Source organism: Eschscholzia californica, unplaced genomic scaffold, assembly GCF_041429995.1.
Source record: "Eschscholzia californica isolate CP2 unplaced genomic scaffold, dmEscCali1.0.p SCAF_3, whole genome shotgun sequence".
Classification (NCBI taxonomy): Eukaryota; Viridiplantae; Streptophyta; class Magnoliopsida; order Ranunculales; family Papaveraceae; genus Eschscholzia; species Eschscholzia californica.
In genome coordinates, this window is record NW_028238420.1 from 35,540,732 (window position 1) to 35,610,005 (window position 69,274).

Here is a 69,274-nt window from a genome sequence, read left to right on the forward strand (position 1 = left end):
TTGAAATGTCAACGAGACAGCTTGAAATGTCTGTAAAGACATTTTGTCTATAGATAAATGTCTTCGAGACATTTTGTCCATAAATGTCTCCCGAAATCCCCATCCACTACCCCCCCTTAAATGTTTCCAGAAGTTAAAGCCTGACCCATTTGTTAGGTCCGATCCTAATCCGACTTGATTGTGATCCTAAAAATGTCAGATGTTATAGGCGCCAACTATAAATTTGTAGGTGAACCTTACTGTCACAACTGAATACTATTCAGATTAGTGTTCCTAGACCGAATTTGTTATAAATTTTGGCTCTGAGTCTACTGATTCTAATTCCAAACCATGAGCTGACTTTCCTAACAAAATTCGACCCTTGCCCACCAATTTCAAGAGTTGAACTAGGTGGACATCGAACCGAATTTTATTAGAATTATCTAACCTGTGAAGTACGGAATTACCGTGGAAACAGTCTCATGCCATTTCGTTAAGAAAACAACATTGTAGAATACAGTATCTATATGTCAAACTCACATTGGGTGAGACATTTTTCAATTATGAGAGACCAAAATCCGAATGATTTTTGCCGACTATGAGGGTCATGCCTACACACCAGATGGATACTATTTTGCAGAAAAATCCATTTGACGATTCTGAGCCGTACATGGCAAAAAAAAACATACAACATTTTGGGCCGGGATCAAGTCAACTTGAACCGGTCCATGTTATTCCACGACCAATTTGAGCTCGGCTAATATGGAGTTTTTCAGAAAAATAAAGCTCCTTTATTAAGCCATCAGCTCCAACAACTTGCCAATCACTCTATCAACCCTAGTGGGTCTTCAACAATAGAAACAGTTGATAGCAAAAAAGTCTTTAGCCCACAATACACAGAACAATAAAAACAGAAGAAAAATCAAAATATCCCAACAAACTTCATTTATAGAGCAACAACAAAGTACACTAACACTTTTAATCACTGGAAAACCCACTGGCTCTCTCTCTCTCAATTTCTTCTTCTTCTTCGGGAGTGAAGTCATTTTCGATGCAGATTATTGAACGAATCTGAGCTGCTGTTTTCCCTCTTAACATGTCAGCTGCAGTTTGACATAACAAGTCATGTAAGCCCTTGATGTCCATGTAATGCGCAGCCTGAAACCGAAATTGCAGCAGTAAGAGATGTTAGAAAATACCACGTAAGAAAATGATATAGAAGTAAAGAAGTCGGGAAAGTAAAAGAGTATAAGTCGGGAAAGTAAATGATGTTAGAAAAAAAAGCAGCCACCGACTTAATCTATTCGCGCAGATGTTTATGGAATTCTACAGAACGTAACATCATGTAATCATAAGGCAAATCAGAAGCAATTGAGATATCAAAAGACGACCAATTGAGAGACTAATAGCAAACCATAACATTACCAACATATGGATACCAAAGTGGTAGGGGACACAAACTATTAACTGAAGTTCACTACCTCATTGGTACTAGGCCTCCCCCTTTCGGGTCAAAATTTTATCCCTACCCCCTCCGATCTCCATTCTAATTAAGAACCGATGCTGAGTTGCTAGACTCAAAGGTTTTCCCTTTTAGGAGCCTAGGAGGTGAGGCGTTCAATCCCCCACCCCCTACCTTACAGATAATCCAAAGGGAAGATCTTTGTAAACCCAAGCTCACTTGGCATGTCTATCCCAGATTTCATCAAGCATAAGTATATGAGCCTCAAATTCCCCTTGCCCATCCACAAAAAAGGAACTCATATCATCAAAATTTAATATTTATCGAAGTAACATACAATGAAAGTCCCTTTCCATGTTCCTCTCGATGATCCCTTATCTAACATTACTTTTATAAGAAAATCGATGATCCCTTATCTAACATTACTTTTATAAGAAAATCACGGGCAAAGATATTCTTGTAAAACGTAGCAATCAACAAGAGTTGCAAGTAAATAAATACAAATTAAACTCTAATTATCATGAACCAACTAGTTCTCTAAACACATCAGCAAACAAATAATCTGAATCTGCAATATCCTGAATGAACCAGTACATCAAATGCAAGTTGTGCCTAGATTGATGTGTATGAAAACTAGAGTTAGTCAAATGCTGACAACCCGAGGAAGATGCTACGCTCTCAGAAGCAATTAAGAGTTCAAATTTGCAAATAAAACAGTCTTGATTTCATAGAAGATGAATCTGCTAAAAGAAGTAACAGAAACAAAATCGATAAACATGAAAAGGTTTTTGCAGAAGCAAATATAGAAAACCTTAATACTCCCGTTACAATCACAATATGAAAGATACTCAAACCAAAAGAAACCATATATGATAGAAAACTAGCAATCAAAATTAAGCTTCTAATAGGCAAACCATCAAAAGATCTAGAACAAACAAAGAAGATAAGAAACCCTCACGTTAATCAGATCGAACAGCGTCATCTGATCGACCTTAACAAACTCAGAATCCCATGCCTTCAACTCGTCAACATCGCGGTTAGGACTCTCAGCATGCTTCTTGCAGTATTCTATGACCTTAGTTAAGATCCTGCTTGTCACGTTGGGCAAAGGGATCCCACTGTCGACAATACTAACTTCTATTGTATGCTTTAGGGTCCGAGACTGCAGGGCGACAGCCTCCTCAACATGAAAAGTTAGACCATCGGAACTCACCAAAGTGATTTTGTTCGACATGGTTGAAAGAAGAATGGGAAAGAAGACTAGCAAAACAATAACTCTAATTTCTTTTCCCTTACACAAATGAAACCCCAATTAGAGGCCTATTTATAACCTTCCGATGTCACAACCTTCTAAAAATGTGACTCGGTATCTCCGCCCAAGTAATCTAATTCATCCCCAAGTGTCTTGCTAAAATGGACGTTTTCAGACAAAGAAATGTCTTTAATATCTACAAGTGCGTTGATAGGTTTTTGATGAACTAATTAAATACTTTACGTTTGCATTTAAGAAGTAGACTTCAGTACTTCACTAAGTTCTATGATTTAATAACCGTTGGTTGAAACTTTAATATTGATTACATACAAAATCGTCCTGATGGCAGCAGTTAATATTCAGTTTCATCATCAATAACAAAGTAACTAGTATCTAATGATACTCAGTACCTTCACAAGTAGTCAAGAGTCAAGCCCCGCAAACAGTCCCTTACGAGTCCAATACCCCCAACAATAACAAAATGCTAGTCTTTGTCAAATGATTCAGACAAAAATTCGCCAAGACATGAGTTTCTACCGTGCTATAAACTGTGGTCATCAGGGCCGAACATCTCTTTTAGGGTTATCTAACATGGACACTGACAAGGTATCAGTCTTAAACACTGGTATAAAGTGTCTAATTCGATATTTGAGTATCAGGGTAGACATAAAAAAGGAATATCAATATTACACAGAGGACAGATCGTTCGACTTAAGCCGTGGGATAGAGAACTCATACAACAACGAGGCTCTAAGTAACAAAAAGGGCATGGGTGACAAAGAACAATAGTTTGCAACAAAAATACTCATACAACATTATCGGCATGCTGTGTTCAGCCAGCACTAAGAAGCAAGAGTAACACGTTAATATGACTTCGTCATTTATTCAATATATTTAAAGTGGTAGGTTTTCATTTTCGATTTACTTACTATTCTGCATCAGCAAAACCTAGTATATGTTTTCATGAATTGGAAGCATAAAACACTAATACCCCGAATATGACAACTGGAGATAACATACCTCGTCGGATAAACTTCTATATCAGAACACTAACATTCAAATAACCCACTTGTGTTAAAAGTAATCTAAATAGAACTAAGTGAAAATTTAAAAGACTACCCCAACCAGCTAAGAGCTAAGCATCATTTTTCACAGAAGTGACAAATCAAACCCTAGCAACTGATTAACCAGGAGGATTCAGGAAGTAAACCAACAAGAAATTTGATATATTAATGACTCACTCTATAAACACTAATTAGAGAGGAAAGATAGAAGTGCCCTCTTCTCACCTTCTGGTTTATGCCCTCTGGTTTATGCGCTCAATTTGTCAATTAAGATAACGATGACATTATTCAGCAGATCATCTAGTCCAGTCAAATTAGGGATTGTAATGCTTAGTTAGAAGCCAACTTCGATCGTCGGATCACTTCGGTGATTCGCGGCTAACATCGACTGGATCTTACAACGAGTTACACCAAAGAGTGGTGGCTTGACCGGAGAGAGTTGACTAGAGGGAAAAAGGCATTTTCTTTTTCGGACCATTCATTTTTGGTTTCGATTGGTGCATTTTAAGAAAATTGGATCAACTTTGATAATGGAACCAAGCTAAAAAGATGTTCACAAAGGCCACGACCGCAGTTAGCAGACTGGGTCTTGCCATGAAAGCAGCAAAGTAAATGGCAGTTGCAGTATAAATATGCAATAATCATTTGATCATTGCCATAATCAGACTATATACATAAATGCGAGTATCCAAGATCTATAGCTTCCAATGCCAATATTTCACATATGAAGATTCACTGTTTCATGAATGAGATCCCAATCAACCCATAATAAGATGCCTAATCTGGTTAAGATCACTCACAACATTTAGGCAAATTTGCGTAGGTTCTTACTCATTCCTTTGAAGGAAATGAGTAGCCGGCTTCACATAACTGAAACCTTTGAAACAGACGTCATTTGGTTTAGGGCTGGAAGCTGGAGAATCCAACAGAGGCATGTTGGTCCAGCGTTCTTCAAAGTTGGCAATGCATTGTTGACCTGCAACTTGAGGTAGGAAACTTGGTTTGATTTCCCTTGCCTCTAGCTTCTTCCAGTTAATCGGTTTAAACCATTTGTGACGCTTTATTTCCTCACTCCCTCCATGCCCGCTTCCTAGTCGTTTGCTCTCTTCCTTCTGCAACAACTGAAGAAAAGTAACCACAGAGATGAACAGAGTTAGTGATCAAGGATCTATATACATACAAATGCAGTAAACACAGCATATGATGCTATAAAATAGTTACCCCTTTCAACAAGGAATGTGCTTCGCTTGTCAGAAATCCTGGGAGTTTGATCTTATCCTTAATTATCTTTTGCTGAATTTTTTCCCGGTTACCACCACAGAATGGAGGCTGAAAGAAGTAAATAAAAAGAAAATTAAACCTTAAGATGAAAGAAAGTTAAAAGTTGGGAAACGTATTGGATATTTTAAAGTATAATGCAATTGGGCAATAGTCTTAGAAAATAAGTAAACTACGTGAAAGCAAAGCTCAAACGTTCAATAGAAGACTGACCTTTCCAGTAAGCATCTCAAATAACAAGATACCAACACTCCACCAGTCTGCAGCCTTGTCATGTCCCTTACCAAGAACAATTTCTGGAGACATGTATTCTATTGTTCCACACATTGAGTTTGATCTAATATTCTCTTCGAATTCTTTTGCCAGGCCAAAATCAGTCAACATAACCTAAAGGCAACACAAATGAAACCTTAGTCCCGAGCTGTGTAAGATGCATTACGTGTAAAAAAAAAATAGGCCATTGGGTGTGTGTTTGAGAGAGAGGAATGGGTCTCACATGACCGTCTGCGTCAAGGAGGATGTTCTCTGGTTTGAGATCCCTATGCATAATTCCAATGGCATGAAGGTGAGAAACAGCCAAAACAATCTCCGCAGTATATATGCGAGCTAGATCCTCTCTGTAACAAATTAAAATGTTAGATTAAAAAAATTAAAGCACCATTACGAGTATCTAAGCAACCAATATAAGTACCTGAAAAGACCGTGGTGATAGAGCTGAAAAAAGAGGTGACCTCCATTTACAAAATCCAGCACAAGGTACAGTCTGTACTTGGTCTGCACAAAAGAAAAAAAAATCTAGTTTTACAATACTGGAAGTCTTCAAGGTCATCCAAGAAACTTAATAGTAGCAACAATGAATTCATTCAAAACCGACGAAGCCTTTACTTGGAAAGAATATCTGAGCTGCACAATAAAAGGGTGATCAACTTTTGTCAGAATATCCCTCTCAGCTTTCATGTACTCCCCGTGATTCTTCTCCATAATTTTGTCTTTTCGCATAACCTTCATTGCATATATTTCAGATGTACCTCTCTTCCTGACCTGAAATACTTTAGCAAATGAACCTTGCCCAACTACCTTCATGATCTCAAAGTCCTCCAGTCCTACACCCTTGACATCCAGTGAATGCTTATCGTTATGGTTGTTTAGCTTCTCTACATCAATCTCACTGACAGTGGTTTGTTCAGTCTTCTCTATTATTTTTTCGTCTAGACACTCTACAAGGTCCAATGAATCCTCCATGTCACGTAAGCTGAGCTCACTGAGCTTCAATGATTGACTAACACATGTCGACGGACCCATAAAAGAATGTGATCGGCAGTTTATAACATCCGGATCATCATAAACTAACTCTTTCACATCCAATGTTGGTATTGCATTTGCAGAGTTAACTTCTACTGTATCTTGAACAGGTACAGGTCCAAATACCTCAGAAAAATCAAAATCCACATATTCTGACTGAACATCAGGAGGACCCACTGGTAAAACCAAGTGGTTCTGGAAGGGCTTAGATGAGTAAGTCTTTGTTGATATGGAAACTTGAGAGGTAACCATCTCTCCAGATGAAACAAAACCAGAAACTACTTGGGCCGGCTAAGAGTTACTCAGAGATGTTGATGGGTTTATCCAAAAGACTCCACAAGGTGCAAACAAATGAAGGACTTCGGTCAGCAGCCTTGAACAACTGGAAGTTCAAGTATGAAATCGGCGTTCCGAGGAACTGCGGGAGTAGGCAAACCAAAACCCAGAAAAGGATGTCGTTCTTGTTTCCCAAGTTACAGGAAACAGAGGATGCCACAGTGCTGCTTGAATTCATGAAGATGAAGTTGTCAAAGCTGGATAGAAAAAAAAAAGGACAAAATTTAGCCATGGATAACCAATGTATAGAGCCTGTACATAAAGAGAACACCTGCGGGAGAAGTTTTATTCATGACAACCAAACATTGATTACGCCCTAGCATCGATTTTCGTTTTTTAGATATGTGAACATCTTAGAACATGCCCAGTCAATCTAAGTGATACTTCAAATACAAAGACAATCAAACTTAAATAAATTTGAGGAACCAGGCATATAACCTATGTATAAGCATGTTCATGGTGACCATATAACTATTAAGTTTGTGGGATTCCATCTTAAAACAAATTCATCATGAGTACATTGGATTGGTTATAGGATCCTATATACTTGGTTTAGAGGCTGACGTTGTTCTTGAGGGGGCTATTTTCAACACGCCCCTTCAAGGGTAGGGCGCAGCATGTTTGATCCCCAAAAGTTTCTTTATTATCACTTGCCCTATCACATGCGGTATTCTTCGATGTCAAAATGCCTTTTATTCGGTGAGAGGTCACGCGTGACAATTGGCAACTTGGTATATAACTTATGGGCATCGCTCCGATTGCATGGATTTCCAGAAAGAAACTGGCAATGAGTAGGCTAGCCTTAGGATCTAATATACTTGTTTCCTCGAACTGCATTTTATGTACTTGTTAAGCTGATCATCAAGGGTCAATTTCACCATGTGGGCTGCAAGCCTGCAACAATACAAAAATTACCTACTTCGGATAATCTTTGCCGTTGGTATTCCAAAATGAGCAACCAGTGCATCTTTTGTAAATGCGATGGAGAATCGATTAATCACCTATTACTTCATTGTAGCTGTGCTATTGACGGTTTGGTTTTATTTCCTGAATTCGGTACAAGCAACATGGTGTGACCCCAAAAAGAATAGAAGACCTTCAAGTACAATGGAGGAAATCAAGGTGCCGAAGAGTACGATAAAACTCTGGAACATGATTCCACAAGCAATATTCTTGGTTCTTGGATATTGGGCAATCATTTTTTTCACCAAAAGAAACTCTACAATTGGTCAAGGGGTCACTTGTGGGCTGTGAAGTTAATATCATTGGATTTTTTTTGTATAGTTAGGAGGCCATTATAGCTGACATATAGTGACGTTTTCCTAGAATACCTAGGTTTTCAAAGACAAGATCAACGTTTATAGTCCATATGACCTATACCCCAATTAATTAAATTAATTGTTCAATTCGATCGAAAAGGAAAAGTAATATGCTAAATCTGATATACTAACTAACAAAGTTAACTTATTTGAAAGAGAAAAACTGATTTCACAGCCAAGATTAAAATTTTCCCCCATCTACATCTACATGATTCAAGAACCCTAATAAATAATTCACGATTGATCAAAGAAACGATTCCACTTATATTCAAAATATAATCACTATAATAAAATACAAAAGAATGAAAAAGACTAAAACAAACACCAAATACAAACAAATTTTCAAAGACCTGGAATTTTGAATAGAAAATCTAGAGAGAGAAACAACTTACTTTGAAAGTTGGGGAAGAACACAGGGGAAGGGGTTGAGTTTTAGATCACTTTCACAAAATCAACACGCTTCGAATTCGCCACATAAATAGGGAAAGATAAATTTCTGGTACAACGTCTTGTTTGTATGTCTACGCATATCGATGTGAAATATTATCCATTGATCTGATCATGATCTGGCTTCAAGAAATTAAAGGTGGGGGTTCTCCCACTGTCTCAAGAAAGCGGATTCCGATTCCCCATTGGAGGAAGGAATATCGTGTGGTCAAATAAGAACTTGGGAGTTGGGATAATTCTTGGCCCACCCACAGGGATTAAAACCCAACTAAACATCGAATGTGCGATCTCGACCATTTTACTTATGTCAACATTATCCACCACTACCATGTCTCTAAAATTAACCAAAGCTGCACCAATTAAAATTTGGATCCAGAGTTGGATGTTGGTGTGTGGGTGGATGAAAGTTTTGACTTGTTTAGACTAAGGGGCTTCGTCAGGGTCATTTGAAATGTCCCCTCGATATTAATTTGACACACAAGATCTTTTTTTGATCAAATAGCTTGTCTTTTCGGTAATAAGGTTTATAAGAGTTTTGTTCTATAATAAGAACTCACAAAAATTGGAACGGAGTCCCAAAAGTGAGATAAGTGTTGTGCTCGAATTGTTCGAGTTAAAACATCATCCACCCTATTACTAACTGACGCACAAGATCACCAACATTCAACGTAAAAGAAAAAAACATAAACATGATTGACACATAAATACAACTGCCCTATGGGTCATGTAACAACTTTATTTATGAATCACACTTCATTTATGATATAAATGTTAGGAAAAATAACCTAATTAACTTGTTCAGGAATATGAAGATAAACGATGCGAAAGTAAAAGTAAAGACACCAAGATTATTTAACGTGGCAAAAAACCCCTCCAAACTAGAAGGTAAAAAACCACGGGACCTAGTCCAGAAATCTTCCACTATAATTAAATAATGGGTTACATAACTCTTCACCAAACCTATGGTGGATAAACTGAACAAAGAAACAAAGAAATAAAATCTCTTACTCCGTAGGATTTGAACAAATCCTAGATTACTAAAGGTTGAAGAAGATAACCACAAACTAAATTGCTTCACAAGATTAATAATCTTCTTTTCTTCAAACCAATATTCTGCTCTTTCAATCTCTCTTGAAAGAACCACTTCAGAAATCTCTCTTTCTCTGACTTCTCTTTGTTCTGGAAGTTGTTGTGTATAATCTCTTCCCTTTCATTCCCTATTTATAATAATAAATAAGGAGGTTTACCAATAGAAATAGGAATTCCTTTTTAGGCTTGAAAAAATAGAAGTTTCTATTTTTTCCCCAAACAAGGAATAAGGGAAATCCTATTCCAACTAGGAGTCCTTTAATTATAAGGAGGGACCCCAACAAACTCCCCCTCCCGACTTATGAAGAGGGACCTACCACCCCCAAACCTGCAACACTGCTACATAGCTCATGTTTGCCTTTGGGTAATGGTTTTGTCATCATATCTGAACCATTGTCGTCAGTATGGATTTTCTCGATCTTCAAAACCTTGTCTTCAAGAACATCTTGGATCCACTGGTATCTCACATTTATATGCTTGGATTTGGAATGGAAACTAGAATTCTTACTGAGGTGGATGGCACTCTGACTGTCGCAATGAATAACATAATTATCTTGTTTCATACCAAGTTCTTCTAACAGCCTCTTCATCCATAACATCTCCTTGCAACATTCTGTAATGGCAATATATTCTGCCTCTGTAGTAGATAAAGCTACACACTTTTGTAATTTAGATTGCCATGACACTGCTCCCCCTGAAAATGTAAATAAGTAGCCTGATGTGGACCTTTTAGAGTCTACATCTCCTGCCATGTCTGCATCTGTGTAACCGACTAATACTGGCTTATCATTACCAAAACATATACGAGCTTTAGACGTACCTCTAAGATACTTCAGAATCCACTTCACTGCTAACCAATGCTCTTTGCCTGGATTAGCAAGAAATCTGCTTACTACTCCAACTGCAAATGCAATGTCTGGTCTTGTACACACCATTGCATACATCAAGCTTCCTACAGCTGAAGCATAAGGAATTTTCTCCATTTCTTCTTTCTCACTTCTAGTTGATGGACACTGATTACGAGTCAACTTGAAGTGACTGGCTAATGGACAACTCACTGGTTTTGTTTTGTCCATATTGAACCTTTCTAGAACCTTCTCGATGTATCTTTCTTGTGATAGCCAAAGTTTTCCAGCTTTTCTATCACGAGAGATATGCATGCCAAGAATTTGTTTTGCTGGACCCAAGTCTTTCATATCGAAATACTTGTTTAGTTCCTTCTTTAACCTGCTAATTTTATTAGCATCCTGACCAACAATCAACATATCATCAACATAAAGTAGAAGTATAATCAAATCTCCATCAGGAAATTTATGAACGAAAACACAATGATCTGAAGCCGTCTTGTGATACCCTTGATCCTTCATGAATGATTCAAACTTTTTGTACCACTGTCTTGGTGCTTGTTTCAGCCCATATAAACTCTTCTCTAACTTACAAACCAAGTGTTCCTTACCTTTAACTTCAAACCCTGTTGGTTGTTCCATATACACATCTTCCTCCAAGTCACCATGAAGGAAAGCGGTCTTGACATCTAGTTGTTCAATTTCTAGGTTCATACTTGCAGCCAATCCCAATACTAACCGTATCGAGGACATCTTCACCACCGGAGAGAAAATCTCATCAAAATCAATACCCTTCTTCTGCCCAAATCCTTTCACCACTAGGCGTGCCTTATACCGTGGTTGTGAATTTCTTTCTTCGGTTTTGATTTTGAAAACCCACTTATTTTTAAGAATTTTCTTATTCTTAGGTTTTTCAACCAACTTAATAGTGTTGTTCTTATGCAATGATTCAATCTCATCTTGCATAGCTTTCAACCACTCCTTCTTGTGTTCATCATCTATGGCTTCTTCATAACACTGTGGTTCTCCACTATCTGTAACCATCACATACTCGTGTGGAGGATACTTGGTAGATGGTGCTCTATCTCTAGTCGATCTTCTCAATTCAGCTGGTGGTTCATGTTGAACTTCCATTTCCTGCTCAACATCATCACCCATAGGAACATCTTCATGAGCTTCATCTTCATGATTTTGTTCTTCACCTGCATTATCATGCATAACCTTAGAAGAAATATGTGGATCTAGATCAATGAGATCATTACTATGATTCTCATGCTTCTCAACTTTCTCAAAGTCCTCAATAGTTTGATTTTCAAGAAAGACCACATCTCTACTTCTAATAATCTTCTTATCGACTGGATCCCATAACCTGTATCCGAACTTCTCATCTGCATACCCTAAAAAGATGCATTGCTTGGCTTTATCATCAAGCTTTGCTCTTTGATCTTTAGGTATATGCACAAAAGCCCTGCAACCAAACACCCTTAAGTGTTCATAACTGACTTCTTTCCCAGTCCACACTCTCTCAGCTACATCTCCATCTAATGGTGCTGAAGGTGATAAATTAATCAGATAACATGCAGTACGCATTGCTTCACCCCAGAAGCTTTTAGGCAGCTTTGCTTCTGAGAGCATACATCTGATCCTCTCCACAATAGTGCGGTTCATGCGTTCTGCTACACCATTTTGTTGTGGAGTTTTGGGAACTGTCTGTTCATGTCGAATACCATGGGTTTTGCAATACTCTTCAAACGACCCGATGTATTCTCCTCCATTGTCAGTGCGAATGCACTTCAATGGTTTTCCTGTCTCCCGTTCTACCATGTTGTGGAAATTCTTGAAAACTGCAAGTACCTGATCTTTGGTCTTTATGGCATATGCCCAAACTTTCCTAGAAGCATCATCTATAAAAGTAACAAAATAGAAAGCACCACCAAGTGTTTTGACCTTTAAAGGTCCACAAACGTCAGAATAAACAAGCTCCAAAACACTGGATTTTCTTTCAGATGCATTCCTTTGAAAGGATACTCTATGTTGCTTTCCTACTAAACAATGAGAACAAGTGTTTAAATTTATACCTTTTACGTTCGGTAAGTCTTGTCGTTTAGCAAGGATTTGAAGTCCTTTCTCGCTCATGTGCCCGAGTCTTCTATGCCAAAGATCAGTGGAAGAATCTTTTTCAACTGCATTCAATTCTCCTTTACACAGTTTTACTTGAGTTCTGTATAAAGTACAACACTTCTTCCCTCTTGCTATCACCATTGACCCTTTTGTGAGCTTCCACTTTCCATCACCAAAGTGACTGTGGTACCCTTCATCATCTAATACTCCGGTAGAGATTAGGTTATATCGAAGATCTGGTATATGCCTCACATTCTTAAGAATCAATGTACTCCCTGTGCTCGTCTCAATTTTCACTTCTCCAATTCCTACGATTTTTGAGAAACCTAAGTTTCCCATCCTGACTTTGCCAAGGTCACCAGTTCTGTAAGAGTTAAAGAAATCCTTACATGGAATAGCATGATACGAAGCACCTGAGTCAACCAACCATGTCGTTTCTGGTTCTGACTCAGCCATACTTAAGCAAGTGTCTCCACAACCTGAGAGTAAGATAATGTCATCACTTGAGGCAACTGCCGCAACATTATCTTGTTTTTCATCATCCTTTTTATTTTCCTTCTTTGGTTTCCTGCAATCACTCTTGTAATGACCCATTTTTCCACAACCAAAACATCTAACTTCTTTCTTTGGTTTTGATCTTCCCCTTGACTTATCACGGTTATGAGGTTTTCTACTTTTACCTCTCCCCCGTCTTTCTGTAACAAGTGCCTCTGAATGAGACTCGTCTGACGATGATTTCCTTCTTGTTTCTTCATTCAACAAACTACCTGTTACGTGATTCATACGCATTATGCCATCAGGAGCAGAATTGCTAAGAGACACCACCAATGTCTCCCAACTATCTGGTAAAGAATTTAGAAGAAGTAAGGCTTGCAACTCATCATCCAAAACTAACTTCATTGCAGAAAGCTGGTTTACTAGACTTTTCATCTCATTCAAGTGTTGAGCAATTGAGGTTCCTTCTTTATATTGTAATTTTCCTAGCTTTCTGAACAAGTAAGCCTTTTTGGCAGCTGTCTTTTGATCATACAATTCTTCTAATTTCCTCCATAGACTATAAGCGGAAGTCTCCGTCGATACATGATGAAAAACACTGGGTTCTACCCATTGTCGAATAAATCCAACAACCTTACGATCTAATACCTTCCAGTCTTCTTCATCTATCTTCATCGGTTTTGTACCGTGATTTTCAATGGGTGCAGCTAGGTCTTTGCAGTATAACAAATCTTCCATTTTTGCTTTCCACATCAAGTAGTTTTCTCCATCTAAACTAATCATGCGATTAGTATTCACTTCCATATTTCTGAACAATAAATCCAACCTTAGCTCTGATACCACTTGTTAGGAAAAATAACCTAATTAACTTGTTCAGGAATATGAAGATAAACGATGCGAAAGTAAAAGTAAAGACACCAAGATTATTTAACGTGGCAAAAAACCCCTCCAAACTAGAAGGTAAAAAACCACGGGACCTAGTCCAGAAATCTTCCACTATAATTAAATAATGGGTTACACAACTCTTCACCAAACCTATGGTGGATAAACTGAACAAAGAAACAAAGAAATAAAATCTCTTACTCCGTAGGATTTGAACAAATCCTAGATTACTAAAGGTTGAAGAAGATAACCACAAACTAAATTGCTTCACAAGATTAATAATCTTCTTTTCTTCAAACCAATATTCTGCTCTTTCAATCTCTCTTGAAAGAACCACTTCAGAAATCTCTCTTTCTCTGACTTCTCTTTGTTCTGGAAGTTGTTGTGTATAATCTCTTCCCTTTCATTCCCTATTTATAATAATAAATAAGGAGGTTTACCAATAGAAATAGGAATTCCTTTTTAGGCTTGAAAAAATAGAAGTTTCTATTTTTTCCCCAAACAAGGAATAAGGGAAATCCTATTCCAACTAGGAGTCCTTTAATTATAAGGAGGGACCCCAACAAAGTACACAAAAATAACTCAACAATTCAAAAAAAAAAAAATAACTCAACAAAGAAAATGCATAACCAATTGAATTTTGAAAAAAATGCAACATTGTTAATTTAAGAACACAAACTTCCTACTATTTAACAACATAATAACTACTCAAATTCACTTGATGGAAGCACTACATCCAAGCACTATTCTAAAAAAGACATCCAAGCTCTAACGATTCATTCCTGGTTGGACCACTGGAACCCCTGCCATTGCCGCTAAACGATTCTTCCTTTCTACATTCCCATGCCAACCTACATTCATTCTTCAAATCTTTAAATATATATAACAGAAATTATTTAAAGCAACTTTATATTATAATCAAGTTTTGCGGGAGATAATCGTTAACTATCTAAATAAAGAATAGGCATTATAAGGGCCACTTTTTAAGATTTTTAGCTGCTACAGTTGTCTTCCAATAGTCCCCCAATAGAATTCAAAAATAAAAGTGTTTACCCTTTTGTTATATGTGAGTTACCACAAATTTTAAGATTGAATTATAATGGCCATTGTCCCGTTGAATCCCAACCAAAATATGTGGTCAGACATGATGTAGATAGAAAAAATGTGACAGGATATGTAGTCGATCATGATTTGGAGAAAGTTTTCTCTCTCCACATCATGTCTGACCGCGATGGGCATAACATCATGGTTCTATAACATTTTTCGTCTAAGTACAAATCTAGAAAAAGAAAAACGACAATTGTGATACTCTGCCCCAAATCAGTTGGACCGTACATTAAGAAATGAGATAGATTTCGGACAATTTTTTCAAGCAAAAGTCTCACTTTTGTAAAAAGAAAGAAGTGCATTGTCATACCAATAGGCAAATCGTAGCCAAGTTTCTTAAGTTGTCTGTACTCTTGACAAAGAGAGCATTCCTCGCAGCAACAATGAACCAAGCAATCGGTGCATGGAGTCTCTTCCAAGAAGTATTGCCCTCTCAATTTCGGCCGATAGAAACACGAATACATACACGAACATCCTGTCAAACACATTATCATCGTATACAACGCCCCACTTGCTCCACACGCTAATCGTATATATGCATCATAAAACAACACATAAACCAGGTATTGACATTGTACAAATCAAATACAGATAAAATAGACTAGTCAGAATCAGATAAGTCAAGTCTAAAGGTCATCTCCTTAATTAGATAATCCACTCAAATCTATTTGTTAATGTGCTATTATTTAGGAGAATGTACTTACATGTGGATCCTCTGTCGACAATCTCAGCAATTCGACCAAAAGCAACACATGGGCACCAACAAGTTAAGCAACCTCAAAGATTGCACACCCATAAATTTGCAATTAATTAGCATGTAATAGTAAATTAATCACAAATTAGAGAAATAGGTTCAGCCCTTAATTAGGTATTTAATTGGTTAACTTACAGGTACCAAAATCATCAAAACAATCACATAGACCGGTTGACCATGGAACTTGATGATGAGATTTATGATCTCGAGGACGATTTGACTGCATTTGATGAAGTTCCGTTGAGTTAGTTGATGATGTCGACGGCCGGAAAGTGGAAATATGGTTGAATTGATTTGTTGATGAACTAATCGGAACACCTGTTACCGGTGGTGGTGGTGGTGGTAGTGGAGGTGCGGAGGGTAGTACATGTGGAGATTGTGATGACCAACCCTTCTCCATCTCATTAATTACCATTGAACGATACATGATATAGTAATTCTAGAGAGAAAAAGGGAGTGGAGTTGATGGGGAGGTTCTATTTATTAAAATCTATCTATAAAGAAGATATAAAATGGTGGGGATTTTGAATTTGAAGAGATGCAAATTAATGTCTCTTTCTTTTGGTTTGGTTGGGCAAACTTCAATCGTATTCAATTGCACCCCTTCACTAAATTCATCTCTTCTCTCGTCTGTATTTGACTAGGGTTTGAGCCACTACTGGAGTCAAATTCAGCCTGAAGAAGTTTGATGTCTCAGAGGATTGACTGTATCTATCAAGGTAGGGATGCGGCCTTGTGGTTGGTTATATAATCCCAATCAAGTCAATTATATATGACGCTATAGATCAAAAGGTACACTTCCGATTCTATTTTCTTTAATATCTTTGAATCTAATGGAGATTATGTTTTAATTATTCAGTTTGATCATAATCATTTTAGAAATATGATTAGATTATGATTGTATGGTTAAGATTTTCTTTCAAAGAAGCCAGCGGACTAAAGCTTGGACGTTTCATTTTTTTGGCTCATTTTGGTCGAGTTACCAGTTCAGTCGTTCAACGATCTAATGTATGCCCTTGAAGCTTGCTACGTGAGTATTGGTTAAGTACGGTGTGTTGGGTAAAGCAATAATTATATCTTAGATTATCCTTTTCATATAAGTATTTTTAATACGAAATAGATAAGTCGAAACTGGTTGTATTTTTTGTGTTGCCTTTCATCTTTGGTTGGAGTAGTTGATATTGAGATGGGGAAAGGACGGTTAATGGATTGGGAAATGATAAAGTTACAAAAGAGTTTGATGTTGACCTAGAGTTTAAGCATGGTATGTCCTCCCCGTGATTCTTCTTCGTCGTTACAAATCGGATCGTGTGGACCAATAGTTGTCACTGAAGAACCGACTATGAATCTTGTCACAAGTTCCGTAGGCAATCCATGCATCTGAAAACCAAACATAATACTTTTCAAGAACATAACCAGGTGGTAATTTCTCAAATATGCATTTTCCGGTGACCAGTAAATCATCTATTGTAATCCACGGAGATCTGTCCGACATGGCGAGATTGATTGAAATTTGACAAGGAAAATGTCATCTTTAAAATACAGGATGAAAAACCTAAGGGTGGTGTGCCAAACACCCAAACATTATGGAATATGTCCCTGGCCATATCCAGAGTAAAGTCTAGAATGAAATAAATCTTGCTACGATTGAAATTTGGCCATATTCAGCTGCCATTACAATGGTTGTCTTAGAGGATTTCCTTGTGGTAAGTAAGAGTGGAGAAAGCAAGGCCATTATGAAGTTTGAGAAAGCAAGGCCATTATGAAGTTGGAGAAGGAAGATACAGAAAGTACACAAAAAAGATTGAACCATGAGGAAGTAGATGAAGATTGTATGTGGTGAAGGGGGTGAAGATTTTTGTAACAGCAATAAGAAGGGAAGAAAAACTTGAAGTCATCTAGGGAAAAAGCAGGAACAATGTATTAACAGAAAAATAATTTTGGCCCATGCAGGTCTCGAACCTGCGACCTTCGCGTTATTAGCACGACGCTCTAACCAACTGAGCTAATGGGCCGTTGTTGTATTTTCATGATTGGGATGAATTTTGATTTCATTTTGATATAACATCTTCATATACAACATGTTCATAAAAGGAAAAAAAAAAACTCAATTTTCATATGCTACTCTTCGAACATCCACCGTTTTGCATATGTCTTGTTAGTATGCTAGCATAGTCTAGCGTTCGTTTCTCGCCCCCTGAGTGTCACATGTCTGAATGCACATAGTCTGAGTTTGATATATTACAATTAAGATAATAGATTATTGGTTAAGAGTTACTTTAAGTATGACTCAAAGTAGACTCAAAATCAGTCTCAACTACCTATTCAGATGAGACAAATGGTTGAATTAGATATAAACAATCATCATACAAAAAATAAGTGTTTTGAGATTAACCTGAGATACCGTTCCGACGAATCAGATAAATAAAATAAACAAGCACTGCTTTAATCTAAACCACTTCACAAATGTTAGGAATTTTGATTTCTGTGTACCAATGGCAAAAGTAAAACAATCAATCTAAACCATTGCAACGGCTTTTATTAAGAAACCAAAGAGAAGAAAAGGAGTGGAGAACATGGGGCTATGATCGCTCTCCAATACGTACAAGTCGGACGGTGCCCATTTCTCTATCATTGCATCTTGTTGCTCCGGCTTCATAACTCGATCGTGCATTGTTTTGATGCAAACACGTTTCACTTGATCAAAATCATCTACAACTTGTTTGAATTGTGCATCTAGTAATGCTCGAATTGGGCCGGGCTTCAATAACATCGATGCTAGGGTTGAATCCTGAAAATCCAACCACAAAAATATGTACCTTGATTTAATAAGCTTAATTCTGAAGCGAATATGTCGTAAAATTTTCCAGAATACATACATAGTCATATCTTGGACTAGACTATCAAATTTTTTTTATTTAAATCATTAGGTTGTTTTTAACATATGATGTGAACAAATGTTGATATACTCAGTTTTAGAGGAAACTAGTAAAAGTCAGACATTGGTTCAGAGTACAAATAACATCTTTCATAAATTACCTCAAGAGGGCTCATATGGTAAATGATATCCCGTTGAAATTCTTTTTTCACACGTATACTGGTCGGAGGTTTATCTGGTCCCTCCGCGAACCCTAACTCGTTTACATCCCCGAATTCTGATAAATGTGGTACACCCTGTCCATATTTGATAATAGCACACAGTTGAAGCATATTAATCACGAGTTTATTATTCGAAAAACATATAAATAGAAAAGTCTAACTAGTTTATTTTCTAAATCTCTGTTTACTAATAAGCTCATTGAAACAAATCAAAATTTGCAAGTGGAGTAAATGGTAAATATACCACTTGGTTAGGTCAAATTTAATCTTCTTTACTAGTCATCTATTAAAACTAAGTGATCCATTTCAAAAATGAAATCGAAATATGCTCTGTTAGACAAATTCCTTCAACAAAAGAAGAAGAAGGGTGCCCCTAAAGGTGTCATGTCCATTTCCTCTTCGCCCACCTCTCTCTTGACACTCCCTTGAGTTCGATCTGAGCATTTCGAAACCCACATATTAAGGTAATCCAATGACATTCAGACTAGGATGAAACAGAATCGCTCAAGCCGATGTTAGATTAAGTTCAACCCTAGTACCCTCGTACTGTCACATTCCGTAGAACAAACGCTAAGAGAGACGGAAGCCCTAGAATAAATTGAAAGATGCACCAAGAAAAAACACTCAACAGATGAATGTCAATTTAAATGATGTCAGCACGTACCTAATTTGTCAGTGTGACCTTGGTTTATAGCCACCCACAAATAAATAAATACATACTGCCAAAAATGATTGAAACTTTGAACCCAATGCCGTTACAGGACCCCATCACCCATCGTCACTAAATAATTGCATCAATTTTTCTATCTTCATCCAATTTAGTGACATATATGCAGTATATCACACAAAAAATACAAAAGCTAAACAATAAGAATTATCTATGTCGATGTGACGTTTTAAAAATATTATTTTTTTGAAATGAAAAATATTTATAACCATTAACACCGTACAAATATGATTTATGTTTAGGTGTATAATTATTTTTATTTTTTTGAAAATTGACTACGATGAACGATAGTCATTACAATGGCGTTGATACATTAAAGATGCGATAAACACGATAACTGTCAAATTTAACCAGAACAAGCCTAAATTCCAACCACACTATGGCCTAAAGCCCAACTAACTATGTCCTAGAGTCCGACTACATTATTTATACCCTAATAATCTCAAATCCATAAACCCAAAGATTTCACATACTCTAGGAAATATATTGTTACACCATAATTATTTAGGCCAGCGCTTTGGGGAAAGCTAAATAGTTTCCGGGGTGTAAAATTTTAAAGGGAATATGCATAATTTTAGAGATTTTCCGGGGAAATAAATTTTAAGGGGAAATAAAAAAAAACACTCCACCTCACCTCAATCTATCTCCACCTCACCTCACTCTACCTCCACCTCACCTCACTCTCTCTCCACCTCACCTCACTCTCTCTCCACCTCACCTCTTTGTCTTCTCCGATTTGGTCGCCGGCCGGAAAATTTTCCGGCCGGCGACCATTTAAAAAAAAAAAAAAAAAAATTTCACTCTCTCTCTCTCTCTCTAAACTCCGGCGAAGGGGTTTCCCTTCGCCGGAGTCCCGGTCTGTTGAAGAACAGACCGGAACTGGTCTGTTCTTCAACAGACCGATCTGGCCTGTTGAAGAACAGACCGGATCTGGTCTGTTCTTCAACAGACCAGATCGGGTCTGTTGAAGAACAGACCAGATCGGTCTGTTCTTCAACAGACCGGAAGTGGTCTGTTGAAGAACAGACCGGAAGTGGTCTGTTCTTCAACAGATCCGGTCTTCAACAGGCCGGATCTGTTGAAGAACAGACCGGACTGGTCTGTTCTTCAACAGACCACTTCCGGTCTGTTGAAGAACAGACCGATCTGGTCTGTTGAAGAACAGACCAGTTCCGGTCTGTTCTTCAACAGACCGGAACTCCGGCGAAGGGAACCCCTTCGCCGGAGTTCCTAGAGAGAGAGTGAAAATTTGTTTTTTTTTTTTTTTTTTAAATGGTCGCCGGCCGGAAAATTTTCCGGCCGGCGACCTTATCGGAGAAGATAGAGGTGAGGTGGAGAGAGAGAAGTGAGGTGGAGAGAGAGAAGTGAGGTGGAGAGAGAGAGAGGTGAGGTGGAGAAGCTATTTTGCTTTCCCCTAAATAAAATTGTCAAACAAATTTGACCAATTTTTGACCAAGTCTTCACACCCCGGAAACTTTTTAGCTTTCCCCAAAGCGCTGGCCATTATTTATTATGTTTTTCTAATTGACTTGGAATTTGCATGCGGATATCAATCAATAAAAACATTTCTATCAACTAAATATGCACATTTTATATCTTTAATACACTATCAATGTGAATTTGTATGAATAAGCATATATTCTTACCTTAGCAAGTTATTGATTCTAGGATTTTATTAAGAGACTATACCCATTTCTTATGAAAGAGTATAATCTTTTTATATATGGACAAAAATTAAGATAAGGGTAAGTTAGAAGGAAATTACATCTTTGATATCTTCTTTGGTCAAGAATCCAAATGGTAACATGGTTGCAGCAACATAAATCGCTAAACGTATTTTCTTTCCAAACTTGTGAATTGCATGGGTAACGCTCAATCCTCCGGCACTATGTCCGACCAAAATTATCTGAACATTATAGAACGAAAAAAAAAATCAAAAAAGATGTAAATTATAAAATATCTCTACATAAAAGTACATGATTGTACTTTTTCATTTTAATTAACAATAAAAATCAATTAAGTGAAGGTTAATTGTAGTACCTACAAATCATATTTCAATCATGTGATAGACTAGAATTTAGAGACAGAAAGGAGAGAGAGGAGAAAAGAAAAACCTTATCGGTTTCGGGTAAAGCCGACAATAAACTAATAAGTGGCTGATTATAAGCATCAAATGTTAGAATTGAATTTGGATCGGTTTGATCGGTTCCGGCACTTTTCAGATCAACACATGAAACTTTGTAGCCACAACTCTCTAATAGACACCGGATTTTGTACCAACACCAACCTCCTCCTCCTATCCCGTGTACAAGAACGAAGTGAAGTTCTGGCGAGGGTATTTTTGTCATCTTTCCGTTTCTCTCTCTCTCTCTCTCTAGATTTCCTTCTTTCTTCCTCTCTTTTGTTTTGAGTTTCTTCAACCTTAATATTTATAGAATTTTGAGTAATGTTTTGAGTTTCTTCTACACGCCCATGATAAAATAGAGTATACATTTTCTTTTTCATCTTTCTCTTTTAAGTAGAAATCTTAAAAGGAAAAAATTAAGGTCAACACTTCGTTGCCCAAGTGGTTGAAATATCGACATATATTTCAAAGGTCTCTGGACGTCCCGTGTTCGATTCCCAGAAGTGGAATTTCTGGATTATTGAATTTGAGATTATTAGGGCATAAATAATGTAATTGGGTTTTAGATTTGTTCATGTTTAATCTGGCTGTTACCATGCTTATCACATCTTTAAAGTATCTACGCCATTGTAATGACTATCATATGACAAATTCCAAAGAAAAAAGTGATAGTCAAATATCAAAAAAAAAAAATGAGAAAAATCAAGGAGGTTAAAAAAAATACCGGCTATGTTTCTTAATAAAATGAGTTCATTTCATTTTGACCTCAAACTTCTTAGCAACAAACCATTTGACCCTTATGAATGTTTGGCAGTTTGTTTTGTCCACCAAAGACAAAAGATATCATTTTTTCTCGAATTTGGCATGATAGCATATCTGTTAATTTTGTGGTCATCAACTCAAAATCAATTGACAATGAGTGAAGATGACTTAGACATTATATTCTTGGTTGATAGATAGTCTTTCTCTCATGCGAGACTATTCTCACACGCCTCCTCACGTGTGGCGTGGTTAGCCTAACACATATTTTTTTTTCGGGTCACGTAGAGCACGTGTGGCCCTAGCTCTGATACCATGCCAACTTTGTGGTCATCCAACTCAAAATCAATTGGCAATGAGTGGAGAGCACCTAAACATTATATTCTTGGTTGCTAGATAGTCTTTCTCTCACGTGGGACTATTCTCACACTATAAATAATTTTCTATCTTTCTTTTTTCCACGTCGTCTTTATCTTCCTCATACACTTCACTTTTTTATTGTTACACTTCATTTCTCATTGTTCCACTTCATTTCTCTCTCTCCATCTCACTAAGGTCGTCGGCAGAAGGTCGTCGACTGACGATCTTCTCCGACGGCCTACAATCAAAAAAATAAAAAAGAGAATTCTTATTCTCTCACCACATTTGTCGCCATCATCACCTCCAACACCTTCTCTCTTGCTTGGTCTTTCTCCATCTTTCACCTCTTTTTCTCATGTCTCTTTTGGTCTCTTTCTATCTAGGTCTCTGCTGGCAGGAACTCCGACCAAAGAGAATTTCTTCGACTCTTCGTGGAGAGGAGTTTTCTACCTGGCACCAGTAGCAGGTAACCTTCTCCGACAATCGTAGATAACACGCCATATAAAAGTAGTGTGGTTGACTATATTATAACTTAAATACCCTTTCTTCTCACCACACAACCTAGTGTCTCCTTCAGTCCCTCTCTCTCTCTTTGCCTCTCTATCGTCTTCTTCTTATCTTCTCCGCACTAACCACCCAATGTCAATTCGATGGGTGAGCTAGATGGTTAGGTTTGACGAGTCAATTTATCTCTAGATATTCCGTCCACCTGACATCAAAGTCTGGCAGAGTATCATCGTTAAAAAAATCATTGAAATTGTATCTAATAATTAAAATCATAAAATAAGAATGAGAAGTATACCAAAAGGGACCTAAGTTACTAGGGAAATTGGGAATGTTACACCTAATAAACATTTAAAAATTTTAGATAGTGACCTAAATGGAATGAAAGACTTGTTACAAATATCCAACTAATCAGTTGGAGAAGAACAAAATTTTTTAGTGCTCCATTAAATAATATAATAAAGTAAATGCCAAAATATAAATCTTTGGAAATGAAGATTTGTCCTCCAATACATTAAAGACTAAAAGCTGTACGTCATTTAAAATTCAACAAAAATTGGTCAATTTAAAATGTTTGCTTGTCGAGTATTTAGCATTTTATATTTCCTTAGGTGTATTTGTGCCGGCTGACTTTAGTGTTCAAACATACAAATTTAAACAAAATTCGATAAGGTCACATATCCTTGTCTCCTTAATTTGATTAACTGGCCCTTCAAGATGTTATTTTTACAAGTTTTAATCATAACAAATCACAATATTTGTGCACCCTAAATCTACTCGCTTCCGCAAAAATTGTAATATATGAAATAAAATGAAATTTGTTTTTGAGGCCAAAATTCTCGACCTAATATGAAAGTGATGTTACCAATTTGTGTATTAAGATATTATTTGCAATTACACATTTTTTTTACAAAGCTATAATTTCATTCAAGATGTTATATTTGAACATCTATTCCCTCTATTACCTTTTGCATTTGAAGGAGACAAAAGTATGAGGGGATTGGGACTTGTTAAATTACCGAAAATTTGGTCAAAATTTCCTACAAAATTCGAACCTTGGTTAAAAGGGATTAGTCAATTTTTTTTAGTCTTCAACTACCTGAGTACTTTTCTTAATTTGCAACTCTTGCGACAATTTTGCAAAGCTTTACAACAACTTTAAAACCGCTTTGCAATAATTTGGAGCCCCTTACAACACCTTACAACAGCTTTGCAACACTTTTGCAAAAATTATTGGGTTTTTAACAAAACAAAATATAAAATTTAGATTTTTAACAAAAAAATATGTAACTTATCTTTTTAACTAAAAAAAAGTTTGAAGTTGAATCTTCAGCCTAATTTTCTGTTAAATTTATGGACATCTAAACAAAGTGATGCGACTCAAAAAAACTGGATTGGGACTTATTAAATCCATGGACATCTAAACTAAGTGACGCAGTGGAAACCTAAAAAAACTTCATATTTATGTCCAAAATTCAAAAAAAAGAAGACTCGCAGAGTTTACAAGCAAAAGCCTTATAGACTGCACGAGGTTTATTCCACAAGCAAACCCTATGTATTTCATGAGAGAGAGAGAGAGAGAGGAAGAGACGGAGGGAGGGAGGGAGAGAGAGAGAGAGAGGTGGTGCTATTGGCGGAGGAGGAAGAAGAATGAAGATAAAGAAAGAGGATGAGGAAGGTGGTGCTATTGGTGAGGAGGAAGAAGAAGAAAGTCGTCGGCATATTGTGAGTCGCCGTTTGCCGACAACTCTTTCCAATGTGAGAGATGAATGATAGGGAGTAGAACCTTTTCAAATGAAGGGTAAAATGCAGAAAAAGAACATTAGCAGTTAAATTTGAGTAACAAAATTAGACTCCCGAAGGGTCAAATAAGAATGTTGGGCCAATTTTTCAGTTGGTCACAAAATCGGAGTCAAATTGGAATCAATACTTGATCCATATGCCTTGGAATAAAATGAAGAATTCCATTTATTCCCAAGGGAAACTGAAATATTGGGTCCCTTTCCTTAAAAAGGCACACGTGCAATCTTAGCCTTTGATAGAAGTCTTTAAATACCCACCTTTGAAATATTAGAAGTGGGGTTTAGCTTTAACGGGATGGTTCCTGTTGTCAGGCATCATCGTCCTTAATCTGTCACCAATGTTGTGTAGTGGGCATAATCAGGTTGGGCCCTAACATGAACCAGTTGTGCTAATTCATCACTAGGGTGAAAGGAAAAATATCTCATAATTCAAAACTACCAGAATCCGTACACACCCGAGATTCAAATAGGGATTCAACCGGACCGACCCAATGAAATTAACAGGTCAGCGTAAGGTTTTAAAGTGTTATCCTGCATTCCATGCGAGTCTGCCCCATCAATTATTGCCCGACATAACCTGTTTAATATTGTCTGATAATGCCAAGTGGTGGCCAATGGACCGTGTCGACCTGAAAACAAACCGACACGATCCATTTAAGAGGAGAGACAACAGAACAATACACAAGTAGTGTCATCTTGAACCGTTATGGATTTGGTGGGGCGTGACAGGCGTGGAATTTTGTATTCTAGACCTGTTATCTCCAACTTGTTAGAAACAGTAACATGACTGGTGTGGACGGTAGAAAATCACACAATTAACAGAAGGTCGATTAGTGGGCCACCGACAACTTGGGCTTTAGATCTCGAGACGGAAGAAGTTCTGGTTGGACCTGTAGACAGACAAAAACAAGTAGAAATCGTGAAGTCTTGGGGACACCGGGATGGTGTCTGCCAAGGACACTCCGACGGTCAAGTCAGCAAACTATAAATAAGGTATATATTAAATGGTGGAATGCTGAGGGTGTCACCGTATTGTATCGTCGGAGGGTGGCTAGACTCGTAGAGTGGCCGGAGCTTCGACTCTACGGGGTAGTTGGTCGGGTTGATCTATCGGAGCAGGTCGAGAGGTCGCCTCGATCAGAAATTCTGGCAAATGGAGAAGCGAGATAGAACAGAGACTTTAGAAGAACTTCCAAAGTGATGGAGCTTGAAGATAGAATATCGCCGTCTGGAGTGATCTACTAGAAGATAATGCTTTAAGTCTACTGGAGTTCGAAGGTATGTTATCGTTGTCTAGATTACTGATTAGAAGATAACAAGTAGGAGAGAGAGAGAAAAGAGTATTCAGTAGGTGTCTAGCTGGTATTCGATGCCTTTGGAGTCTGAGTCTCCCTCTATTTATAGGCGACTGATGGACTCGTGGAGTCTATCAGATCCGAAATAATTGGGGTCGAGGATGACTCTGAACCCTAAGGGAGACTCGTTCTAGCCGTCGATCTGTCGTCTAAAGCAGCTTGACCGTGCGATTGCTCCACCTCAACCCTAGATTCTACGTAGTCAGAGGTGACTTCGAGATATTTGAGGTGACGCGGGGTCTTTGACTGACCTAGTCAAGTGGCATGTGGAGAAACCTTCGGAGTTGAGGTTGAATTGACAACTGCTCGCTTGGTTGAGGGTGACAAAGGAGTGCTAGTAATGTTACTTTTCATGGGTTGTTGTTCGTCTAGATGGACGTCCACAAGGGTTTAGAGCCGTTTGGACCTTTAGTGGGTCGAATTCCACGTTGGACAACTAGTGGGCAAGTGGGCTAGGCCCAGGTGATGTTTATGCAAATTAGATTGGGCCTAGGCGGCGTTTAGGTGAAGTGGCCTAATACGATTTTTGGCCACTACAACTGGCGGTGACAACCCAAACTTGCCACGCAGGAGCGGGTTGTATTAGATAAAAATTAATTAATAACATTTAGGAATGAAATTTCGCAAAATTTACCACATCAGTTGACAACATATTAAAACAATAATACCATGTGTTACTCTTTTTATAATTTTATTATAGGGTTAATTTCGTATTAGTCTCCAATTTGTGATGAATTAGCTGATTTGGCCACATAAGTGTTCGGTGGTTTTATTGAGCTTCCAATTGTGTTTGACAGCTTGATTTGACCCAATTTTCGTCAAATCATTGGTTTATACTTTTATGGCATTTTTGTAACTACAATTTCTTTTATTTGGATCTATTTCATATCTCTTTCTCCTTCAATTCATCTTTCTCTCTGCGACTTTCTACCGAGGACCTTCACTTTTTTTTAACTCTCTTATCTCCTTCTTCCACCACCACTACTTTCACAACCAACGCCTTCTTCGCCACCCTGCCAACTGAGGTAAAGAAGATAAAAGATTCATGGACCCTAATGTTTTCGTTTATTTTGAAATGCCATATCAACTGAGATTTTAGATGGTTATAGTAAGCAATGGACAATAGACTCAAACCATTGACCTAGCATGCACGATGAGTTTGAAGTATTACAAAAATAAATAAAAATAAAAGTGTACATGATGGGGCTTGAACATAGAACCAAAATAAAGTCCAAGTGGTACCTTTCAACAAAAAAAAAAAGTCCAAGTGGTACACCAATTTTTTTAATAATAAGTGGTACACCAATTGAACTACTTCAAATGAGATGAAAAAAAAGCAATTTTGGGACAATTAACTCTTCAACATTTTGCCAAGAACTGATAACTCAATTCGTAGTGCACGAACTCCAAATATCTAGGGGTCCCAAGTTCGATTCTCTAGAGGAGGTGGTATCATAGTATTTGCATTTGAATTATTAAAGGTATAAATAAAACAAGTACGTTGGGTTTTAGGTACTTTGGTATGTTTTTGGGCTTTGGGTATTGGTGGTTTAACTTAGAGATAATTTCTAGAAAGGTCAAAATAATTTTGAAAATGATTAGAAAAGCACAAAACATTTGAAAATTATTATTCAGGTCAAAAAGTGTGCAAATACTAAAATACCTTTTTTTGTCATTTTGTGTAACTAAATTATTTTATTTTTCTTTAAACTTTAAATCGATATAACTTTTGTTTGAGATGTCGGATTTCTATAAAAATTATATATTTAGAATTGATTTTTCATTAGCTTTCTAACAAGATCCACTTTCAATACTTTTTTTTCAAAAAAAAAAAAAACCCAGAAAAAAACGGCGTTTTTCCCTTCACGTTTTTCTGCAAACGTGTTTGCAACAATCTGTTATGCAAACACGTTTGCAACAATCTGTTATGTAAAGTCGTTTGCAACAATCTGTTATGCAAAGTCGTTTGCAACAATCTGCTATGCAAACGTGTTTGCAACAATCTGCTATGCAAACGTGTTTGCAACAATCTGCTATGCAAACGTGTTTGCAACAATCTGTTCTGCTAACGTGTTTCCGAGACAAAAACGGCGTTTTTTCCCTTTACGTTTTTTTTGCAAACATGTGTTTCCAACAATCTATTTTGCAAATAGGTGTTTGCAAACAAGTTCTGCAAACATGTGTTTGCAACAATCTGTTTTGCAAACATGTGTTTGCATAATGTAAACTGCAAACATGTCGTTACAAGGCATTGCTATATCAAAACGATGTGATAAGCCCGATAACTGTTGAATCAAGTTTAGTATAGGCCATTGTTGTAAGCCTAACTCATATTTTGAACCAAAGCCAATATGAACTACTTTAAAAGTAATGAAACAAGTCAACAAGACCACTATACACGAAGCAGATCAAAGTAACAATACTTTCTCATAATGTAAGTGTCATTTCAAACAAAGCAGGTGTCATTTGAAGCAGAAAACAAAGAGACATCTAGTTCAGCAAAAGTTTATTTTCTCTATTTGTTCTTAGAGTACCTAAGCTTGGTGAAGAACCTCATGTTCCTGCCGGTATTGAACCTTTCCTCCATGCGAGCCTTAGTCTCTTTGCCGGTATTGAACCTTTCCTCCATGCGAGCCTTAGTCTCTTTGACACCCTGAGAGTTGGGAAACATAATTTCTTAACATTTAGTTAATGAATCTTCTATCTAAGGTTTCAAAAAATCATCTCTCCTTAGCCTTTAGAAGTGTACAACCACTCTAATAGTACGCAGAGAAATCTTCTCCAACTTGTGGAGGGATTGGCCCAGTCAACTTTTAATAATGAAGATCCCTGGCATTTAAAAAAAAAGAACAAAGGTAAGTAAAATATCTTGTTATAGGAATGGAGTAACGTTCCACTTTGTCTATCACATCTTTTATTGCCGGCCAACTTCTTTATTTTCTTTTCTGGGTTGTTTGATTCTTCTTTTCCCTTCATTTATTCACTGATATTGACATTGATTGGTTAATAACAATGGTGTTTGAATCGGGATCACAGAAGAATAATTTCTGTGTATTGGAGGATGGATATGGTGAGATTATAGTTCCTAAGGAGGAGATGGAACTCCATAAAGAGACTACCAGTAGTAACCCTATTGAGCTTCGCTTTCAGTTCCCTGATGTTAGACGCGCCATGACTGTGAGCATCTCCCTCTTTCTCTCTCTAGGAAATTTTACTTGAATCACCTTTCAGTTTCAAAGTTAGTTTTTTTTTTAAGAAGCTGGATTCTATTTATCATATTTTACCTATTCTTTGGTATCTTTGATTCTTTTTTAATCACATAATTTGCCTGTGCATCTTCCACAAATCCAGATTAGTATTAAAATGCAAATAAAAGCTCCAACTACACAAATTGCTACAGATAGTAGCAAGTTCCAATTGCAGGAATAAAGTTATGGATGACAACAAATTCTCAGACACAATTTGGTACATTAACATTTTAAAAAGATAAAAAGAACTAGCAAACCCCAATCAAAATTTTGGAATTACTCCCTATCTCTTTATAGGGCAAAAATTTGTAAAGATACAGACCATGGGCTGCTTTATTGTGAGCAGGAAATGGGACAAAAAGAGGTACCTGACGAGGTATCCGTGGAGATTTTTTGTAGGTGTCCCAAATCTCTTCAGCTTTGATCTCTCCTTTCTCAAGTAGCATATCTAAACAGCATAACAATGAATCAACTATTCGGCTAATAAAATACACAAGTGTGCAAGTACCACTGATTTTATCAACCTCCAAGACTTCAAATTCAAATTTTATTACAAGCTAACCCATAACTCATTAGTTACACCAATTACAAGAGAAGCTAGTGCACAGAATAATACCTGTAATTGTCTCCACAGTTGAATAGTATTCCCTAAGCACAGAAGCACATTTTCGACAGCGAAGCGCATGTATTCATCTCAAAGTGCTTCCAGTTTTGTTGCAAGCTACGCAAAGAAAGAAGAAAGGAGAAATGAAATTACTCTTGCTTTTTTCGTTATGACAAATTGTTCAGCTCGCAAAAGAAATCTCAAGTAAATAGACACATGGTCCAATTAACCTACATTTGGTACAAGATCACTTTGATTTCTATAAAATGTTTTCCCAAATGCTGTCATCCCAGTCTGCAAAATTAAAAATTCTGCCCGTCTGGAAGCCTCGGATGTAGCGTTTGCCGAAATCCAACACAAGTTGTCAATCCCAAACATCTCCTCCTCAATGACTCGAGCTACAAATGTAAGCTATTATTAGACCACACAAAAGAAGTTCTTGACCATATAAGTTATTGATATTTAAGTGAAAAGACTGAAGATGGAAAAGCATAATCATCACTAGGGTAGACCTTCCTAAGCATTACATTTATCCAGAGATCATACCTAGTCAAATGAACATCCTCAACGGTTAATGTAGAGTGATCGAACGGGTGGTCTAGTCGCTCAACTATATAAAGCGTGACAAGACACATGAGAGTGGATCTAGACTACGATCTATATCAATCACTTGGTTCTAGTGATCGATTAAGTATGTGAGGTGCACAATAAAACACATGAAAATCAATTGAAATGATAAATTGTTTCAACAAACATCTGTATATTAGGTACATTCAAATCAAATTACACATCTGTATAAATTGTTTTGCAAAATGTAAAACTACAAATGGGGTTTGCGAAATATAAACTGCAAACTGGGGTTTGCAAAATGCAAACATGATTTGCAAGCTCTGCAGAATGTAATATCGAGGTGCAGAAACTGTAACCTCCATTTGCAAATCGCGAAAAAGAAAACTAAGTTTCTTCTTCTTCAAAGTTGAAAATTTTCTTCATCATCATAAGATAAACTAAGGATTCCGATCTTATTGCACATCATCATTAACAACAATCAGGTTGAACTTTCCAAACAAGCTTCCTCTTATACAGTAGATTTGTATTCACGGAAATTATACAAAATTAGGAGAAAATGTATGCTTTGTCTAGAGAGAGAAGTTGTGGTTTATAATTTACTGACCTAGTGGAATGTAGAAGTTGAAGAGATTGAAACAAAAAGGAGGCGGTAGAGAGGGAAGTAGCTAGGGTTTGAGTCCGAGAGAAATCGATTTAACTAATGGTGAACAAAGACCAAGTTCATAAGGAGCTCAAGAAATCGATGTTACTGAAGATTTTCGATCCGTAAAAACATGAGATTGAGTCCATTGATTCTGGTTATCTTGTTTCCAAATTATAGCTTTTGCATCATAAGAACAAGAAACGAGGATTGATGAAGAAGCAGAAGCATTGAAGGAAAAGGAGAATGAACCCTAAAAAAGAATTTGGATGTTTAGAGAGAAAGTGAGTTTTAATGTATAAGGATATTTTGGGAACTAAAAATTTAAAAAATGACCTTATTACTAATTACTCATATTATTTTAAACCTTATGTCTAATTATTAATAATATTTTGGCAACTTGTAATTAATAGAAAAAATTACTTGCTTTTTTTATAATTATGTATAATATATTGACCTAATCAACCATTTTCCCTTTAACTTAGGCGGATATTGTGTTTATCGAATCTTAATTATGTACCAATGTCATGTAATGACTATCGTAGTCAATTTCTAGAAAAAAAAACAAAGACTCCAAACATTTTAGTGTGAACATGAAATACGTGTCTCTTGTGGTGGCGACCAGTGCGAAAGCATGGCTCCCACCCCAACCACACGGACGTGATTAAATAGTCTTTTTTTTTTTTTTGAACTAATATAACCATTGGAGCCAAAAAAATAAATTGAAAGGTGACCGACCTATGGTGGAACAAGTCCATTAGTCATGTATAATAAGTCCACTAGTCATGTATAATAAACACTTCGAAATTATATACAAAATTTATAATAACAAGTGCTACATTATACATAATGAGTAGTACCCTTGCCCCTTAAGTGGCAGAACTTTAGGTCCCTACTTACCACCACATTCTTGAACGTCTAAACTTATTGAAGTTTGATAAAGTAATAAACTGTACGTGCAGAAAAAGAAAGAGCAGAGCAGGAGGAGGTCCATAAATAGTTGGAAAGGTTCACATTATTATATTGGGGCCGTACAAAACACATGTTTACTGTGATTCCACAAATCTTGGTGGAGGAGGGTGGTGAGGTGAATGACACGAAAAGTCACCTTAGTCCCACCACTGAAACACATGAGTCGATCTAGTACTACTCCAACTTTGGATCAATAAATGAGAATTCACAGATTGCCTATCATCCATCCATGCCCAAAATGGTGGAGAAGTTTTCTTACTATATACTTTTTGCTTTTTGGGTTCATGTCATTTTCGTTGGGAAGTTTTAAGGAGCAACCCGTAAGTGTTAGTGGCGCCACTTTCCTTCACAAACTTCCTTCAAATTTGTTTTGAGGAAGGCGCCTTTATCACTCACAGGGGACGGTACGAATTGTGTTTGTTGTTCTTGCCAATCTAAATATGCTTGTATATATAGTTCTGGCTAAATTAAATCTTCGCTCAAGTAGAGTTTATGTGGGGTTTTAAAAATGTAGCCTACTCTCTTTTAGGGACAAAAAAAATCGTTGTAGATATGATTTTTCTTTTGGAAGAAACTGGTCAATCTAGTTTGACACAATTGATTTTATTGGGTTGGAAGATACCCTATTTTTAAAGAGGAAAAAATATGGTACTTACATTTTCAGTCCTTCACTCTTTTCTCTCCATTTTCTTCACCGTCACAGCCCACCACCACAGCACCACCGACCATTATCATTTCTCTATATATGTGGTACTACACGAGTTTTACTTGTCCCAAAGGTTTTGTCCGTGTCGCTCCCAAAAGCTAGCCCAAGAAGTGAGACTTTTACTGACAATTAAAGTGACCATCGTCCTTTCCCATAATTAATGAAGGAATAACACCAACACTTATTTAAAGACATTGGGCATGGAAGCCTATTCTCCCCACGGACCTGAAAACTTTGGTTAAATTTGGACTCGGATACACTTGTGGGTTTGGTCCTACCTAGGGGTGGGATTTTGGACCGGAAACCCGGAACCCGCCCACGACCGTCCGAGTCCGAAGGGTCCGTGACCGTCTGATGCCCGAATCGATCCGTACCCGCTCGACCGAAAGATCTTAAGCGGACGGACGCGGGCATAGGTCTTTACCCGGTGGTCCGGCCGAGTCCGCCCGCTTATATCGTCCGCCCGACCGAACCCGTCCACACTCGTCCGTTTATCCTACCCGTTATACCCGCCCGCCTATATGATTGATTTTAAGCCTTTAGATTTGTAGAGTTAGCTACAGCCATTAGATTTCAAGAGTAAAAATAAATAACCCTAGAAATCACTTTTCTTAATCTTATCTTCGTCGTTCTACTTCTCTAATCTCTATCTCCTCCAAAATCTCAGTATCTCATCAATAACCCGAGAATCCACAACAAACCGATCGTAATCCATGAGAAGAAGCATAGAAACCGATCATAATCCACGAGAAATCTTAATGCTTATCTTGCGATTTTGAATTCATTTACTTTTTTAAATTGTAAAGTGGGAGTTTTAGAAAGTTGTATTTAGCAACTAAACATTTTTAATTTCGAATAAAAATTTCTTTATTTGTTCATTAGTGACCGGTGTTCGCCCGACCGATACCCGGTTTGCCCGACTATCAAAACGGTCACGGACGGGCACTTTGTTGGAGAAAAATCCGAAATGTCCGCCCGTTTTGTCCGGATGTCCGAGTGGACACTTAAGACTCGTGTCCGTTCCGCCCGGACCGGTTGAGTTAGTGTCCGTTTCCCGCCCGTCCAGACCGATTCCCACCCCTAGTCCTACCTAACTTGCCCTAAAGTGATGTTGGATTTATCTCATCCCAAAGACTAGCTGAAGAAGCGAGACTTTTCCTCAAACTTATATTAACATGTTTGATAAATTATTTTTTCGTTATATGAAGAGAAAAAATAGTGGAGCACGATAGATAATTCGGTGTGGTTCAACAGAATTGGTGTGTAATTTTGGTAAGAACAAAACCGAAATTAACTCCAACATTCGACACCAACCCACCAAAATCTACTCCATTAGCCTCTCTTTAGTTCTAGAGTTCAGTTCGGTGACTTCGAGCCAAATTACCATATCAATTTCGACATGGAGTCACTTAATTTAGTAACAGCAAGTAAGAGAAGTTACTGGAGGTTGATTCGGTTGGCTCGTATCGAATTCCATCAACAAGTTCGACATAAGCTCGCCGAATTGAACTTCACTAAACTAAACTTCTTACTGGAGTTTAATTCACTTAGACCATGTCGAAGTGTAGTTCGACTTTCGACCTGGTTCAACCGAAAATAAACTTGAAAAATCAAATCTAAAATGCTCTGTTTGTTAGCTCTGAATCAAAGAAATGAGAGATTACGAGAGACAGAGAGAGAGGGAAAAATGGGTGCTAACGGCGTAAACTTTAGTGAGAAATTACCAAGAGAGATCGATAGAAGGTGAACGAGAAGATGAATGAGAAAGAGGTAGGAGCGGCCAAACCTGTAGGCCATTTTTTTACCTAACGGTGGCTTGATGGCATTAACTTTACCGCTAGGTCAAACTTCGTACTTGAGATTGCTCCTTACGAAGGGACCCTTATAACCAAAGAATGAGGGGTGCTTTTAAAGGGGAAGCCCTCTTAATAAAAATGGGGAACCCTACAAAACTTTCCTTCATAAATGTGGTGGTAACTAGTTGCATGTGAAGGCTTACAGAAGACTTGGTTTGGGGTGTGTGCCTTATCTATGTGCAGACTTTGAATCTCTTGTGTGCCTGTAACACTTTCCATAAGAAATTTATGCCCAACCTCAACCACTAGCCCAAACCCTAGTCCAAGCCCAATATGAACTGCAGATTTTTGTGAGAAGCAAGAATCAGATAAGAACTGATCAAAAAAATGAGATTGCATATTTCGTTTTCCGTTTCTCCTTTTTGTCTTTTGCCAATATCAGAGACACATTACCAGGACACGGGCAGACTGGCAAATATAAAAAAAGATTATGCAGTGTATAATCTGTCAAGTGATCTTTCCAGTCCCCAGAATAGATCACGACACACACTGATTTTTTACATCAACTAAAGGCAAATGTCACTTGGAAGAGTGAACTTATCCAATTGCCTTCTTAATTTTTAGCATGAAGGGAGCGGCTAATAGCACCGGCTAAAATTGTTGTTAGCATCCGGATGATGAGACTGAATAAGGTCAATCTCGTTTAACCCCCAAACACCTATTAGCACCCGGGCACCGATCGATCCGTCCGAAACCTAAAACAAAGCTTCGGATTCAGATCAATCTGAGACCAGTCCGTGAGTAGGGTCTCGAGAATATTTTTATCGGTGGTTTCAGATCAAGGTTCTTTCTCTCTCTAACTCCTTATCATAGATCGAGGTTGGTTTGAAATCAAAGTTTTTTTCATAATTGTCTTTCTCTCTCTAGAATAAATTATTTATCTCTCTAACTCCTCATTGTTGATTGATGATGATGGATTTAGAAACAAAGTTATTTTCATGATAAAGTGTTAATGATGATTCGAAGAAGGAGAGGCGAAGCAGAATGAGAAGAAGAAGGATTGGGTGTCTGGGTGCCTCCCTAGTAGGCACCTAGTCCATATCGCGTGGCTATAGACACCAAGGGATAACAATAATTTTAGCGGGTGCTATTAGCCGCTCCCTAGCATGAATGAGGGATAAATAATAAGTTTGTTAGGCTTTAGGCCCCTCTCAATAGTAGTTTAACTTCGGTGGTTATCGTGCGTGCTTATCACACCTTGATGATGTATCAAAGTCACCTAATCACTAACGTAGATGGTAGTCCATTTCCAAAATAATAATAATAATAATAAGTTAATATTGTCCCGAGGAGGGTGCTGCTATCAGCACTTGCCCTAACGACTCTTAGCAGGCGGATCTATTAGAAGGCAGCCCCATATTATACTTTTTCTCTAAACACCCGCTTGAAGAGCGTTCGTTGACTTAACTAGAAGAGTAAAGTTGTTGGACCGGCAGTTATTCTTTTTTAGTTAAACCGCGTCCATCTAGTTCATCTTCTTTCCTCCTCCATTTATCTTATTTTTCTTCTTACAAATCTTGTGAAGTACACTCCTTCTTCGTTTTTAGTGAGTTTAATCACCCAATAACCCAATACCTTATTATTTGAAGAAAGTAGACAAAAAGGACTTGATTACAGGCACCATTAAAAAAATTCTATAATCTGAACTACTCGGATTAGACCCGTATTTGTGATGTGAAACGAACTATTCAATCCGAAGGATTGAGATGACTCAGACATTCGAGTCTTTCATTTCTCTTATATTTCTTCTTCTTCTTCTTCTTCAAAATCATAATTTTTGAGATTTAAAACCCAACCATCAACCATTGAAACCAACACCATTAAAACTTTACAAACTAATAATAAGAACTCAAGAATCAACAAAAATTTTTAAGAACAAGAGCCACAACTCCACCGTTTCTGTCCGGACTAGTTTAACACCAGAATCCTCAAAAACTCCTAGATGGTACCAACTCAAAGATCTTGAGCGTTTTAATATTTTGAACCTTCAAGAAAGTCCATTTCTCTTATTACGTTTTATTGTTAATCTTTAGACATTTGTAAACTTTTTAAGTTATTTTAGTAGTTTTTTAGGTTCTCTGTGAAGTGAAAGATTAGTAGAGAGAGAAGTTGTGGTTTTTCTTATTATCAATCAAAGAGAGAGAATCTCTTTATATACAAGCAGAGTGAGGGAGACGAAGGTTGTTATAGAGAGAGAAAGTTTGTTAACAAACTTTCCCACTCATAACAGAAAAATGAAAAAGAGGAAAAGACCATAATACCCCTGGTCGACTTATTCTTACACTCCCATTACACTGATATCTCTTCTCTCTAACATACTCGATATACTTACACTCCTATTACACTATCTTCTCTTCTCTCTAACTCAATCTTCAATTATATCTCTAACACTCCCCCTCAAGCTGAAGAAGAAGTGATCTTCATCAGGTTGTTAATGAGAGAGAGAAATAAAGGATTAGATAAGCCCTTAGTAAACACATCTGCAAGTTGAAGATGAGATGGAACAAAATCAAGTCGAAGAGCACCATTAGAGACTAAATCTCGAACAAAGTGATAATCTATCTCCACATGCTTGGTGCGAGCATGAAATACTGGATTTGTAGCCAAATGTCGAGCCCCCAAGTTATCACATTTCAGCACAAATGGTTTTGAAACAGAAATTCCCAATTCAGCCAAAACATATGATAACCACAATAGCTCAGAAGTAGCCACAGCTAGAGCCTTATACTCAGCCTCTGTACTTGATCTAGCTACAGTAGGCTGTTTCTTAGAACACCAGGCCACCAAAGTATCTCCAAGAAAAACACAGTAGCCACAAGTAGATCTCCTGGAATCAGGACAACCTGCCCAATCTGAATCACTATAAGCAGTGAGAGAAGTAATATCCCCTGGTTTGATTGAAATACCAGACCCAAGAGTGCCTTTTATGTATCTGAAAATTCTCTTAACCATTTGGAGATGAACATCTCTTGGTTCCTTCAAAAATTGAGCTACATAGTTCACTCCAAAAGCTATATCAGGCCTAGTCATTGTGAGGTACTGAAGACCACCCACAAGACTCCTATAATGAGTAGGATCATCTAAGAGAACACCATCAGCCTGAGAAAGCCTCTTCCCAAATGGAATTGGAGTAGCAAATGATTTAGACTCAAGAAGATCTGCCTTCTGAAGAAGCTCCAAAGTGTACTTATTTTGAGTAAGTAACAACTCAGAAGAAGAGTTGCCTGTAACTTCAATTCCAAGAAAATAATGAAGTGTTCCCAAATCTTTCATGGCAAACTCACTATGTAGAGACAAGATTAAGGAGTTAACCATTTCAGTAGATGAACCAGTTAGAATTATATCATCTACATAGAGAAGTAAGACCAAAGTGACACCTGTGGCCTGAAACACAAACATTGAGTGGTCTGTGGCACTCTTTTGAAAACCATAATCAAGCAAGAAGGTAGCAAATCTTGTGTACCAGGCTCTTGGAGCCTGCTTGAGTCCATATAAGGACTTATGAAGATGACATACCCAATCTTTCTTAGATGCTTCTGTAAATCCAGGAGGTTGTGCCATAAAGACATCCTCATCTAATACACCATGTAAGAATGCATTTGATACATCTAGCTGTTTTATAGACCATTGATTTGTAACAGCAATGGTGAGAACAGCTCTAATGGTGGAAAATTTCACAACTGGGCTAAAAGTTTCAGAATAGTCAAGACCATCCAATTGATGAAACCCTTTGGCTACAAGTCGAGCCTTGTACCTTTCTATACTGCCATCTGACTTGAGTTTGGTCTTAAAAACCCACTTACAACCCAAGATATTCATAGAGTCCTGTTTAGGAACTAGAGACCAAGTGTTGTTATGATGTAAAGCATCAATTTCATCTTTCATTGCTTGCATCCACTCAGGAGATTTGGATGCTTGAGTAAAGCAAGTAGGGTCTGTGGGTATGTCAAGTAAGGCTAGAAAACACTGAGGTAAGGGATGACACACAGAGTGATAAGTAACAAAGTCTTCTAGGTTTCTAGGCCTTAGAGCACCAGTCCTTGATCTAGTTGTCATAGGATGTATAGGAGCAGGGTTAGGAATAGCAGAAGTATTAGTGGTGCTACACTCACCTATATGATGTATTGAATTAGTAAAAGGTGAAGGAGAAGGCTCTTGAGGCTGAATTTGAGGAGCAGGAGAAGAAGAGATAGGAAACTCAGTTTAACAAAGGGTAGAACAACCTGTGCTGATTTAGGTGATGGTTGGGTAGAAGAAGATAACACAATTTGCTCAGCAAAGGGAAATGATTCCTCATCAAATATCACATTCCTTGAAATATAAATTCTAGCAGTAGAAGGATCAAGGCACTTGTACCCTTTGTGAATCAAGCTATAACCCAAAAATACACACTTTACAGATTTTGGAGATAGTTTATCTTGTCTAGTTGATGCTAAGTGAGGATAGCAGGTGCAACCAAACACTTTTAGAAAAGAGTAATCAGGATGAGTAGAGAAAAGTACCTCATAAGGAGACTTTTGAGCAAGTACCTTGGAAGGAAGTCTATTGATCACATAAGCAGCAGCCTCAAAAGCATCAAACCAATATGATTTTGGAAGGGAAGCTTGAAATGAAAAAGTATTACCAACTTCTGTAATTTGTCTATTCTTCCTCTCAGCAGTACCATTTTGCTGAGGTGTATAAGGACAAGAACACCTTAACAAGATCCCATTCTCATCTAAATACTTTTTGAAGTCACCTTTAGAGAGTTCAGGTGCCCCATCACTTTGAAACATCTTAATAGAAGTAGATAAGAGTTTCTCATATGTAAGTTTGAACTGCTTAAAGCAATCCACACTCTCTGATCTTTGCCTCATAGGATATATCCAAAAGTATTTACTAAAATCATCAACAAATAGTATATAGTATCTAGTGCCATTAACTGTCTCCACAGGTGCTGGACCCCAGACATCACAGTGGATCATTTCAAGAGGAGATGAAGAACTACTAGTGGATAGAGAGAAGGGCTGACACTTACTCTTGCCTAATTGACAAGAGTGACAGACTTTCACAAAGTCTGTAGAGTCTAATTGAATAAGCCCTTTTGAATTCAGTTTTTCCAAGACACCTCTAGCAGTATGACCAAATCTCTTATGCCATAAGGAGGGAGAAGCTGATAAGACAGCAGTAAGACCCAATGGTACAACCTCAGATTGACATTCAATAGGATAAAGATTATTGATCATTGGACCTTCTGTAAGAATATCACTAGATAAGAGATCCTTGATGCTATAACCCCAAGGGAAAAATTCGACAGAACAATCATTATCCTTAGTGAATTTGGCAATAGAGAGTAAATTTTTCTTTAAATGAGGAACCACTAGTATATTCTGTAAATCAAAATCATGAGTTGAGGTGTTCAAAGTTGCATTTCCAGTGCACACTATAGGTATTGAAGAGCCACTCCCTACCATTACAGACTCATGACCAAGATAAGGAGAAGTTTTATCTAGTACCTTAGAATCATTTGTCATATGGCTTGAAGCTCCTGAATCAGCAAGCCAGACTTTTGAAGAAGAAACAGTAGTAGCAGCCATATGACACTCTTCAATAGCAACATTACACTCTTCTTGAGATGTTTCTGTATTATCTTCCACACTTGGTAAAGAAGAATTTGTATTATCTTCAATATGAAGGCCAGCAAAGTTTGGAGAATTCAGAGGTGTTGATGGTGTATATCTGAATCTGCACTTACTTGCTAAGTGACCCCATTTATGACAAATACCACAAGGTATGGAAGTAAAATCAAAATTTACTGCTTTCTTATTCATAAGTGGATGTCTAGACTGTTGTTGTTGTGAATTTGATGTTGATTGTTGAATCTGATTCTGATTTTTAAGACTTTGAGTCTGCACAGAATCAGATTTGTGTGTCTGATTTGATTTAGATTGATATGAACCTTGTCTGAAAGGTTTTTGATTTCGTGAATTACTTTGATTAACATAATAAGCTGTTTGTTCAACAGTTTCTTGAGAAAGAAGCCATTGTTCATGATGAAGAAGTTTTGATCTTAATTCAGGAAGATGAATCCTATCTGTTCTATTATCAATAGCTATAACAAATTGACTGAACTTTTTGCCTAATCCAGCTAAAATGATACGAATCATCTCTTTCTCAGAAACTTTATCATTAACAGAAGCTAAAGAATCAGCTAATGATTTTATTCGTCGAAGATAATCATTGACAGAAGCATTACCTCTCTGAATATTCTGAATTTGCCTTCGAAGAAAATCTTGTTTTGCTTCAAATTCTTCAGCATAAACTTCATTTAGATAACTCCAGATCTTGTGTGAAGTAGGAAGCCCTAGAACATCAGCTGAAATTGAATCTGAGAAAGTAGCTTTCAAACATGATTTTACATAATGATCATATTTTCTCCAAGTTTGAAAAGCTGGATTAATAACCTCTCTTCCTTCTGAATCGATAATAGAAGTTTCAGGTTGTGAAATCGATCCATCAACATATCCTATTAGATCGTTACTGATCAAAATCGATTCGAATTGATCACGCCAAACCAGAAAATTGTTTTCATCGAGTTTAATTGAGATGAAATTAGTAATATTGAATGTTAAAGGTTGTGAAGAAGATGAAGACGACGCCATGAATTTCGATTGTTTCTCTCTCTAGATTTTAGATGCGGAAGCAATTTGGAAAACCTAGACGCTCTGATACCATGTGAGAAGTGAAAGATTAGTAGAGAGAGAAGTTGTGGTTTTTCTTATTATCAATCAAAGAGAGAGAATCTCTTTATATACAAGTAGAGTGAGGGAGACGAAGGTTGTTATAGAGAGAGAAAGTTTGTTAACAAACTTTCCCACTCATAACAGAAAAATGAAAAAGACCATAATACCCCTGGTCGACTTATTCTTACACTCCCATTACACTGATATCTCTTCTCTCTAACATACTCGATATACTTACACTCCTATTACACTATCTTCTCTTCTCTCTAACTCAATCTTCAATTATCACTACAAAAAAAGGGCCAAACCGTCCCAAACATAGGAAAACCGTCCCTAATAGAGTATTGGGGACGGTTTTCATCTGTCCCCAAAAGCGGCGTCCCAAATACTATTTGGGACAGATATGGGGACGGATAGCATCTGTCCCAAAGTTATTTTTGGGACGGTTTGTATCTGTCCCTGTATCAACGATTATTAGGGACGACATATATCTGTCCCTAAAAATTTGGCGGGAATTTCCTCTCGTTAGCATTTGGGACAATTAATATCTGTCCCTAAAAATTTGGCGGGAATTTCATCTCGTTAGCATTTGGGACAATTAATATCTGTCCCTAAAGTTTGGCGGGAATTTCATCTCGTTAGCATTTGGGACAATTAATATCTGTCCCCAAAGTTCAGCGGGAATTTCTTCTCGTTAGCATTTGGGACAAATAATAATCGTCCCTATAAGATCGGAGGTGATTTTCTACAACCTATACCTGATACAGTTAATATTGGTCCCTACAAATTGGGTTAAGAGTTCTGCACACAATTGTTAGCATACACAGAAGAGAAAATTTTCCTCAAAAAAATTTTAAGAATCACATATTCACATTAACAAGTTTTAATAAGTCCCCCGAAAAAACACACAAGCCTAGATGAAAAAAAAGGTCAAACTAAAATAAGATAATAGACGAATAACCCTTCCAAATGTTAAACTTATATAAAAAATAAACTACTCTAACTTCATCCTACATCTTGTTTCTCATATTGTAGTGGAAAACTTAAAACCACCATTAGCATATCATCATCTGAGCAGAGCTCCATCCTATCCCTGTGTCATGGTGACAAAAAACAGAAGACAACAAAAGCAATCAGTATATTACCTTTTTCGAATTTAGGACACGACAAATATACAAACATGTAAAACTTCTATAAAATTGTTAAAGAGCAAACATTCACACACAAAATCTTCTTAAAAGCGGTAGCTTCATAATAAGTTCGTGTTTACTATTTTAGTTATCTAACGAGCATACTCTCACGGGATTGCGTTACATTTAGAAGAGAATACATAATAACATCTCATATAGTCCAGGTCACTGTATTACTGCATTAGCTCTAGAAACAACGGTTAATTTTAGTAAAAAACACCAATCATACTGCGACGAAGCAGCAGCTGCAACCCCTTGGCTGTTGCGACGCAGCAGCAGCTGCAGCCAATTGGTATGCTGCGACGCAGCAGCAGCTGTAGCCCCTTGGCATGCTGCGACGCAGCAGCAGTTGCTGCAGCCCCCTTGGGTTGCTGCGCGAAGTAACATCCTCTTGTCTGTTGCATAAGATTAAAATTGTTGTAATTATAAAGTTGTTATAAAGTGGGACATGAAATTGTGACATGAATAACATTATCAGTCAAAGTCTCTAGAACAAGTTACGTGCGCAATGTCATTGTCTAACCAGATATATAATTGAATCCCACGCTTAAATCACATGGTGAGGTTATGTTTCATGCCCCATATGTTTTGGTCTCTCAACACAATCATATATTTATGATTATAATGATAGATATCAAACATAACGACATATACAAAATAAAAGTTTTGTTTCAGTCGTACAAGTAGACACTGTTTTTTGGAAAAGTATGTATATGTACTATACCAAATACCTAGTTAAGAAATGGTTCGATCATATGCCATGACTTGTTTTGAAATAGTTACTAGTGTCTCAATATATTCTGCTAACAAGAAAAATAATATCTCTATTAAAAGATAACTATGCAATATCTCGAGCTTTTTTCCTTTTAGGTCCATTACCTTCCTCATCTACATTACTTTCAGAAGGAATTTTTCCAAATTGGTGTGGAATTCCTCTTAGTAGTTCTACTATTTCTATTCCTGTCAAAGGTACCGGTGCTTCTCTTCTTTCGGTATTTCCATCAAAATCATTCTTCAGTCGCCGAAAGTTATGATCCATAGGCAAAAATCTACGATGGCCCATGTAACATATTTTACCCCCATTTTTTAGATATTTACTACTTGTATTTTTACCACATGTTATGCATGCTAAGTACCCTTTTGTACTCCAACCGGAAAGCATTGCCAAGCCTGGATAATCACTAATTGTGCTGACCACTGCTGCACGCATTTTAAACATTTCCTTCCTTGCTGCGTCATAAGTATCAACCCCATCTTCCCACAACTCTATCAATTCATCAATGAGAGGTCTCATGAAAACATCAATATCATTTCCAGGACTCCTTGGACCAGGTATTAGCAAAGACAAAATCATATGAGGTTGTTTCATGCACAACCATGGTGGTAAATTATAGGGCATTAATACCACCGGCCATGTGCTATGTACAGAACTCATATTTCCAAACGGATTGAATCCGTCTGTTGCTAATGCTAGTCTAACGTTCCTGGGATCAGCAGCGAAACTCGGATATACTTGGTCAAAGTGTTTCCATGCCTCCCCATCTGCCGGGTGTCTGAGCACCCCATCTTTTGTGCGGCCTTCCTCATGCCATCTCATGTCTACTGCAACTTTAGATGTCATATACAAGCGTTTCAACCTAGGTTTTAACGGAAAGTGACGCAAAATCTTTGCAGGAGTTTTTTTATGTGTAATACCACTCTCCTTTACATATCGAGAAGCATTACATACAGTGCAATTTTCTAGATCTGAATTTTCTTTCCAAAATAACATACAGTCATTTGGACATGCATCAATCTTCTTATAATCTAAAGCCATATCCATAACAAGTTTTTTAGCTTGACTGAAAGTCTCTGGCAATGTACACCCTTCGGGAAATGCCTTCTTTAGCAATACAAGTATGTCCGTGAAAATTTTATTGCTAATTCCTCCAAGACATTTGAGTTGCCATAACCTGAAAAGAAATGACAACTTTGTGTAGTTTTTACAACCCGGATACAACTCAGTTTTAGTTTCCTCTAGCAAACTATAAAACTGGCTAGCATCACCATCAATATGTATATTATCGGTTTCTTCTGCATCACCATCTATATCATTACCCACATTTTGAACCCCAAATGCATCGTGCAACATACCTTCTATGTCGTCACCTCCCTCCCCATTGTTGTCATTATTATTAGTCAACGCTTCAGCTTCTAAAGTAGGAGTCTGATCAGAGTTCTCACCGTGAAAATCCCACACCTTATAATTGCTCATAATTCCACGACAGATTAGATGCTCGTAAAGTAAACTTCTATCAACATACTTTACATTAGCACAATCTATGCATGGACATTTTACAACTTTTCCATTAAAAACTCTTCCATGTGTAAAGGCATGTTCGATGAATGTCTTTACACCATCACGATATTCCTTACTCGTCCTACGTTTTTGCATCCAACTCTTATCCATTTCAGAAAAAAAAAATTAACGGTTGAAGACAACCACTGCTTTATCAAACAAAGAGAAATGTTGGTACACAAAGATGAAGAAGAAATCCCTATAAATAAACAAATTTATTATTTAATAATATATATTGAAAATTTGTGAGATGGTAAGAAAACCTCATAACTAAAACTTTATACAGTAATAAAACTATATATGATTGTCTAAAAGAACTATTGGTTTTCACAAACAACATACAAATACGATTAAATCTAGGTAGTCCAACTTGGTCGATTCATCGAGCTACTAATAAGTCGATTAATGTAGTTTGAAAAAAAAACAATCGGCTAAACCCCCCTTGCATTAATGGATTAACCATTCCTTAACAAAACTATAAACATGTCCAGCCAGTCCTGCAATATGATCAGCCCTAGACTAATTAAGAAGCTAACTGGTATGGTGTGACTAAGCAAACTAATTGCGAAATGTTTCCTCATCTAAATCATGCATCGTGATTCGACTCAATGGTTGATTGAAGTCTCGAACTGATTTTGGGTTCATTGAAGCCAGACATACACAAACTAGTTGGATTTTGATTATTAAGTTCTAAACTTCATTAAACAACATATAGAAAATTCTCAAAACTGAACAAGAAATAACATATATCAAATTTCAGATTTCAGAAAAAAAAAATTAAATTTCAATTCAGTAACATCAACCAAATTATAAAGAAGTTCATAAAATAGTTTTCTTTAAACTCGACTACTTCGTTACCATGTACTAATACCCTACTGATATAGATGAACCCAAATAAAAATAACTCAACAACAACAAAAATTTAGATATAGATGAACCCTACTAAACTTGATCAAGTTTGATTCATAAATAAACGATCGATGTTCGGTATGTAGTGATGGTTAAATCAGAGTTATGACCATGAATCTCTATCGATTTCTTAATTTGAAGATAACTAAAAATATAGGAAGATAACAAAAACCAAGAAGATAACAAAAACCAGGAAGATAACAAAAAATGGTAAAAGCAGGAATTTCCTATTGATTTCGATCAATTCAATCTAAACATCTCTTGATAATAGTAGTAACATGAAGATAACAAAAATATAAACATGTTGAAGAGGATGATGTGAATTTTTACCTAATTAATTCCAGAAAACACGGTTAAAACTCCTACGGCGGAACTCTACAGCTCTGAGATCCGCTACAAGTTCTGCATTTGAAACAAATAAAGAACTATTTAGGAATGAATCATAAAGATATGTGGGAGAAGGTCAAAGAAATGTTTGAATGGCTAAAGAGTTTTCTTTCATCAACTATAACCCCAATTTTCATTTCTAGCAAGAAGTCTGTGTATTCTATGTTGGATGAAATACAACATAAAATAGCTATTTAAAAATATTTAAACAACTAAAGAGTTATCTCATCAAAAAAAAAAAAAAACTAAAGAGTTTGTGTCTTTCTTTGGAGGAGAACCTAAACAAATATCTTCCACATATCAAAGACAAGTACTTAATAATATAGGCCTTTTACATATGAAATCGATCACATTAACATAAAGTAGTATAATGCCCCAATCCTACTTGATCAAAAGCATAGAACACAACAAGAGCACATAAACAATGATCAATTGGGGGCTTTTTCACTGATTCTTTTACCCCACTCATATAACTACATATTAAGTAATTGATCTAGTTGAAACAGGCAACACGAGACTTTTTTAATAGTTCACAAGCACATGCATGATGTAATCATCAGAAGGAAAGACATGTAAGCTCGATCTATCCACCTAAAACTGATTCGACATTTAGTAGGTAAAAGTAAAAAATTAAAACCTATGAACTGAGAGCTTGCTTATCGAGCAATGGCCAACTGGGTGACGAATCTAATTTCCAAGTAATCTTGTTCGACAACCCAGCTCAAGGGCTAAATCATTGTGACACGCCTACTAGCTACAAAAACAATCCCTAACACAACATAAAATCTCCAAAACAAATCCTTGCAGAAATTCAGAGCTACTTAAGATTTGGCAGGAAGACTCCTCCAACAATCCCACACTCATCCTTAACCCTAAAATGTAGTCATCTAAAAAAAAGAGCAGCAATATTACTTCTCTAATATAACTGAAATGAACTCCCTTAATACAATTAAAATTTTAATTTAGAAACTGGCATAACCTAGAAAACTAATAAGCACTACAATCATTGCACTTTTATAGAGATTCTCAGTTAACCCCAAGTTAATAATTCTACAAGCTGGTTGTGAAGAAGCCACATAACAGAAGTTATGATTGACTAAGTGATTAAGCAAAGTATCAAACCAAAACCCTAGGGCACAAATATCTTCAATCAAATCTTATAAATTTTCTACTATCTGCCCAATTCACAATCGAATTTGTGGGAAGATAATGTAATTCTACCAATTAATTTGATGAATAATTATTCCAGTACAAAATTATGTGTCTTATGGCTATAATCAATCAACAATGACTGATCCTTTATCCGATAATTCGAATTTCCAGCCCAACATTTTAAGTCTAAATTTTAGTGGTCTTGGTTCAACACCATCATCACTAGTAGTACAGAAGACGAGAGAGAAAGCTACTGTAGTAATTGGTTGAAGTTTGAAATGGGTAATATTTTCGACCTAAATCAGTTCATGTAATCAGCTAGTATGAGCAAACCCTAGAACATGAAGAAGAAGAGGAGGAACACATACCTGTGCAAACCCTAGAAGTAGAAGAAAAGAAATAACCCACACCCAAGAGAGAGAGAGAGAGATTGAAGAAGAAATCAAACAAAGAAATCAAACCTAAGTGTGAAACCAGGAGGAGAAATCTCCTGTCTTCGGTCAAGATAACTCGTTCCTCTTCTTCTCTGTACGTGTTGGTGGTGAGGAGAAAAGAAGAGAGAGAAAAAGGAAAAAAAAGAAAAACAAATTAAAAGGAGGTTTTTTTTTGGGAAAAAAAAAACGAGGGAAGGGTTTTTTGCGCCATTTTTTTATTTGGCCGAAATTTTGCGCCTTTTTTTTAGTTGTGCTCAAAATTGTCCCTATTAAAATATTATTGGGGACAAATAGTAAAAAATTGTCCCTATCTTTAAAATATCAGGGACAGACGTAAAAATGTATGTCCCTATTGGGCGTTTTTTTTGTAGTGTATATCTCTAACATTCTCTTTATGTCACTTCATATTTTCTTTCATTTATTTTAAAATTTTAATGTTATAAATAAGTATGTTATTATCTTCTTTTGACAATGGTCTTATTAGTTTTTAAAATTAAATAGCAAATTTTAATATCATCTATCTTTTTTAAAAATAAAGATACTTATTTTAAATTTTTTAATGATACAAATAAGTGTGTTATTATCTTTTTTATTGCAGCCGTTACAAAAGAATATTTATAACGGTTTTTCAAACATAACGGTTTTGGCGGTTACAAATGTGACGTGTTTTTGTAGTGGTTCTATCTTCTCCTTATTAGTCTTGCATTGCCACTATTATGAGAAAGAAGCCAGTTTTTCTTTACTGAAATCCTCTCGTTGAGTATCTCTGGGGGAACCATTCAAAGAATTCTTCACGCGCCTTACCTTTTTTTGATGAAGTAGGCTTTAGCCTTATTTATTCATTTGAAATTTCAAGTACATTTGTGTTACTCTCCAATTCTAACAAATTCATAATGCAATCAGGAGGTTCTAGTTCCTCCCATTACTTACATAGTTTAAGAGTTAATGTTTCCTTTGCTAAAGTATGAGCAATCTCATTAAGATCTCTAGAAATATGATGAAACTCCACCTTTTCGAATTGTTGTGTTTCACTTTGAATATCCTTGAGTATGTTTCTAATTTGCCAAGGAGCCTTACCATTATTCGTTTGACAAACTTGTATAATCGTGCTTGAATCTCCTTCTATCACCACTCCTCTATGTAAGAGCTTCCTAGCCAATTTCAATCCCATTAAAACAGATTTTGCTTCAGTCTCAAGTGCATTACCTGCATTATAAAATTCGGATTCTGCTGCCACGAATGTATTGTCATAACTCCTTATCACCACAGCTGAAGCTCCATCCCCATTTTTGAATGAGCCATCAACATTAATCCTCACTTCATCCAACATCAAAGTGACCCTTCTTGCTCTTTGTACCTGGGCATAGGTGTGTGTGTTATTTAAGTCTTCTTCTTTCTTCATAAATCATGAACAACTCTACTGCTTCTTTTATAGTTTTCATGACATCGGGTTTTACATTTTCAAATATCTTTTTATTCCTTGCCTTCCAGATTGCCCAAATTAAGTAAGCACTCATCTTCACCCCTTCATCTTCTCCTTTATGTTTGTTCTATCCATTCTTTAATTTTACCTTCTGCGGTGTGATTTTCTTCAAACCGATAACCTAAAGGAGATCGGAACCAAATTTCTTTTGCAAAATGACAATCTTTAAATATATGATTAATATCTTCATCGAAATCTTCACACAGCGGACATAACTTCGCTTCTATATGATTGAAGCGAAGAGCTTTGAGTTTTGTAGGGATTGCATCATTCAACACTCTCCATATAAACACGCGCCTCAATTGAGTGGACATAGATAAATTTTTAACATAGATGACTCTAAGAGCATCTCTAATGCAAAACAAAAAAACTCTAATTGGCTTATGTGTCAAGTCTCAATTGAGATTTTTCTTCCCTATATGGCTAAATTGAATATCCATAATTCAAGTCTTTCTCTAATGCAACACAAAAAATACTCTACTAGTTACACATGTCACGTATACATTTAATAAGAAGAAAGTAGTTGAGAGAGAAAGACTTTCAATTTGTCCTAGAATTAAATTTGATGACTAGGATACTTAAGACTCTCAAAAGAGATCTCAAAAATAGAGTTTGTAATTGAGACTTGTTAATTAAGGGTTATTTTCCAAATAACCCCCAATTTTGTGACCGGTTTCCTGCCTAGCTCCCTACTCTGTCAAAAAATACCCAGATGGCCCCCTTTTCCACTTACTGTTATAACACCGTTAACTAGTCAACATTTCTCTCTCTTCCATCTCGTCACCTCTCTCTGCCACCTCATCGTCTTCTCCGGCAAGGTCGTCGGCCGGTCAATTTTCCGTTCGTCGACCTTCAAATATTACAAAATAATTTTTTTATTTTCTCTCTCCTCTCTCTTTCTACACACTCTGCCGAAGGGATTCCCTTCGCCGAAATGTGTCGAAAGAGAGGTGAGATGATAAGAAAAAGTTTTTGTTTTTTTAGAGAGAGAGGAGAGAGAAAATTAAAAAATATATTTTTTTTAATATTTGAAGGTAGCTGGCTGGAAAATTGGTCGGCCGGAGAAGACGATGAGGTGGCGAGCAGATGAGGTGGCAGAGAGAGGTGATGAGATGGAAGAGAGAGAAATGTTGACTAGTTAACGGTGTTATAACGGTAAGTGAAAAGGGGGCCATATAGGTATTTTTGACAATGTAAGGGGCTAGGCAGGAAACCGGTCACAAAGTTGGGGGCTATTAGGGAAATAACCCTAAAATCAAATGCTTCCACACCATCTTAAGATCTCAATTTAGTTTTGCGTTGGAGAAATTTTTTAAAGAAAAAAAACTCTAAAATTCTAGGTGACACTAACGATTTTAAGATTGAGTCTTGAATTGGAGATAGGGGTGGGAATCGGGCGGGTATGTGCGCCCACGGGTAAAAACACTTCGGGCTCGGGCGGGTCGGGTCGATCTTCTCTTTGGCTATTAGAGTAGTCGGGTAGATCGGACGGGTAATTTTTAATTTTCCTCTGCCCAAAGCCCGCCCACACCCACTAAAGGAGTCGGGTTGTCGGGCAACGGGAGGCTCGGGTATCGGACATAGTTCTTCATCCAAGTCTAAATCATTTTTTTTATTTGTTTGTTTAGGGAATCACTTCATTTTTTCTTTCATATTTTAGTAAATTGTTAATGTTATATATATATATGCTTGTATTTGGTCTTAGTAATAGATTTTGTTTACATATTTGTATTGGTCCTAGTTATAGATCTTGTATAAATAATCAGAAACTCATAGAGAAATGAGATAAAGAAAGAAAGATTAACTAGAGAGAAAGAAAAGGAAGAAAGAGACAGTAGCAGAGTACCAGAACGACAGAAAGAAAAGTGGAAAAGGCAGAAGTTTAGGGGAACGTGGGTGGGGTATATATAATAGAGTAGTGGTGGAGTTATTAACCCTAGATCTAACGGATGAGCGAAATCTTAGAGATCCCTCATCTCACGACATACGTTGTCTCCACCTTATTGAAGATTTGAAGTGAATTTCTTCTTTTAGGCTTCCTAATGGACCACAAATGGGTGGGTATATATAGGCAACCAATCGAGCTTGCTCTATCGGACTCGGGTGTGGGCGGGAGGTTGGACAAGGGGTTTTACCCGCGCCCGCCCACCAAATTTCATCGGGCCGGGCGGGATTTACCCGCAACGAGTAGCGGGTGCCCGCGGTCAGTCATGGGCTCGGGTACCCATGGGCGGTTTCGGGCTCGCGGGCAACATTCCCACCCCTAATTGGAGATGCTCTAAAGTGTCCATCTATTTGTTGTGGCTGCCCTCATGGTCATGTATTGGTTGATCCGACTGCCCCATCTATTTGTGGTGACTGCCCTAATGGTCATATATTGGTTGATCCCACTGCCCCATCTATTTGGGGTGTGGCTGCGCTAATGGTCATGTATTGGTTTGCCCGACTACCCTAATGGTCAAGTTGTAAATGTGTCAAATCCGCCTTGACCGATATGATACTTGCCATGGTCTGTCCATCTGCCCAGCCCGATTCCCACCCCTACATAGCGTGGCTTATCATGACCCAAGAAGGTTTTGGTGTTAAACAAATTCAAAGTTTAAACCCGGCAAAAAGAAAAGAATCTAAAGTTTTATTTTAATATTTTTTTTCGTAAGTCGAGATTTTACCTGCTTTCATTTAAATTAATTAATCCACCTGAAAACCAACATTTATAAATAATAGTAGCCGTTGGCGCTTCCTTCCTTTCAAATTCGAACACTTTCCTCTCTCTTCTCTCTCTCTCTTCTCTCTACACTAATCAATCATCTGTTTCTCTCTCTAAGGAAAAAAAATGCTATCAGCTCGATCTCCAATCATCATCGGAAGCAAGAACCTCAGGCAGAAAGCTGGCCGGATACCCCTTCAACCTAAAAACATTCCAGCCAATCCAGTTAATGAATCTGCAAAGAAAAACCCAAATCAAGACAAGATCGAGATCTCATTAGTTGGAAACTCAGATAAGGAGAATCATCATCATCATCCCATTGATACAACAACACCATCATCACAGATAACTAATAAGGTAATCGAATCAATTGATTCATCACTTGCCGAGGAACTAAGTGTGATAAGAAAGAAGTTTGAAAGACTGAAATTGGAAAAGGAGAAAACAGAGAGAGTATTGAGAGAGAAGGATTTAGTATTAGAGATGGAGATGATTAAGATTGAGGAAAGAGGGGAAAAACAGAGGAGTCTTCAGATTGAAGTTGAGAGGATGTTGAGATTGAATGAACTGAAATCAGTTTGTGTGGTAAGTGAGATCTAAACCTAGATAGATAGAGAGTGTGTGTGTGTGTGTGTGTGTGTATTAATGATCTAACTATTTGTTCTTTGTGATTATTATTACAGGATAGTCCAATGATTCAATCACTAAGAGAACTTGAAGAAGCAAAGAAGATTAAGGAACTTACTCAGTTGGAAGTGGTCAAAATAGAACAAGAGATGAACAACAAACCACAAGTATCAGAAGAAGTGGATCAAAAAGTGGAAAAGAATTCATTTATTTCTACTTAATTTATCTATTTACTTCACTATAGATTTGAAATTTGTCAATGTGTGAGAGTGAAAGGAAGATACTATTAGCTCAATATTTTCCTCCAATTCAGACTCAAATTTATAAACTCTGTCCATCTTTATTTGTTCGGAGCGGGGATCCTTGCCAGGCTTGTATCCAAGCTGAATCACGACCATGGTACGTGGTCAGGCCAGATTTAGAGAGATCTTCCTAAATCTGGCCCGGCCATGAACACCGGCCAGGATTCAAGCCCGTCACTAATTATTACGTAGTCGACCAGGATGGGCCAAGTATCATCGTTCGACCCCATAACCCAAATATGACGCGGTCGGACAGGGAGGGCCAAGTATCATCCTTCACTAGATTATCCTTTCTGTTCCAACTTCCAATAGATAATAAAGAGGGTTGTTCTTTTACAGAGTTAGTCAAGCTATATTGAAACAGAAAGAGCAGTTATTACATGGTCAACAACCAAATGTGTACTCTAGCACAGACCCTCTCTCACTCTCTCTCTCTCTATAATGTTATTCTGTGGAGAAGTACTGAAGATCAGACGCTCCAATAAATAATGGTATAGCAAAAAGAGGAAGACAACAGCAACTATACCCAAACTATGGTGTACTATTTACTATTTAATACTACATAAAACAAGAATCCATGACAAACCAATTTCAGAGATATCACGTTCCTACAAGTTCTTGTTTGAATATAAATAAGTAGTCATAAATAACAAGTTCACAAACTTCACCTGGCAGATAGAGAAGACTCTAACCCTAGAATATATAACTATTAAGATTTAAAAGGAAGAATAGGTTGAAATATTGATTTCTGCTAAGAATCTGTTTAATAATTCAAACACAAAACAAGTACTGAATATTCTCTAAGAACAAGTTAAACCTAGAAAATGTAACATAAAATAAGAGATTTTAATCAGGATATTCAAGGTTCAAATAACAAAACAAAATCATAAAAAGGGGGAGGAGATTGTACTTGATGGATCATCATCTCAAGTGAATGAAATGCACAAGGATGGCATCCTAAAAGGAAGAAATTTAACAAAACTTCCAGTGATTGTTGCAGTTAACACAAGTGACGTAAGTCGTCATGGGTTCATCTGCACTTCGAGTTTGCATTTGATAGTATGTGCATTTCCGTTGCTGACACCTACCACACTTGAATTCATCGGTTGTGGCCTTGGGTTGCTGTCCACGTTCACATTCGAATAACGCTTTCGTTTTGATTCCATCAATCTCTCTCTTCCTTTCGTCACTTGCCATTTCTTCTGGAGTCAGATCAACAAGTGTTGCAGGCTTGATTTCTCCGAGAAGAACTCTTCTTCTTAAATCTGGGTTCTTTGGATCTTTGATATTGAACATTATTGATCTGTATTTAAACTTCTGCGAGCCATTAGAACGCCCCATTTTCTCAAACAGTACTGACTCAACAGAAACAGCTACACGGATTGGGTCACACATTTTTACTTCCTCAATTATTGCTTCATTAGCTTCATTAGCAACTTTAGATAAAGCCTCTGCGAGCAGTTCCCTGACCTTGTCACGTATTGGATCGTTGCATTTAACCATTGAAGTAAACTTTGGTGGGGCAGGTGTGGTTGTTTTGATGCCATTAGACTTCTCTTCTTTTGGAGTCTTTTCGACCTTCACCTCATTCTTTTCGACCTTTCGCTCCACTTTGATGTTGGATCTTGAAACATTTTCAGATTTGACCTTTGCTCCCTGATCACTTTTCTGAATTCTTAGAGTTTCAGATTTTGAGACCTCCATCTTTACAGAACCAGTCTTTTCGTTCTTCTCCACCGTAACCGTTTTCGACTTAGAAACTTGGACACTTTGAGAAGTTTTCTTGTCTAAGCTTCCATTTTTCTTATTTTTTGCAGTTTCTTCCATGACTATTCCTTTCCAAATCTCAAGTAGATCAGAGGCCTTGGCCTGAATATTCTCTCTTGGATGCTTTGTGAGATTTCGGAGACGTTTACCAACCTACATAAAAATTTTGACCATATAAAGGAAAAGTTTAGAGATAAATTTAGAGGAACAAATAACTTGATTTACTGCACAAATGTGCCAAAAAAGCATACTGATTGATTATTGTAGAAAAATTGAAAGCTATAGCCTATAAACTTAACACATCTCGCTTTATAGATAAGTGTGATTGTTTCATGTGAAATAGAGCTATAATATCTCTTAAAACAAGATATATATCTAAGAGAAGGCATAATTATGTAACACAATTAGAACATTCTCACTCTTTTCCAATTCCAATAGTAGAGAACTAAGTCAACGCTGACATATGGTTCCACTCACAAAATTAATGACTCACTGTAGACAGTACAGACAACAGCAAATTATCACAACATATGATAACCTTCCAAAAGACAGTGATTACCATTCTCATAAACCATAAGACGGGGTTTCCTTATAAGCGACATTAAACTATATAAATCTGAATCACCTTCGAGAAAACAAGATATGTGATATATGTTGGGACCAAACATATTTAGTTCTTTTTCGAGATTCCGTTATAAGTTTTATCCACATACATTCCATATTTCCATTAGTTAGGTCATACTGGATCTAATCTGCATTTATTCGACACCACCGAGGATACTTGAAGTACGTGGTTGTAATCCCTATATTTCATATGTCAGAACAACCAAATTTATAAGGAGAGTAATGCTACAAAAACGTGTAAATTATAATAATAACTACCAACAAAAGCCGCATTTATGAACTATATTGTAGTAACTATAATCATATCATATTTCAAGGCATTACCTAAGATGACCTGACATTATTTGTCATAATACTAATATTAAACAGTTCACCGGTATTTAACAGAATAGCGAAATAAGCATAAGAGAACAGAGTGGCTGCTATCGGACTCAATGAACCGAATGCTGGGTTGATTCAGTTTTCTGTTTTCATTGCTTTTCTATTAAAATCCTGTCTATCGTGATTGTAGATATCTACCCGAAAGCCGGAAGATTCGATTATTTTCCAATTGAAAATGGATTTCTTGTAAACCAATTAGGCAATTACTCTACAGTCTATACTTGTCGGTAGCATTTACTGATCCTCATATTCAAGCACATTCTTCGTAAGTGGATCAAATTACCACTTTAGATATGGTACTTGTGTTGGATTACAGGATTCACTCGTTTCTAAAAGTCAAATAGTTAACAAAAAATATTACGTCCAGTACTTTGTTTCCTAGAATGCAATAAGATCGTGTATTTTCTAGAACTACTATAAAAGATACAATAAAAATAAAACCGGAAAATACTAGTCCTTATGAACTCTGAGTCTCTGACTTTAACAACTTAACACACTAGAAATATATTTGATTATCTTCAAAACCTAAGCCGTTTATTGTACCTTTGGCATAAATAACACAAATTTTAAGTCACTGTTTTTCGAAAAAGTACTCTTTCCCTACGACATGTTCAGAGTTATAATGGAGGAAATGAAAAATGTATACTTTACATGAAACGAAAACACTATTAAATCCTTATTTCACGCAACAATAGTTGAAATTTATCATGAATGCCTTATTAGGATCTGATATTTTTCACCAAGTAATACTACCATTTGTTTGATTGCTAATAGTTAGATATTCCCCCAAAACTCAAGCTTTATGAACCCTATTTCTCTAAAACGTATTTCTACTCTACCTGACTCATAATGCACAAATTAAGAATAGTGTCCTGAAAAAATCTCTTTTTTTTATCAATTCATATCTGTTTCAAATAAACCCCAAACATTTGTCACAAAAAATACCCTAAAAAATTGGTACCAGCTATATGTTTCCCTGTGAATGTAATGCAACCAAGAACATAGACTTTTGAAACCCTAAAACGAGAATTGAATCTAAAAAGTCTTCCAAGATGAAACAAAATAAACAAATTACTTACCTGGGTAGCAACAAGAACTTGCATGGTGACAGGAAATTTCTTTAGCTCTTCCAATGCATCAACACATCGATCTTCCTCCGGACCACCAGTCGCAACTCCATCTACCGCCGCAGCGTCGGCTGCCTTTTTGGCAGATTCAAACAGCTCAAGAAGCTCTTTTTCCATGGATTTCCAGAACTGTGATGATAAACCCTAATAATAAATTTGCAACCTTTCTGAACGAATGATAAAGATAATGAATTAGAACCCTTTTAATTAGAATCTTATAGATAAATTTTCGTAACTAGAAAACAAATGAGAAGAAATAGAAACCCTAGAAATTTAGAAAGAGAGAGGAATAGTAAGAAAGGTTGAATTTGTTTGAGAGATGAGATAAAATGGAAACAAAATAAGTTTTACAGTGAATCTAAGAGATGTTAGAGAGAGAAAAAGCGAACCTCTGTTTACCCTATATTGTGTCGGAAGGGGATACAGAATTTTGCTTTGTATCCTTAGATTAATTTAATTTAGGTTTTTATCCCCATCTTCAAAGGGTATTAGGGTAAAGACTAAAGAGTCCTTTGATAGGTCAATGACCATTTCTCTTAGCAAACCCCACAAAGGTAGTTTTAAAGGCGGCCCTTCAAAGTGTTATTGATGTTTCAGTAGTAATTCGACAGTTATCGTGTTTATCACATTGTACCGATGTATCTAGAGGTGGACCAATGTGTAGACCAGCCTGGACAGTGTAGGGCTGGGAAAACGGTCCGAGAACCCGTTACCCGGCCTTAACCGCCCGATCTGTAGCAACCCGAGACCCGAAAAGAATCCGAGGCGGGCTCACCCGGCCCGTTAAGACGGGTTTAGCGGTCGGGACACGGGCAGAGCCCTTTGCTTGACGTCTGGCCCGATAAGCCCGATCGAATGGAGCCCGCTACCTACAACCCGAGAACCCGCCCGATATAACCCTAAACTCACCACATATAACTTAATATGAGCCGTCGATTACCTATCTCATTCCCATAAACCCTAGCCTCACCCCTTATATAGGCTAGCCATCAACAGTAGAGATAAAAATTCTCATCTTCATTCTTCTAAATATCACTTCCATAACTCAATTTCTTTTTCATCTAGCCTCCATTCTCCATTTGTAGATTAGTGTTTGTTCTACTTTGTTCCTTTTAGTTTCTAACACATTAATAGATCGGTTGAAATCTTCAATTCAAAGTCTTCAAATCAAAGAGATATATAAGGGTTTGTCATGTTCAAAGGTTCCTCTTGGTCTCTTTAAGAGGGAAGCGAAGATTTGTTCGGTAACAAAAGCAGATTTGTTCATCTACAAAGCAAGAAGATAAAGGAAGATTTATTTTTCTGTAGTTGAAGTGTTTTTCATTCCTCTCTATCTTTTTTCTGTAAAAGTCATGGATTATCTAATTTTATTTTGATTTTACAATTGGTGTCTTCATCTTTAAAATAAATCTTATGAACCACCCATCTGTACATTTACAGAGTAGTATATATAGATTGATTTGTTTAAAAAAAACCCTAGAATGTTATATCTACAGATTTTTTTCATCTATTAATAGATCTCTTCATTAATATATATGTTCATTAGTAGATGATTTCTTCATCTTCAGTAAAAGTTTGTTCATTAGTAGATGATTTGGACCTTTTGATAATTATGTAAATTTGTTTTTTTATTAAACAATTGTTTTTTTTTATATTTTTTAAGTCACAAAAATCCGAGCCCGTTGGAACCCGCTCAGGCTGCCGGGCTCGGACGGGCTACGGGCTCTTATAGGGTGCTTGGTCCGGCCCGATCCGCCCGATCCGCCCGACTCCCTCTCACGGGCTCGGCTTATCCTAGTCTGATTCGCCCGAGTCCAACTCATAGTTGCACGAGCCCGTCCGAGCCCGCCCGATTCCCACCCCTAGGACAGTGACTCAAGGTGAAATCTATACTTTGTCCTATAAAGATATAACAGTTACGAACCAGTAGCTCAGTGGTTTTGACTCCGCCTTGGGCACTGGAGGTTTGACGTTTAACTACCATTGTCTGCACTCTGTTTGCCACTTTTCTTCTTTGAGAAGTGTTAAAGTTGCCCCATGTAAGTATGAAAGGCGCCTCCATTAAGGCAAAGTTTGTGACAAAAACCTTTTTGGGCGTCTTTAAGACAACCCTTCTTGAGAACTAATTCTCGTGTTGCCCTTGTAATACGAGCAATTCACAAAAACGACCTTCAAATTTGACAAGCTTCTAAAATAAACTCTGAGATAAAAAAAAAATGTATTCTTTTCTTTTAATACATCTTACGTAAGGCTATCCGGCTAGCTGAGCATTCTGCCCTGGATGTATCAATGCCTTCGTAACGACCATTGTAATCAATATTAAAATGAAAAAAAATTGGAGGAGGATTCATTCAGAGCAAAAAAAGGAAATTAATAACACTCCAGAGACATCCTTTAATATTACACGCCCAATTACAAGGGGTGGACTCTCAAATTCAAATTTTTGAGAATGCAGTCTCTACCTGGATTTGCCCAAAAGGGAGCCCCAAGGCTGGGTTCCCTGAAAGGTCAGAAGCCCTCCCATGATATTTTTATTGTTTTTAATTTTACAAGAGATTTTTTAAAAAAAAAATAGTTATTCTTTCTATTCTTTTAATTATTCTCCAAATATTTTGTATTATTTCAACCATTCCCAAAACAACCTTATAATACAAAAACAAACAAATTATTGAAATAAATGATTGAGGAACATATTTTTACTAAAATCCATTTTGAATTCCAATACATACACCTAAAAAAGAAATAAGAAGCAAAATAAATAACAAAGAAATAAATCAAATCTTAAAGAAAAGAACAATTATACTTTATTGCGAGGTTTAGTTTTTCACAAGTGTTCTGTAAGATCTGTCTTTTATTGTGAATAAATTTCTCTGCTTCTAATTCGACCGAGACTAGCAACATTTCTTCAACTATAACTCCTCCCTGCATTGCAAAACACTGGTTCTGCTAGAACACTTTTATAGTAATATCACAAACTACATTTTCGATTATCATTTTATGCATTATAATATATGTCTTGATGATATTACCCAATTTTTCTATATCCCACGAAAATGTCGGTCCTCGAGTACGAACAAAACAATCTTGAAGTACGCCAAAAGGCTTCTTCAACATGTCGGTCCTCGGTTATGTTTTTTATGATAGATATCTATGTTCAGATATGATTTTCCCTCAAATAATTAGGGAAAAACCTGCAAAACACAAAGAAGACACTCCGGCGCCCAACCCAGTTATGTGTTTTTTTGCAGTTATGGAAGAATTCAAAGTCGGAGTTTAGAAGATGCACTTCAATCTATTTTTAGGACAAACTTGATATGCTTGTGTAGGATTGGATGAGTTGTAGCAATGCTCGTCTGAGATGATGCGGTGAAAAACAACTATTAAAGAACACACACACAAGTGTTACTATGTTTGAAGTTGAACCTAATGCCCTCAATTTACAAGATGTCGGGTTCCTTGGTTCTAAAAAAATAATTTTCCACAGAAGATGATAGAGTTTGAAAGTGAGATATCACTTCAATTTATTTTCCTTCATAAGAAATTTTGTTAGCATTATTCTTTCAAGTTTATTATAAGGGCGGAAAGAAAGATTAAGCCAAATCACATGTATAGATGGAAAACTCTTTGTGACATGATTTATTCCTTGAAACCTGAAAACTTTTATTTTCCGAAAATCATTTTTTTTCGAAACTGTATTTCCCAAAACCTAATTTTCCCGACAACGGTTTTTCCCCCGAAAGCAATTTTTTCCCCAAGTAATTTTTTTTCCAAAAACTGTTTTTTTTCCCGAAAATGGTTTTTTACTGAAAGTTTTTTTCCTCGAAAACCGTTTTCCCCTAAAATCAGTATTTTTATCGAAAACTGATTTTACTTGAAAAATATTTTTTCTCGCAAACCGTTTTCGATAACCGAAATTTCAAGAAAACAGTTTCGGAAAAATTAGTTACTTGATATTTCGGCTGTCGAAAAAACGATTTTCAGAGAAAATTTTTTTTCGAGAAAAAGAACAATTTCTGGAGATTTTAAAAAAATTATTATGAAAAAATTGAAAAAATGGCTTTCGAAACATTTTTTTATGAAGAAAACGATATTTAAAAAAAACATTTTTGAGAAAACGAGTCTCAAGAAAATGGTTTCTTAAAAAAATAAAATTAAACAAGCGTTTAAAAAACTAAAATAATAATAAATCTTATTATTCTTATCAGTTACCAAAAAAATTTACTTAGACTCAAGATTCCGTCATCAAAACACACTATTAGTAGTTTATTATTTTAAGTCAGTAAGAAAAAATTATACTTGGCAGTTTTATATTGTCCAACAATTTTGGAGTTTTCAAATTCTAGTATTTATTCACTCAAAATGCCTTTTATTTATGAGTTGCTTAAGAAACTATGATACTATTTAGAGAGTCGCTTACACAAATTTATTCAATCAATTAATCCAATTATTGTAGTGTTCAATACTATTTCAGTGGATCTCGTTTTAGTGAGATTCTATCAGTTTTGTCGTTTTAGCTGTTTTTCTAAGTTTGTTTTATCAATTTTTCTTCTATGTCATAAACAAACCTTGGTGTAAAATATTTTCTATATTACAAACATAGACAAGACACCTTTTTAGTTTAGCTCTCAACGACATAACCATCGGTTGATGTGAGCCTTCACCATCTTTATTGGTTATTTGCTTAGTTTATTTTTATTAAAAGAACGTATGCCAAATAAGTAGATAAAATTTTGGGTTATTTTGCAAAAGAGTCTTAAATAAGTACAGGGTTTTGCGAAAGAGGTATGACCTTTTATTTTTTTGCAAAGGGGTTGTGGCCTAAGTATTGACCAGTTAAGTTCTAACACCGTTAAATTTTAATACTGTTAATCTAACTCCATTACTTATAAGTATATTATTACATTTAAGAGATTTATACGATTTTGTCACTAAATTCGCAAATGTGGAAAATTAAGACATCCACCTTGAAAAATATTATTTTTCCACATTTTTCATGGTTACACATTTAAATGATAAATTTCATAATCTAATACATAATGAATAAATTATAAACAAAATTTTTACTCGACATAACCATGAGATAGAAAATCTAAAAGCACATGAAAATAAACCTGAACTTTACTCTGTCTACTCAAGTTAAAGAGTTAGAAAGTAAAAAGAATTTAAGAAGTGTGATGAGGATCCGTAATTTATTTATTTTTATTTTTTTGAAAAAAAAAATCAGAAAACTGACAAAAAAAAAACCTAAGCTTTTCTCTCGTCGGCACAATTTTTTGTAACATTCAATCAACAACACCTCTTTCAATTTCCACAGAAAATCGAGGGTGGAAGAAAGAAAAAAAAAAGATGAACGGAAAGTGCTATTTTCGTACAATAAAAAAGTGGCGGCATAAGTTTGATTAATAGGTATTAATCACCTAAGATGAGGAATATAGTCCGCCGGGTTCACTTTGTTACATCTACATAACAATGTTACCTATCTATGTAATGTGATGTTAAATCTAACATTTATTTAACGGTCAATGTTAGTCCACGATCCCTTCGATAAATAATAAATATGTCCCTTTCGCAAAACCCAATACTTATGTACGCCCTTTTCGCATAATAACACTAAATTTTTTCTAGACAATAATTAGTTCACAAAAAATGTTCTTTTTTATTCTTTTTTGTTTTTCTTTTTTTTGAAAGAAAAATGTTTCTTTTTGTTAGATATTAATGCAAAGGTTTTGTTGCACATCCTTAATTTCTTAAGGATAGTTGTTTTGTTATAAAAGATTTTGTCCATCTTTTTGTGGTTGTTACTTAGTGTAGGAATGTGGTTAGGAGCAGTGAGAGTAAAGAATGAAAAAGATCTCATGTCCTAATTGGTAAGTAAAGTGTCATCCATTAGAATATTTTACCTAACAAAACACTTCATTCTTTAGATATTTTAATTATTAATTGCGTTTTTCTTTAACCTTTTATTAATAAGTTTTTTTTTTGCATTTCTACTTGTATGTAGAGACAGTGTTATCCGTATTGCATTATATATTTTTATCAATCAAATCAATGAAACCTAACATTTAACTTTTTATTTTGTTGCAATAATGTTTAACTTATACTATATAGTTCCTACGGAGTATGAGAAATACCACCGTCTTAAAGTTAAATCATGCAAACAAAACTTAGGACTACACCCCCACTATTATATGAATATTAGGATTACACCCCCACTTTTTGAATTTTTTTGATATACACACCCACGTGGACGGAAACCGTCAACTCAGAGTTTAGTTGGGTGTGTGCGAAACACACACGTCAACCATGACGATTTTACCCTTTTGTAGTTGTTAAAATATTTTCAGAGATTTTGACATACACCCCCAATATTATATGAATTTTTGACTACATCCCCATTTTTTGAAAAAACAAAATTCCTCAATTTGCCCTTCAAAGGTCATCTTTTCCCCCTTTTCTTATAAACTTATTTATCTTAGACAAGCTAAAAGATCAAAGCTAAAGAACTATTTGAGATATCAAACTATAGAAAAGATGGGAGGTGGATGAACCATTTCTTGGTGGTGGTTTTAATTGTTTGGTGGATTGTACTAGAATGGGTTTCATGAAAACTCTAATTAGAACAACTAAAAAAGTTCGGAATTAACTTACTGATGACTGACATACCTTCCTTTTTCTGCCAATGATGAAATACTCAACAAAAAAAAAACTTATTGATGACTGACATACCTTCCTTCTTCTGCCATTGATGGTATTCTTTACAAGAAAACCAGAATTTTTAAATCACCAAAGGGGTTTCCAATGTTCGTGCCTTTAGAGAGAGAAACAGACAATCGCGAAAGGGGTTTCAGTTGTTCATGTCTTTAGAGAGAAGAAAGAACAATTTTCTGGGAGCAATGAGAAACGAAGAATTTGACATATAAGACAAATAAGTTCTTTCTCTTGATATCCCAAATAGTTCCTCCCATCTTTTCTATAGTTTGATATCCCAAATAGTTCTTTTTTGATCTTTTAGCTTGTCTAAAATAAATAAGTTTATAAGACAAAAGGTAAAAGATGATCGTTGGAGGGCAAATTGAAAAATTTTGTTTTTTTCAAAAAATGGGAGTGTAGTCCAAAAATTCATATAATAGTGGGGGTGTATGTCAAAATCTCTCAAAATATTTCAACAACTAAAAAAGGGTAAAATCGTCATGGTTGGCGCGTGTGTTTCGCACACACCCAACTTAACTCTGAGTTGACGGTTTCCATTCGGATGGGGGTATATATCAAAAGTTTTCAAAAAGTGGGGGATGTAGTCCTAATATTCATATAATAGTGGGGGTGTATGTCAAATTCTCCCAACTTAAATTGTATTAGAATTTTTTCACATAATTTGGAAATACTAGGTTTTAATCATTGACGGTAGGTAGGGCTTTAGGGATGAAATATTATGTAGTGATCATCTTCTTTCCCTTTTAATTTGGGCATCTTCTCCCTTAGTAAGAGTTGATCTTCTTATTTCACAATGTATATCTTTTTTGTGGAAAAAAACTTAAATCATAAATTATATTGAAATTTTTTCACATATTTTATAAATATTAGTTTTTAATATTTGATTGTAGATCTTTGGTGCATCTAAAAATTATTTATCGGTCAGTTTCTTTCCCTTTTGGCGTGGCCATCATTTCTGACAATTGATCTTCTTATTTCACATTGTAATTTTCTTTTTTTCTAAATAAAATTGTTTTTTAATTGAAAAAGAAGTTATTAAGCTACTTAATTACAATCTAAAACGGAAATTGAAGATTTTTTTTTTGTGGTTTCGATCTTATAATAATAGTGTTTGGGAAATCTACTTATTGAAGATTACTTTTATTTTAGATATTGAAAAAATGTCAGTACTCACTTCAAAATTTGAATTTACAATTAATAATTGTATAGAAATTGAAAAATAAAATAAAAATTCAGAAAATGATGTCAATAATCCAAAATATAAATGAACTCAGACAAGAATAAGGCAATTATGGAATTTAGAAAATAAAAAAGGAAATAACAAATATACTATTTAAGATAGATATGAATCAATAAGTAAATTAAGGTTAAGATTTTTATCGGGTTATTCGGTACGTAATTTTTCGGGAAACATATTATATCCCACTAAAACATTTCGCAAACGAGTCATCCTCCTCGTCCAACTCGTCTCTTTATTGCTTACATTTTCTCGCATTTCGAGCCGTTTGATCATCCATCCCTTCTCTCTCTCTCTCTCTCTATCTACTTTCTCTCTCTACTTTCTCTCTCTCTCTCTTCGTGAAACATCACCATCCAGCTCTAATCTATGATTATTATTAATGTCTAATACCAACAAAATTTGATCTTTTCCTTTGGATTTTCTCATCTTCTACGATCTGATTTCAAGTTTTGGGTTTATTCTATAGAGAGAGAGAGAGATTGATTAGTTGCTCTCACGATCATCATCAGATCTGATTAGATCTGATCTCTTTTCATTCAAGGGAGTCTCAGAAAGGGAAAATTTGTAAGGTCTTGATTGTTAATGCGATGATGATGATTTTGGATTCAATGCTTTAAAGAGGTTAGGTTTTTTTTTTATTGATTTTGTGGAGAGGGGATCTTTGACGGTGAAACGTTTTTGTTTTTAGGTTTTGGGCGGTGTTTGATTATTGAGTTAAGATGGATTTGAATTGCTTTTATTTTTGGGTTTCGTGTTGATCGTTTGCTTGATTTTTATTTTCTGAAAAATGTAGGTTTTTGTCTGCCTTTTTTTGTGGTTTTTGGTGTAATCAATCGATTTCATCTTTCAATTGACAATTGCCTGGCGTATTTGAGGGGTTTCAGTAAATTAGGGTTTCAAATTTGTCCTGATTTGGTGTTTCTTTCCAAATTTCTTTCATTTCTTGTTTTCTTCTTTACTGGATTTTCCCTTGGATCTTTGTGTAGTTGCTGATGTTTGCAATGTGGGACTTTTACAGGTGAAAGGGTTTGGATTTTGGCCCACTTTGCACGATTTCCTGCTCACCTGGTATTTTCGTCTCAGGGTTGGATCCTTATCATCTGTTGATTAAGTCGGTAAGGGACTACTCATCGTCTTTTGAGTTCTATTACTCCAGCATTCATTTCACAAATACATAAATTTGGTGAAAGGAAGAAGAAAGGCTTAAAGATTATTGATTTGAAAAGGTTTTTTGAGAAGTTGGAATTTTGGAGCAGTTGAGAACAAGTAAAGGCTCATGAATTCCTCTTTTTTAGTTACTAAACACAACATTTAGGGTTTAGGAAATGATGTAGGGTAACTTTGGGTATCTAGCTACCCATTTTAGTAGTATCAAACTGGGGAATGAGAGCTGATGATAATAATTTCCACTGCATAAGATTGATTTCAGTTCGATCAGAATAGAAGGAAACAATGCACCTTTATTTTTCTGTCTTAATCTCTAGAAAGTAGAAAACCATAGTTTGTCGCTCTGTGCTAACCTTTCTCCAATGTTAGTCTTTGAGAAATATTTATGACTTCCGGTGGTCGGCCGTTGCTGTCCTCATCAGATTGTGTATCGGAAGAACTTTCGTCCGTTTTGCCTCCACCAATTTCAAGTATTGGCTCATTTAGCTGCCTCTGTCCTACAGCAGAGCTTTCGCCTTCAAACGTAGAAGAGTCACGAAGCCATTCATTTGACTTAAAAGATCACCAGATTGACTCTGTTGAAGATTGTTCTGAGAAGCCTCTTCAACGGCCCAAAGCAGCTCGTTCAGCTGATTCCCGATTCTTTCAGGAGTTGCGTTTGGAATGCCCTACTCAAAAAACAAGGGATCATCAGTCCTGGGGTGCTATGGAGCTGCAGGGCAATTCCAAAACTTCCGAAATTTCTCTTACTTCACTTGTTCAAGAAAAGCTGAACGACAAATCTCAGCGGATCCGCCACAAGAGCATGCAATTTGAAGATAATTTATCATCTGAGAATTCTAGATCTATATATATTAATGATCCTCGGAGAACGAATGACAAGTTTGAGTTTACAGGGAATGAGATCCGAACCAGCAAATACACTGTGATCACTTTCTTGCCGAAGAATCTGTTTATCCAGTTTCACCGAGTAGCTTATTTGTATTTCCTTGCTATTGCTGCTCTCAATCAGCTACCCCCTCTTGCTGTCTTTGGCAGAACAGTGTCGCTTTTTCCACTCCTGTTTGTGCTCTGTGTTACAGCTATTAAAGATGGTTATGAAGATTGGAGAAGGCACAGATCAGACCGGAATGAGAACAACCGGGAGTCTCTAGTTCTACAATTTGGTCAGTTCCGTCTGAAAAAATGGAAAAAGATTCGTGTTGGTGAGGTTGTTAAAATCTGCGCCAATGAGACAATTCCATGCGACATAGTTTTGTTGGGAACAAGTGATCCAAATGGAGTATCATATATTCAGACGATGAATCTTGATGGTGAATCAAACTTGAAGACGAGGTATGCTCGGCAGGAAACTGCTTCAACAGCTTTTGATATAGGAAGCATTGAAGGGATTATAAGCTGTGAGCACCCTAATAGAAATATTTATGAATTTACAGCTAACATGGATTTAAATGGCCATAAATTTCCTCTCAGCCAGTCAAATATCATTTTGCGTGGGTGCCAGCTGAAGAACACAGACTGGGTAATTGGTGTTGTTGTCTATGCTGGACAGGAAACTAAAGCAATGTTAAATAGTGCAGCATCGCCTTCTAAAAGAAGCAGACTAGAAAGCAATATGAACAGGGAAACCTTGTGGCTATCAATTTTTCTTTTTATCATGTGTATGGCAGTGGCGATTGGGATGGGTCTTTGGCTTAAGAAAAATGGAGATCAGCTCGATACATTACCTTATTACAGAAGAAAATACTTAACTGGGCAGTTCAAAGGGAAAAACTACAAATATTACGGAATTGAATTAGAGATCCTCTTCTCCTTTTTGAGTTCTGTAATTGTGTTTCAGATAATGATACCCATATCATTGTATATTACGATGGAGTTGGTTAGGTTGGGACAGTCATACTTCATGATCGAAGATAAGGAGATGTATGATATTAGTTCGCAGTCAAGGTTTCAGTGTAGATCCTTGAATATAAATGAGGACTTAGGTCAGATACGATATATATTCTCAGATAAGACAGGGACACTAACTGAGAATAAGATGGAGTTCCGTAAAGCCAGTGTATATGGTAAAAATTATGGGAACTCTTCACATAACAGTGACCATCTATTGCACGAAACATCTATTGCAGGTAATAAAATCTTCTCTCTTTTTTTTACTAGATAAAAGGTTAAATATTTTTTTTTGGATAATTTGAATTAATATTAACGAAGAAAGGAAGGAACTACAAGCACTCGAAAAACGAAAAGCAAAGCTAAGACAGATTACAAAAGACATCCTCCCAATTAGAGATGAAGTCGACACAAGACTTATTCCTAGCCCAAACTATTTGCCTGCTCGATAAAAGGTTAAATATATGTCCTATAAGGAAAGTTATTGTGAGACATCTCTTATTATATATATATATATATATATATATATATATATATACATATCGAACCAGCGACAAGATATAACAGACTAAACCTTACGAACATGTTTACCTATTTGATACATGTCATAGTTAGATATGAATCACATGTTGGATGGGGATCTGTCATTTTTGCTCTTGCACAAAGATCTGTCTCATCATTGTTATACACGAGATAAATATTGATGATTATGTTGCTTAGCTATCAACATTCCTACACTAGCACAAAGTTCTTGTCCAATATAACATGTTTGGGGAGGAAAAAGTCATTAGTAAAAAGCCTATTTTTGTTACTAAAAAAACCTTGTATGCATTAGTCATGCTTTACAAATCTCACATAGTGTTATACTGAATCAGCATATTTTGTTACATGTTGCAGAAGTAGGGATGCAATTGAAAAGATGGAAGCTTAAGTCTGATATAACTGCTGATAATGAGCTTGTTGAATTATTGCATAAGGATCTAGATGGAGATGAAAGGATAGTAGCGCATGAGTTTTTCCTTACATTGGCAGCTTGTAATACTGTCATACCAGTGGT

At 36.4% G+C, this 69,274-nt stretch overlaps 9 protein-coding genes, 1 long non-coding RNA gene and 1 other non-coding gene across 17 annotated transcripts in view; 2 read left to right on the forward strand and 9 right to left on the reverse strand.

The window, feature by feature from the left end:
- Positions 1-747: 747 nt before the first annotated feature.
- On the reverse strand, positions 748-2,796 carry LOC147549856 (SKP1-like protein 1B). Its single transcript, XM_086666679.1, has 2 exons — positions 2,400-2,796; positions 748-1,137 (listed from the first exon to the last, which is right to left on the reverse strand). The coding sequence occupies exons 1-2, from the start codon at positions 2,673-2,675 to the stop codon at positions 958-960; spliced, it is 456 nt and encodes a 151-aa protein (XP_086522805.1). The 5' UTR covers positions 2,676-2,796; the 3' UTR covers positions 748-957.
- Positions 2,797-4,376: 1,580 nt separating this feature from the next.
- On the reverse strand, positions 4,377-8,924 carry LOC147549857 (serine/threonine-protein kinase AtPK2/AtPK19-like). Of its 4 annotated transcripts, none has more exons than XM_086666677.1 (8): positions 8,385-8,615; positions 7,589-7,769; positions 5,921-6,870; positions 5,727-5,809; positions 5,532-5,652; positions 5,249-5,422; positions 4,979-5,086; positions 4,377-4,878 (listed from the first exon to the last, which is right to left on the reverse strand). In XM_086666677.1, exons 3-8 carry the CDS (start codon positions 6,587-6,589, stop codon positions 4,585-4,587), a joined length of 1,449 nt encoding a protein of 482 aa, XP_086522803.1. In that variant the 5' UTR covers positions 6,590-6,870; positions 7,589-7,769; positions 8,385-8,615; the 3' UTR covers positions 4,377-4,584. The 4 variants fall into 4 exon arrangements, with proteins under 4 accessions (XP_086522803.1, XP_086522802.1, XP_086522804.1 ...); XM_086666676.1 differs by having other exon boundaries at positions 7,593-7,769; positions 8,385-8,544; XM_086666678.1 differs by having other exon boundaries at positions 5,921-7,567; positions 7,675-7,769; positions 8,385-8,435.
- A 5,552-nt stretch (positions 8,925-14,476) lies between these two features.
- Positions 14,477-16,448, reverse strand: LOC147549858 (protein PLANT CADMIUM RESISTANCE 2-like). The gene is made up of 4 exons (XM_086670908.1): positions 15,868-16,448; positions 15,683-15,754; positions 15,289-15,501; positions 14,477-14,722 (listed from the first exon to the last, which is right to left on the reverse strand). Exons 1-4 carry the CDS (start codon positions 16,157-16,159, stop codon positions 14,640-14,642), a joined length of 660 nt encoding a protein of 219 aa, XP_086527034.1. The 5' UTR covers positions 16,160-16,448; the 3' UTR covers positions 14,477-14,639.
- Positions 16,449-17,673: 1,225 nt separating this feature from the next.
- TRNAI-AAU (transfer RNA isoleucine (anticodon AAU)) lies at positions 17,674-17,747 on the reverse strand. Its single transcript has one exon. It is a non-coding gene; the product is annotated as a tRNA-Ile (tRNA).
- A 352-nt stretch (positions 17,748-18,099) lies between these two features.
- Positions 18,100-22,107, reverse strand: LOC147549860 (methylesterase 17-like). Its single transcript, XM_086670909.1, has 4 exons — positions 21,673-22,107; positions 21,324-21,464; positions 18,772-18,906; positions 18,100-18,523 (listed from the first exon to the last, which is right to left on the reverse strand). Exons 1-4 carry the CDS (start codon positions 21,904-21,906, stop codon positions 18,251-18,253), a joined length of 783 nt encoding a protein of 260 aa, XP_086527035.1. The 5' UTR covers positions 21,907-22,107; the 3' UTR covers positions 18,100-18,250.
- A 6,976-nt stretch (positions 22,108-29,083) lies between these two features.
- LOC147549861 (uncharacterized) lies at positions 29,084-31,780 on the reverse strand. 2 transcript variants are annotated; one of them, XR_015236537.1, is made up of 5 exons: positions 31,490-31,780; positions 30,550-30,713; positions 30,328-30,432; positions 30,080-30,159; positions 29,084-29,116 (listed from the first exon to the last, which is right to left on the reverse strand). It is a non-coding gene; the product is annotated as an uncharacterized LOC147549861 (long non-coding RNA). The 2 variants fall into 2 exon arrangements; XR_015236536.1 differs by lacking the exon at positions 29,084-29,116 and adding an exon at positions 29,154-29,292.
- A 12,029-nt stretch (positions 31,781-43,809) lies between these two features.
- Positions 43,810-48,371, reverse strand: LOC147549862 (uncharacterized). Its single transcript, XM_086668393.1, has 2 exons — positions 46,549-48,371; positions 43,810-45,508 (listed from the first exon to the last, which is right to left on the reverse strand). The coding sequence occupies exon 2, from the start codon at positions 45,418-45,420 to the stop codon at positions 43,810-43,812; it is 1,611 nt and encodes a 536-aa protein (XP_086524519.1). The 5' UTR covers positions 45,421-45,508; positions 46,549-48,371.
- A 742-nt stretch (positions 48,372-49,113) lies between these two features.
- Positions 49,114-49,593, reverse strand: LOC147549863 (uncharacterized). The gene has a single exon (XM_086668394.1). The coding sequence runs from the start codon at positions 49,591-49,593 to the stop codon at positions 49,114-49,116; it is 480 nt and encodes a 159-aa protein (XP_086524520.1).
- A 2,798-nt stretch (positions 49,594-52,391) lies between these two features.
- On the forward strand, positions 52,392-53,336 carry LOC147549864 (myelin transcription factor). The gene is made up of 2 exons (XM_086670410.1): positions 52,392-52,966; positions 53,065-53,336. Exons 1-2 carry the CDS (start codon positions 52,508-52,510, stop codon positions 53,227-53,229), a joined length of 624 nt encoding a protein of 207 aa, XP_086526536.1. The 5' UTR covers positions 52,392-52,507; the 3' UTR covers positions 53,230-53,336.
- A 689-nt stretch (positions 53,337-54,025) lies between these two features.
- Positions 54,026-57,659, reverse strand: LOC147549865 (transcription elongation factor TFIIS-like). Of its 2 annotated transcripts, XM_086670408.1 has the most exons (3): positions 57,599-57,659; positions 57,162-57,376; positions 54,026-55,230 (listed from the first exon to the last, which is right to left on the reverse strand). In XM_086670408.1, exons 2-3 carry the CDS (start codon positions 57,324-57,326, stop codon positions 54,283-54,285), a joined length of 1,113 nt encoding a protein of 370 aa, XP_086526534.1. In that variant the 5' UTR covers positions 57,327-57,376; positions 57,599-57,659; the 3' UTR covers positions 54,026-54,282. The 2 variants fall into 2 exon arrangements, with proteins under 2 accessions (XP_086526534.1, XP_086526535.1); XM_086670409.1 differs by lacking the exon at positions 57,599-57,659 and having other exon boundaries at positions 57,162-57,503.
- Positions 57,660-65,283: 7,624 nt separating this feature from the next.
- The window catches only part of LOC147549866 (phospholipid-transporting ATPase 1-like), a 7,778-nt gene continuing 3,787 nt past the window's right edge, over positions 65,284-69,274 (forward strand). The window contains exons 1-3 of one of the 2 annotated variants that reach the window (XM_086671787.1): positions 65,284-65,781; positions 66,179-68,456; positions 69,115-69,274. The exon at positions 69,115-69,274 is cut by the window's right edge and continues 180 nt beyond it. In XM_086671787.1, coding sequence (XP_086527913.1) covers positions 66,713-68,456; positions 69,115-69,274 — 1,904 coding nt within the window. In that variant the 5' untranslated portion in view covers positions 65,284-65,781; positions 66,179-66,712. The remainder of the gene's footprint in view (positions 65,782-66,178; positions 68,457-69,114) is intronic. The other variant, XM_086671788.1, reaches the window with a different exon arrangement.

Excerpts from the sequence above, each read along its gene's own strand:
- LOC147549858 (XM_086670908.1), bottom strand. The coding sequence starts at position 16,159 with ATGTATCGTTCAATGGTAATTAATGAGATGGAGAAGGGTTGGTCATCA. Across the intron at positions 15,755-15,867 it reads TTTTGATGATTTTGGTACCT|GTTGCTTAACTTGTTGGTGC; the intron begins GTAAGTTAACCA and ends GCAATCTTTGAG. Across the intron at positions 15,502-15,682 it reads TGTCGACAGAGGATCCACAT|CGTGTGGAGCAAGTGGGGCG; the intron begins GTAAGTACATTC and ends ATATACGATTAG.
- LOC147549857 (XM_086666675.1), bottom strand. The coding sequence starts at position 6,589 with ATGGTTACCTCTCAAGTTTCCATATCAACAAAGACTTACTCATCTAAG. Across the intron at positions 5,810-5,920 it reads AGCTCAGATATTCTTTCCAA|ACCAAGTACAGACTGTACCT; the intron begins GTAAAGGCTTCG and ends TCTTTTGTGCAG. Across the intron at positions 5,653-5,726 it reads TATCACCACGGTCTTTTCAG|AGAGGATCTAGCTCGCATAT; the intron begins GTACTTATATTG and ends AATTTGTTACAG.
- LOC147549862 (XM_086668393.1), bottom strand. The coding sequence starts at position 45,420 with ATGGATAAGAGTTGGATGCAAAAACGTAGGACGAGTAAGGAATATCGT.
- LOC147549864 (XM_086670410.1), top strand. The coding sequence starts at position 52,508 with ATGCTATCAGCTCGATCTCCAATCATCATCGGAAGCAAGAACCTCAGG. Across the intron at positions 52,967-53,064 it reads AACTGAAATCAGTTTGTGTG|GATAGTCCAATGATTCAATC; the intron begins GTAAGTGAGATC and ends TTATTATTACAG.
- LOC147549856 (XM_086666679.1), bottom strand. The coding sequence starts at position 2,675 with ATGTCGAACAAAATCACTTTGGTGAGTTCCGATGGTCTAACTTTTCAT. Across the intron at positions 1,138-2,399 it reads CGCTGTTCGATCTGATTAAC|GCTGCGCATTACATGGACAT; the intron begins GTGAGGGTTTCT and ends TTTCGGTTTCAG.
- LOC147549860 (XM_086670909.1), bottom strand. The coding sequence starts at position 21,906 with ATGACAAAAATACCCTCGCCAGAACTTCACTTCGTTCTTGTACACGGG. Across the intron at positions 21,465-21,672 it reads CTTTACCCGAAACCGATAAG|ATAATTTTGGTCGGACATAG; the intron begins GTTTTTCTTTTC and ends TATAATGTTCAG. Across the intron at positions 18,524-18,771 it reads ACCATATGAGCCCTCTTGAG|GATTCAACCCTAGCATCGAT; the intron begins GTAATTTATGAA and ends TTGGATTTTCAG.
- LOC147549865 (XM_086670408.1), bottom strand. The coding sequence starts at position 57,326 with ATGGAAAAAGAGCTTCTTGAGCTGTTTGAATCTGCCAAAAAGGCAGCC. Across the intron at positions 55,231-57,161 it reads AAGTTCTTGTTGCTACCCAG|GTTGGTAAACGTCTCCGAAA; the intron begins GTAAGTAATTTG and ends ATTTTTATGTAG.
- LOC147549863 (XM_086668394.1), bottom strand. The coding sequence starts at position 49,593 with ATGAAGAAAGAAGAAGACTTAAATAACACACACACCTATGCCCAGGTA.